Raw genomic sequence first — 59,441 nt, forward strand, 5'->3', positions numbered from 1 at the left:
TTTGAGAATTACTGATCATTGTGACAATAAATATACAAAAAAAATCAGCCTCTTGTCCATTTAAACTCTGATTCCTGTATCCTTTCTCCTCCTAAATATATATATGTACTGTATATAAATGTGTCTTCTTAACTCATCCTACGTTTTACTTTAGTAATAAACTGAACTGCTCCATAAATAATTTAACATGAATTGCAGTAGTTTCACCATCTGTTTGGGAATCACTGCCTTAAGTGTACAGAATACATAAAGCTGCATTCCCACCCCAAAAAAAGACACAAAATGATATTCAGTTCAAGACGAGTAAAAGATTTATTTCACATTTTTTTTCCTTTTAAATATCACCAGCTTTGTTTGAGGAATCAAAGACATCAAAGAAGGGGTCACAGGAAGAGTCTCATATGCACGGAGGGACAAAGAGGGACGGAGGAGGAAACAGTCTCGGGTCTCCGGAGCAGAACTGAAGACGGATCAGATACATCGTGACTGCTGATGGTGCAGGTAGTGTTCTGTAGTTTGGGAAGGACGGACTGGGGTAGTGTGCTGGCTGTGTTTGATCACTGAAGTCAGAAACATTTTTAGAAGAAAATGCTTCAAATGTGAGAGCATTGCATGTGCATGTGCTGGGGGAAAAAGGGAGGGGGGGGGGAAGAGACACACACATAGTGAAGCACTGCAATCACAATACAAAACACACAAACAGACTTGGCTTCACTGGAGATGAGCAGTTTGATCAACCCAACAGTCTGAGCTCCATTATTCAGGTCTGACGCTGCGTTTCCCCTCCTGAGTCAGGTTTATACTGAGGACGTAACTCAGGTAAACACAGGGGATGCTACGACATGAAAGGTTTTTTGGACATGAGGACAAACGGGGACATTGGGGGTGGTTTTTGCTCGTCCCTGTGTATCCATGGTTACTGATGATAAACCTACGACCATTGGTCAATCTGAACTCTAATCTCCAGCACAGAGAGTCACACAGGCACTTGAGAGAAATGACAAAAAACACTATGACTTCCATTAAGGCACGACAGATAACTAGACTCACACACACACACACACACACACACACACACACACACACACACACACACACGCACACACATACCGGTCTTTGGGACGAGAACAGTCTCTCAGTCAATCATGTGGTTTTTCTTCACATCTACCTCCAAAATCTTAATTTCCGAAGAAGAAAAAACAAACAAAAACACGTCTCCCACTCTGACAAATGATAATCAAAAAGCCCCCCCCCCCAAAAAAAGCGCAACTCATCTTGGATTGCTGTTGAAGTGCTTGCAATGTGGCCAACAATTACTTTTCACTGCAAATAGTCTGTTGTGTGTAAATTGTGATGCAAGAATTCAGTGTCTACAAATGTCTGCATGATCATGTTTTCTTAAATTTATTTCACCAAGAATTTTCTGTGCTCTTTAACAATTCAAAAATGCACTTGCAACACATACGATACATCTTTCATGATTCAAACTAATCATGTGATTAGTGAAATAATGTAAGTCACACTCTGTTGTTGTTGGAGGCCTTCACAGAGGAACTGCAGGTCTCTAAAAACAGCTTCCAATAATTTCATTTCAAACACTTGGATGTGCTGTTAAGTTAGTTACAACACCTCCCATTGTGTTACTGCAAGTATGAATGAGAAAAAGTAAAAAATATTTAATAGCTTGTGTTATGTAATTTGAAGAAAATACATTCGAAAGCCTCCATTACATTTACCAAAATATATCAGAGCAGCTTGGTAGAACTACATTACCCCTAAATAAAAGTTGAAATGAAAGGACAAGGCTTTTAGTGCGTTTATCTTCCTCTTTTTCTCGCTGTCAACAAATCCCATGGAAACTAACAATTTATTATTCTGTTTCTCAATACTTTCTAACTTCTCTATCCTGTTAGCCCCTAGTTGGTTCCTACTGAAGATTAGCAAATGTGGAAACACAATCAAACAGGAGTGAAAAGTGCATTGGGACTATTTTCAGTCGTGCATTTGGTGGGTTAGAGAGTAAAATGAGGGATTCATTTAAAATGAACTAGTGAAGGTTCTCATATGCCGTACAAATTGTAATGCCTTAAGGGCAAATTTATGATTCTTGGATATAGAAATAAAATGGACTTGGCTTTATGCGTTCAGAGGAGTTGAAAATGTTTCAATTTGAGCAAAAGACTTGAATTCATCCCGGGGCGGTACGACTCCACTTCATAACTGCACAGGGGAAAAGAGATTTAAAGGAGATAAACTGCAGGAAACATTACAGAGAGAAAACTCTCTGTTATTTTTTCTGCGGTTTCTCTCCTCTCCTGGTGAGTTTTCTGAGAGCGGCCAGAATGTGAGCTTTTTTAAATAAACGCATAAAAACACAGCCTGAAAAGCTTAAACCAACTATGCAGTGTAGATGGGGAGTACATAACACTAGTACAGGTTTAGGTTATTATGGAGTATTTGTGGGTGGTCATTTATGTGTGTTTTTAAAAGTAGTTTTTGGACAACAACTCAGCTCCGAGGCACAGATGAAGAAGATTTATCAGGCTTGGGATACACAGACACACTTAATAAAAATAAACAATAAAAGTATTGATAGGATTGGTTGACAAAAAGAAAAATACAGAATATCACCATCTTTATCCTTAAACCTTCTATGTGATTTTATAACGGGCAAACACTCGATTCTATTCTGATGTTACTGGAAATTAACAAACAGCTACAGCTGCTTGGCCAGAATAAATTAGCACCTATAACCAGCAGAGGTAATTAGACACAGCGGACACACACACACACACACACATCCACACACAGTTTGTACACAACTGACAAACTCACACTTGCAAATGCATGCTCACCAAAGCATGTGTGCATGCATACAAACACAGCTCATACACACACAGAAAGCATGAAGAGTTAGTGAACTCACATGTAATCAAGGACGTGAATGTCATTGGCAATGTATGGAATATTCATCGTGATATATTTATATATATATATATATATATATAGTCATATATATTTCCTTTTTAAAATTGATTCTGCTCTTTTTCCTTCATTGGTTTCACAAAATCTGAATCTCAGATTAACAGTAGATTTAAACTGAAGTGATTTCTTCTTCTCTCCTCTCACACTTGCATTTCTTAACTTCTAATCAGCACATTACTTTGTCTCACTCTCTCTTTCTTTTGTGAACAGACAGTGCACAGAGCGTCGGTGCATTAGTGTTTTTGTGTGACCAGTGTTTCTTAAAACATCCTATACTCGATGCAGTTAACTACTTTTAAAGTTTGAGCTGTAAAGTAGTGCACTAGAAGTACAGGAGTGTCTATGGGAGAGATGCAGAGGAGTGGGATGAGGTTTAACTCCGGGGCAGGAGGCCCTTCTTGTAGGCCACCACGCCGGCTGCAGCGCCAACGGACAGGAAGGCGGAGATACCAACGAGCTTGATGAGACCGCTGACTGAAGGCATGTTTCTCTCCCAGAAGTTGGTGACAAAGGGGAGCGCTGGGACTTCCTGTTGGAGGGACGGAAGGAGGAGAGGAGTTTAAGTTTAACCTTTGAGTTTAATTTGGTCCCCCCAAAAATATATATTTAGAAAGATTTCCCTCACCACAGACTCAGGCTCCGCCTTCCAGATCTGACTCTGGGGGATTAAATTCATTGCACACATGACCTGCAACAGAAGACGTTGGTTGTTAAGTCAGACCGCTCAAGATTTATTATAACATGACATGCATTTGAGTCCGGTAGCTTGACCCTGCTAATGTTTTTCCCTGGAACAAATCTCTTAAACTCTTAAACTAAGCAGATGCACTATGACGCATTTAGGTCACTAGTCGGTAACACAGACTCCTAATTGTCGTCTTTCCTCCTGCAACAGATCCCAGAATGTTTCCTCACAAATAACTATTTTTGATGATATTCAAAGTAAAACAGAAAGCTCGAAAGAGCAAATATACTTTGTCAACTCCACTGTCTGACCTCTCTGGCTGCTCTCTCTCCGGCCTGCACCGCCCCCTCCATGTAGCCGCTCCATTCTGTGGCCGTCTCTGTGCCTGCAAAGTACAACTTGCCGATTGGCTCCCTCAGCACCCTGCAGACCGGAAAAGACAAGAGAACATTAAAAGGTTATTGAGTTTATAAAGTGGAACTTAATTAAATTAGTCTCCACAGAGCACGACTACTGCATAAAACCAGCTGCAAGTACATTTTATTACTGCATAGCACTGTTTTGTGTAAATAAATCTTTCATGCAAAGCTGCAGTTTCTTCTTCCAGATGAATCAGCTGATTTAAAAAAAGCTTCAAAAACTGACTGAATTTCATTGCTATGTTTTTTTTTTTTTTTTTAATGGTCTTAATAACTTCACAACAGTCGGCTTTAAAGAACAAAAAATACTTTTTAAGATGAATGAAACTAGAATTGTTGACACACTAATTCAATGGAATAACAATTTATCTAAAAACATGAAAATGAGCAAATGTGAGGACAAAAGTTTCTGTTGGACAGCGAATAAATTGAGCATTTTGACACAATAATACTGTGAGCAACTTCATCTGTGTGTGTTTAACTTACTTGCCGTACTGGGTGAGGATTCCTGGGGGGTAGTAGGCCGTGTAGCAGCCCCCAGAGTACTCCTCTTCACACCAGTTCTTCTCCTCGTAGTGCACCGGCTGACAGACACAGGGAGACACATGAACTAGTGATGCATTTCCACTGTAGCAGAGCAATGTTTCATTAGTCTGTTTCTAATAAAAACTCACATGCAGAGCCTTGTCTGAGCCCAGCACTCTGGAGTAGATCTCGCAGATCTTCTTCAACCTGAACACAACAAGACAACGTGTTTGGATTAAACCGCTGTAGCAGTTTGTATAAATGTATTAACCCGCTGTGTCGTCTCCACTGTGCACCTACCTCTCCTCTTTGGTCAGCCCCGATAGCTTTCTGCACTTGCGGGCAAGGATGAATCTGGAGGAGAGGAAGAGGAGAAATGTTATCCACTAGAAAACATTCCACTGCAGGGAAGAAGAAATTCCAGTTACATACTGTCCACACACTTTTGGTCTTTATGTCTTTTTTTTTTCCACTGAAGGGAAATCTTAATTCTACACCATACAATGATATATTAGACATTAATACCTTCTTATATGTATAAAGGAAGAACACTATATTATGTATATTTGATATTATCATTAGTTTTTTATATTATTACCCCATAATGGCGGGTATGTCCCCATCAGGCTTTGTGTCATCCAGTGTCAGGCTGATGGGAGCGCCTTCCTCTTCGATCACCATAGTGCCACAGTAACCTGGTGACACACAGGTGTGAAACAAAGAGTGTAAAACATAACAATACAACGTGTACTTCAGGGTTCCCCGATTCTTTTTCCTGCGTACCCTTTTTCCTCCAGAAGTTCTCCTTGTAGTAGACCATGCACTTGATGACGGAGCCCATGGGGACGCGGCTGATCAGCTGGTTCCTCAGCGGAGGCAGCTCGGGGTTAAAGTGCATCTTCAGGTTCAGACTGGGAGGCGTGGCCACGATCACGTACTTGGCCTGAAACAAAGACACACTTTATAACTTAAAAAAAAAGGGAGGTGATGAAAACACAAGCAGGACAGGGAAGTGTGGGCTTAATCACATGGCTGCAGGTTGCCAAGCAACCAGTAGATGGCAGCACAGAATAATATTACCAGCTGCACGTTGTGATTCAGACTGTTGGTGGAAGAGTTATGATGGTACATTTATGATTATTGTCTCAAAGGACTAAATTATGTCACATTATGTAGTGTGCAAGAACTGCATGTGCTATATCATCAATACGTTTACAATCATAGCAAATATGGCTGCAGTGCTGGAAGAACAACTCGGATTGTTTGCTTCGGTAAAAAGTACCAATGCATAAAGTAAAAATAATGTACAACTTGTACTCAAAGTACTCGTTCTGCAGAAAAATGACCCCTGAAACTGATAAATAATGACGTCATGGATAGTTCATACTGATGCATCCATGCATAAGAAAGGTTTTAGTTTAAACTACAATATAAACTGTTGAGAAGTTTTGTCAAGTGGTTCCCAACCTAAAGGTCAGGCCCCTCCAAAGAGGTCATACGATGATTAAAAGAGGAAGAAAGAAAAATAGAAAACATAGTTTTACTTAACAAATCTTGGGATTTTCCTTTAATTCTTGTTTTGGATAATTTGACCTCAGTTATTAAAATGAAACTATGTGAGACCTTTAAGGGAAAAATGTATTTTTTGTGGACGTGGCCATGGGCAAAAACTAGACAAAGATTTGTATTTGTAAGTAGTCACAAGGCAAACAAGTTGGGTCAAGAGGCGAGTGACGTAACCCTCTTCGACTCAAAGAGGGTTACGTCACTCGCCTCCGACCCAATATTCACTGTCGTTTTTTTTCACCATTTTAATAACTCCCTCTTGGATGAGTGTTCACCCTCTAGCACCTGGTTTTTAGACGCGCCACAAACCAAGGAAAATGAGAAATATAGAGTCACACATGTGTCATAAGTCAGGACTGAATGATTCTATACTCTGTTTTTCCAGGAAAATTCTCCTCATTGTGACTTTAACAAGTATTTCATAAGTGTATCACGTGTTTTCTTAAATGTAAAATCTTTAAAAAAAGTGCTTCAGGAATGTAGTTGAGTAGCACAAAATGGAAATACTCCATCTCTTTCCACCCCCGTATGGCTGTGACATGCTTACTGTGTAGGTCTGCTTGTCCAGCGTCTCCACCACCACCATGTCTCTGCTCTGGTCGATCCTGTAGACCGGAGACTCCAGCTTCACTCGGTCTCCCAGCTCTCTGGCCATGCACTCGCTGATCTGACTGGAGCCGCCTGCAAACTTCCTCTCCTGCAGAGGTGGACGGAGAGAGAGAGCAGGGGTCAGTCACCGGCGCCATCACTACAACCACAGAGTGCAGATGCAGCTCTGGTTCAGCTTGTTTCATGCTCTACTTGAAAGTTTCACATTTCTTCTATCTGGTCTGATCTTTCTCAAAGTACGACTCATACAAACATTTATGAGTCAAGCTGATAAGATCTGTTGATTTATCCTTCTGTTTCAATCCAGTTATCCTCAATCCACCCTCTCTCCTTCACTGCATATTTCAACATCTTAAACCAAACAAGAAAATGCGTTTTCAAAGCTCAGGCCAGCAACTGTTGAAAGATGGAGAGGACTGAGGGGGTGGAGGAGATTATGGGCTGCCAAAGCTCTGATAAACAACATTAAATAGACATTGACCTTTACCATATGGTTCGTGTCAACATCTCTCTGCTTTCCCTGATTAGAAACACATTGTGTGCACGCCACCGTGTGATTTGGATGAAATGTTTTACTGCCAGTCGCCGTGAAAATTCTGAGCTAAACCCAAATGGATCCTGGCAGTGAAACAAGGTGAGTCTGTGTTTGTCTCGTTTGATTAAAGGAGAGTTTGAGTTTTTTTCAGCTTCAGAGGAAAATTGCTTTGAGAGTGAAGATCTCCAACGTGCCTCCATGTGCAACACTTTACGCCTTACATGTATCTGGGCAATTTTGTAATCTCACTCTGACGACGAGGGACAAGACAAAAAAAAATCTAGAGCATCATTGTCGCTTTTTTGAAGATGATGGTACACAGAACAAGGGTTAGTTTGATATGTGCACCACAAAGGGAATCTGCTCTCTCTCTCGTTATGCTTTTACTTGGTACTCCCCCCTCTGGGTGCTTCTTTCTGCTCATATCTTGCATGTTTTTGTTCAACTGACAAACGGGTTCATTAGCCCGTTCATCATCCTCAGCTAACAAAACCTTAGTTTAGACAGTCACGCTGAAGATTCATTCAGTCAAAGGTTACATTGGTTTGATTGGAACAAACATAAGGCACGTTAAACATGATTACACTGTGCATTAGCAGAGGAATTCCCCTTACACATGTAATAATAATAATAATAATAATCAATCCTTTATTAGTCCCAATGGACTCTCTGCTCTGAACAGAATATCAGATCAAATTTCTGCTTGTGTGTAAGTACTGTGCGCACACACACACACACACACACACACACACACACACACACACACACACACACACACACGTATGAGCCTATAAACAACTGTGCAAGCAAATGGGAAATGACAACAGGACTGTCCCTGTTTACCTAAACACAATCCCCTTCCTCCGTAGCTATGGCAACAGGGACACTCAGCCTGAGAAAGTACGACGGCAGAATGGACTCCCCCAGCACGCCAAGAAAACAGCTTTTGTTTGGCTCATAATTATGCGAGGTGGATCAGCAGCAGACTAAGGTTAAACTAAGCTAATGTTTTAGGGAGGATTTAAGGGACTGTGGGATCTTTCACTGATGCTCAACTTCCTGGTTTGCATGAGTGAATGTATTTCTGTGGGCTACAAGGAGCTTAAGTCCTGCACCACATCTTGGCAAGTCTGCACTGGTCTCTGTCATCCAGGCTGTGGTTTTTTTTTTTTGCAGAAAGATTTTCTGGAAAGGTGAAAGTTTAGTGGGTAATAAATTAAGAACGATTGTTTTGCAATTTCTTTTTCCTCAAAAGCTGCATCTCACATAAATCTCCAAAATAGACGCACGGGCAGACACAGTGGATTGCGCGTACACACAAAGACCTACCTGTCCTCCGTTGGTGGTGGAGAAGATCCTCATGGTTCCTCCGCACTGCTTCACGTACCAGAGGAACCACAGGGCCGACACCTCGTGGGGTTCAGAGGTCACGTTCACGTTGACAAACAGCGTGGCGAAGTGGCAAGCGGTTCTTGGAATAAGAGAAAGAGATTAAACCAACAATCCTAGACTCAGTTTTTGATTTATAAACCTTTAAATCTTTTAACTAGTTTGGATCAATTCTATATTTACAATGTTGCACTATGGGAAATGTATTTTTAAGAGACAGACTGGCTCATGAATGCATTTTTTATGTCTCTGTGTGTAGTTTGAATGTTAAACATAAGCGTTACTACACATATGATAATATTGCGGCAATAATCCAGCACCTCTTAAATCATATCATATAGAAAGTTTGTAATTAAATAATCTCTTTCCACCTCCCCACACTCTTATTTTGAGACAAACACACAATAAACAAACTGAAAGATAAAATTTACTTTCTATAGATATCGCTATAATATTGTTATCTTGATTTTTTTGGCCACAATGATCGTCATGCATGAACTATTGGTCTCACTCTTGTTAGGTAGAAAAACTCAATATCATCCTGTCTTTTCCCCTTACTTGGTCCAGCAGATTTTCTTAAACAGCTCCTGCATGGTCATCTTGTCCCACTCCTCAGCATGGGGAGCTTTCCAGGGAGCCTCTCTGGGAATCTGAAACACAAGAGGAGAAGGAGGACATTAAGATAAAAAGACAAGACTCAACGAGTGGAGAGTTAAAGCAAAACAACAAAGGCGATTCCTGCTTTACCTCCTTGCCCATCTCGTCCATTGTCCTCCACAGGTTGTTGAAGTCCAACAACACGATGGGGTTCCACATGGGAGGGAAGGAGCCTTTGAACGGGTAAGACTTTCCCTGTTGGACACAAATCATTATAAATATAATTAACACAATCTTCTTCTAATAATTCGTTGTTTACATATGGAATCACTGCTTTTTACTAGCAACTAAAAATGAGCAGTTGCAGATTTGTTACATTTATGTGGTCTAAAGGTAAATTCTGAGGACACATTTTGAGGAAAACAAACTTTTTAGATAGTAAATAAGTTAAAAGTGAAAACATTGCTATTTGCCTTTGGAAACATGCTTATTTGACTTTAGCTGACCTCCAATCTGCTAAATCAGAGTGACTGGACAGATTTCAAAGAACTGCATAGAGAGTAATGGAACAGCTTGGTTTATTGCCAGTTGTGCAACATTTTAGAACTGATTAAAATATTCAGAGTCATCAAGTCTGATAAGAGTGTCCTTCATCCATTTGATGTTTGTCTGTCAGGACTGTTGCTTTATGTTATTGATTTACAATGGCAGCAAAAATCGGGAGGTTACGATCAAGGTTAGTTCCGCCAACTCTCATATATGGACATGCAGAACTAACTCTAGTTAAAGGTTGTTTTTTGTTGCTTTCTAGCAATTGTCTTTTTTCGTGTGTGTTGAGGTAACCATGCATATTCTCTCTTGCCTAACATCACTGACATTTAGATGGACAAGTGCATTAGTTTCAAAGCCCATTAAACACCAGCTTCTGGTGAAATAAACAGAGATTTTGGCTCCACACGGTGATGACTGTGTGACTGCTCTCAGCCTCACAGAGGATCACTATTCTGCTGGAGCTGGCACAGGCCTTCTGGTCTCACTCTCATGCAGTTTTAATGGACCGGGCTGCACCAGTATTGACCCAGAAATGGCCCCTTATTGATTACATTATCACATTTTGGCTTGTCATGTGAATTGCTGCCATTTTGTTGGAGATTCTATCGGGACCACACCCACATAAAACCACCAAATATACCTTTTTATTTTCTCTGTGAATGTTATTTGTTCATTTAATTGTTTAATGATGTGACTGCAACATTTAAGAAAGTTTCTCTAACTGTTATCTGACCTCCCAAACACATTAACTTTGACATAAAAACATGGAAAAATAGGGTCCACGTAGAAGAATTAGCCTTCAAATCAAAAAAGCCACGCATGTTGATTACAAATATATATAATATGTTGCTTTTGCTGAAATCACATATCAAACAAATGCACAAAATAAAAAATATACGCAAGAAAACCATGAAAGGACGTTACTTTTGTTGTATAAAAAAACCCGGTGCAGAGATGTACTGTCAATGCTCTGCCACTTTACTACTACTACTTGTTTGAAAAGAGTTTAAGTAGCTCAGCAATCAAGTGTGATGTTAATCAGAGTAGTGTTTATAGTCATCAAATAATCCACATGTATATTGACCATATATTATAAGGTATACTTTCATTAGCTTTCTGTTTCTTCTTTTTAACTGGAAAAGCCACATTTGTTGAGATTAGGCTGCTACTAACACTGTTTTCAGAAGAGCTTTTAATTTGGTGCGTTCATAAGAATAAAATGATATCTGATTAACCAAGACTGCTAATACCCTTTATATAAAGTTATAATACATAAGCATAAAGATCTCTACGTTTTCTAAGACGCTCTCTCCTAAAGTGAACTGTGTTTTATAAGATTGAGGAGTTTCACTAACTGCAATGTATAATCTTTTTGTAGGTAAGTGAAAAAACCCCAGAAAACTTCAATTTAATCAGATAATTAATAATATAACAGCCAATCCACCAACGACAAGGGCAAAACCAATTTTAAATCAATGACTATCATAAAGTTTCTTCTCACAACGACACCGTCAGGCCTGCTGCTCTTCACAAATACTCTAGTTGTAATCTGAAATAAATATTTTACACATTTTTTCCCAACAACAGCTGAGCCTTTGGGCAACGCAAGGTCAAGTCTGCCCTTTTTTAATAAGCATAATCAACACTAAACTCAGTTCAGAGACAGAAACAGTCTCACAACGCTTAGTATCGTTGCCATGCTCAGAACTGTCCGTTGCCGTGCAGCAACAGGTTTGTCACCATGGTGATGCCGGCCAAGAGGATACAGAAGGAGGAGGAGGAGCAGCATCTGTTTCCACATCAGTGAGCAGTGAGTCAGCCTCACTCAGAGGAGAAAGTATACACCAGACGCTGCATGGAGACACAAGTGAACTGAAAAACACTCCTTCCTTTGGATTTCCATTCAAACCATACGTTCTTTTTTTTTTTGAGCTATAAACAAACATCTGTATTGACGTGAAACGCATTATTTCGCATCATCCTGCAGACTTTTTTCCAGCGGGAACATTGTGTATTTGCACAAACCAACCACTAAATTACCAACTATCTGGTAAACATAGTGGAGGGATCAGTTGCTATAAGAGCCATACGTTTTCTTTAGTTGGTGGAGACCAAATCAGAGCTAAAAGGAGAGTGAATTTTGGACTTGCATTCATAATAAACCCAGAAACACTGCTTTTATTGAACGCTTCTGTTGCCACAACATCTTTATAAGATGATTTCAGTAAATTAATGCAGCTATTGGCTGCTGATGTGAGTTCAAAGTTGATATTTAATATGTTTTATATTCTGATATATGAGCCCTTTAGTTTCTCCGCCAGAAAATGTTGTTTCAAAAGTTCATCTGCTTCAGATGTCTCTAATGTAACCGATGAATGTTATCTTTTGTATTTAGATGGGAGGTCACATGGAAACAGATAAGCAACCTACGTTTATGCAACTACCCCTCTCTCTATCAGGGAGTATCATAAACTGCACAATCATCTGCCATTTCTCTCCGTTGCCCTGTGACTGTGCAAACATGCACGACGTCCACGCCGCTGCAGGATCGATGGGACAATCCCAAGCTCTTTCTCAATCTCTGATAACCAGGGACAGTATTTAATCAAAGTCTGTTTCCCCGTCTCTGATAGCGGTAGCTCATTAATAAATCCAGTGCTGAGAGCTGCAGTGGCCTGTAAGGCAGTAGTTTGCTGATAAGGGAAACCAGCACTGGCCTTTTGGATTACAATCTGCCTCAGAAAAGCTGATTAGCTACGCAGCTTGCTTGAAAGCTAGCCCTAATTACACAAAGGCTTTTGCACGCATGCTGGTTTTACGACTCCTCCATAGCTGCTGTCCTGTGAAGTGATGCAGACCCTTTCATACAAGCAAATTTAATCCAGCGTGTTTTCCTCTGTTATTAAATTCAGAGTTGAAACCTTTACATGCTGCGTCTGTTTAGAGTTTATCCATCTGAGTAGTTTCTTGGCTAATCCAAAGCTACTTACAATCAAAAGACAGTGCGGTGACACTCCCAACAGCAACACACATTTAAAATCCCATGTTGAATGAAGTACAGGTAACGGTTGGATTTATTCTGTTAGTTTGATGAGGACAAAGATGCACAAATCAAAGGTTGTATCTAGATGTGATTCTGAAGAAAAGTCAGTTGCAGGATAACAGAATCAATAAGAGAGTTGTTGCAGTTCCGTCTTTTTAAAATGTAAAATTTAGCAGTAAATCTTTTTGCAACCCTTGGACTATGAGTGCAAATAAAAATCTATTGTTTGATCAGGATGTAATCAATTTGTTGCCTGCTTTGTCATATTGATCCTTTGCCTGATGAAGACCCAGTAGAGTCAGTCCATTAAAGCTTTGGAGCTTTAAGGGTTTGCATACACCGCAATACATTACTGATCCCCGTGGCACACTTCTCTTTTCCCTCAGGAGGCCAGAGAGCATTCAGTGACATGCTGAATAAAGACCTGCATACCCAGGCTTGAATGCATGGTGAAAATATAAGGCTCTGCATTGTCATGGTCCCATTATCAGTCTTGCACCAATGTTCATTTAGTCTGTAATGTTACCGCAGTTTTTTGGCATCCCTCTATCCCTGACTGTTCCACTGTCGGACGCAGAGGTGGTTAAATATAAATAACTTTAACCTCTTGTCCTAGAATGCGCCAAAGGGCATGTGAGTGTAGCTTTAGCCACACAGACAAATTGCAGCCTCATTCTTTATGTATTGCAGTGCAGATTCGAACATTTTGCAACATTTATGCAGACTCAGTGGCTCCAGAAATAGAGCTCAGCTCACGCCTCCAAACACATCCATGCACAAAATGCATGAACGCACAAAACACACACACAGACAGACAAATACACCATCTGACACAGGTAGAGGTGAGCAGCTTTTGATGAAGCATGCTGCCATGGAAACCAGCCAGAAAGCTACGAGTGGCGAGTGTGTGTGAGTGAGTGTGTGTGTGTGTGAGTGTCTGGGGCCTTTTGAGTGGATCTTACAGAGATAGTAGCTAAGGAGACACATTCACATAGGAGCTACCGTATGTTAGTATGGACGGATTCAGAGCTCACATAAACACTTCACATCACCAGGGCTGTCCAGTCAAGTCCTTTACTAAAACCTCAGATTTATTCTCTTACTGCTGTCGGAGCCACATGTCATGCTGGTGACATTTCACAGCACTGCTGAAGTAGGTCAAGTCAATAATACATCAGTGCTGAGGACACAGTGGTGACATAACCTGAAGACTATGAAACACAGCTTCAACTGGATTAGTCCGTATAGCAATACAATATAGCTGAATGCTGTAGACAAATTCATTAAACAATAATAGAGAGGTTTCTTTGTTATTTAGAAATATGTCTCTTAACGTGATCAGAGCACAGAGGTCTGTTTGTGCGGAGGACAAAAAGTGTCACCTGTGTGATGTTGATGAGGTTGAAGATCATTCATTTTATAGTCTACATTCTGTTGTATCAGCACCTTCAAGTTAAGATCTTACTTATATTTGTCTGTTTGACTGGACAGATGAATTGTAGATCACGGTAAATATTCACAAACAAACAAGACACTTGACTTTTTGCAAGTTGCAATCCTTAAAATAGTAGTTTATGTGCCTGCACACATGCATGAGATTCACATGCACCGATGTTTACATGCACTCCAGTGTTACTGTTCATTTTACCTCATTCTGAGAAGCATCCTAGTTCACATAAGATCTGTATTAAGATAAACGTACAGCATTTCCTACTATTGCTACTCATTAATACTTTTATTGTGAAAAAGCCACAGGTATTGGTCACTTAAACGTGTCTCTACCAATCATTTTTGATATTTTTTACTTTTGTGAAAGGTAAATTGGACAAGTAGACAGGTAAGTTGTTAGCTGAGGAGCCGCAGCCGACGGGCGTTTTCCCAGTTGGCAAGTTTAACCACTTTCAGCATGTAACTGCTGTTACATTCAAAGGCAGCCGCCCGGATTATTATTAACCAGTAATTACAAATTGGGCGTAGGTTCATTTCAGAGCAGTTCCGGACACACAGTACGTGCACAATCAATAACTACTACAGTGGGCATGGGGAAGCAGTTGGTAATAGTATGATAAAACAATAAGTTTTAATTTAAAGTATACATTCTGCAGATGGACCTTACACAATAACCCTGCAATAAATACATTTATGATGTCTTTAATACTTTATTGTTGATTCAGTATTTTGTGTTTGTAGTTCTGCTGGGTTTAATTACATTGAGAGGTGTTTAATATAATCTGGCCCCCTCGTGCGTGAGGATGAAATCAGATGGTGGACATTAGCAACAGGTTTCTTTATAACGGAGTGAAAAGTGTGCTTGTGTTTGTAAATTTGTACCCTACACCCATAGGCCAGAATTACTGGAACACAGTCCATCATGAGATAAGCTCTCGCTATCACACACACACGTATACATACAGAAAGCTGCCAGCCACCTCAGGCAGTCCAGTGATTTACAGTAAGTTTGACCAGGGTACAAGGCTGCAGCGGCAAATCAAATCAGGTGGAGGAACACAACTGTGTTAAGGACGTCGGTGCGCCCACAGTAATGAGATATGGAGCAAAGAATACCAAGAAACAAAGATGGCCTCAGCGTCTCTTTCTTTCTTCCTTCCTTCTGTTTGCTTGGCTGTTCATTCAACCACTCAGAGAAAAGAGAAACTGCATTACGGAAATCCCTCCGGCAAAGATAAACATCTCCAGTCACTAATGCTGGAGAGGAGAAGGGGTGGCCTGCTGCTTTTCAGACATATAGGAAGTCACAGGAAGGACACAACGTTTGGTTTTCTTCTGCACAATACCTTTGTATTCTCTAAGCACCACAGGAGATGGTTTGAGCATTTGAGATTTGATTGACACATTTCTAGTTTAGGTAGAGTCTAAGATTATTGTAGTGAATATTCACACCTGTTAATTAGGTACACCTATCTAAAACCAACGCAGTCTAATACTGCAGAATGAACATGGCTTCATAGGTATTAGTTTGACATTTTGGGAAAAACACTTTCTTTTTGCTTTCTTGCAGAAAGTTAGAGGAGAAGATCAACACTCTTCTTTGTCCGTACGATAAATATGAAACCACATCCAGCAGCCCGTTAGCTTAGCATAAAGACTGGAAACAGCGAGCTTGGTTCTGTCCAGCAGTAACAAAATCCAAACAACAAAATTGTACAAAACAACAAAATTGTACAAAACTGTACAAAACAACAAAATGTAACAAAAGTCACAAATTGTGGTGTTACGGAAAGTTTTGTGCCGGACTATATTTTGTACTTCCTGGGGTCTTTTTGTCTCTGTGAGGTTTCCAAGAAAATGTAAAAGTCATTAAGTTATATAAGCCCCTATTTATTATTTCAGATACTCTAATGTTAGTTTCTGACATACAACATGCACTTCATAGTTTAAAACTGCTGTGGTGCATTTATTTGAGCCCGGTGAATATCTAATTAACTAATTTATTTCTAGTTGCTATTATGTAGCCTGGGTTATATGAGTTCAGAATGAAGAGTCATGTTGGCTTATCTTTTGATGCAGGGAATTTTGATTTAACAACAAATAGTATACAGCGCATGAGTCAACTGAATGTTCTATTGAAAAACATCCTGTTGAATGATGCCAGAAGATTTACGCAGAGATGAATGTCTTTTGGATACTGATACATATACAGGATGTTTGCGTTATCTTTTGGAAACGGTCAACACTTAAGCATAAATCAAACTGAAGGACACAGTTAGCGTGAACAGAAATGGCATCAGCCAAAGCTCAGAGTAGAATATTACCTGCCATCCTAAAAACCCACAAACGAATGCTGCACTCACATTGACATAATGCACCAGACTCTCCTGCTCGTTGACTTTGTAGGTCTGAATGCCGTACTCTTTGGCCAATCGGAGGATGCGGTTCTGAGTTGGTCCGATGTAAGCTCCGCCCAGGTCAACCCACTTGGTCTCCTTATTCTGAAGAACAAAAGAAAAACACATCAGAGCATAAACAGACAAATAAGAAAAGCATTCTATTCTATTTACTGATAATGCTGAAAAGTATGTTGTCGATGACAAATGTTTTACTGATAGTAATGTATTTCAAGAAGCCTTTTGTAACACCTTGGACATTGACTACATGTTTTATTTATTAATGCAGTGTTCCTTCTCAAATATACTGAACTAAGCTAGGAATTAGTTTAGTCCTTCCAATAAGACCACAACTTATTTTTGTCACAGACACAGATGTTCATCACAAAGAACAGAGGAGTACCACAAGGCTCCGTCCTGGGTCCACTACTTTTCAGTCTTTATATGTTGAAACAATACTATAATCATCCACTATCCCATTATCGATTACGCTGCTATGCAGATGACACCCAACTCTACATAGCTGTTGATCCTGATAACTTGCCTCCCTCTTGCCTCATCCTTTCCTTTATCATAAATTTACTCATGACCCAAATATTTATCAAGCTGAACAAGAACAGTGGTCCTTGTTGTCGCTCCAAAAGGACAAAGTCAAGACATGTACCTAAAGTTCATTACACTATCCGAGTACCTTACACTGCAGGCAGTAAATCTGCCGGTTATCATCAACTAGAAAATCTTGGTATCACTTTCATAAAATTGTCAATGTCAGACCTTTTCCTGATGCAGAGCAGTTTGTGGAAGGTTTATTATAAGTAGGCTCAACTTATGCAATGCACTGAATGAATCAATTACAGCTCATTCATTATTTTACTTCTCTCCACTTTTTAAATGAATATTTACATTTGAATCATTATTGTCAACAGTTTAGCTGCATTTTATGTATGAATGGTGCAATAGAAATAAAATGTATTATCATAATGGTTATTTATATTACTAATAATTACAGCACAACAGAATTCAACTGCCCAAAAATTGTTTTTAAAGCAGCATCTGGAGTAGTGTTAGCTCTCCTGGTCTCACCCGCACAGTGAAGGTCCGACCACCGACCCGATCCCTGGCCTCCAGGACCACAGGGCTCAATCCATTGGCTTTCAACAGCTTCGCTGCACTCAAACCTGCAGGCAGACAGAGAAACAGGGACGTGAGTAAAGGCCCATACAATACACTTCCTTCCCCACACATACCAAGATTACTCCCGTTTACTGATTGTGCGTGATTGTCATGCGCTGGTGTCTGTTTGGAATGTGAAAAATGTGGGACTTTGTTGAGGTGCTACTCTTTTCTTTAGTCTTAATTCCCTCTGTAGTGTTTTCGCAGTAGAGCCACACAAGGGCTGGATAAGGTCTGTAAAAACTTTATGATAGTTTGGCTAGGTGCCACACCTTTCCTTAAAAATAAATATTTCTTCATGTTTTTGGGAGGCTGTGCTGGTTAACTAAGGATCTTTTGAAATCTGACTAGAAAAATGAAGATCTGTTTGATTTGTGTTTCTTTTTGATTTCATAGCGTGTGTTTTTTCTTATTTTTACACGTCTCTTGTGAAAAAACATTATGTAAAGGATTAAATACCTAACGTTTGCCTTTGGAATGACTTGATATTGAGAGAGTTGTGGTAAAGATGGGAGATCGGGGGGAAATCCTTACAGAGAGAAAGAGGGGGAGAAACTCTTCCACAACAAATTACAAACCAGCTGACCTGCTGATCATGTGAACAAAACGAAAGGGCAGCACAATGAGCAGAACATGACTTTCACATAAACTGATTGACTGATTGACCCACAACAGAGTCTATGACAGAACAACAGCTTTTCACACACTGACCTCACTATCCCTGCCATACCTTTAATTCAATAAGACATAACGTAAAGAAACTTAGGCATGGACAAACACATGGAGAGGATTATTGTGCAGCACATGGCTCCGTAGCTCTGGACTAGGTCAGTGCAGCAGACATTTGAAAGCATAGAAACAGCATAGATACAGAGATTTATATAAGATGAAGATGAGTGGTTACTTGCAGGATGCCACTCACTGTTAATCTGCAAAATATTTGATTTCCTCTGATTTGAGTCTTCCCAAAGATGCAAAAGAGACTCTCTATGAAGTTTCTTCACTCACAGGCTTGCTTTCAAAATTCAAATTTTTTACCTTGTCCTTGGTTTCCACACAACCAATAAGAAACAGCTGCAACTGTTGCTGTTGCTGCTTAGAAACCTTCAACAGTTGTTAATATTGATGGTTCAACTAGGTGTTCACAAGCCATAAAAGTCCTTCAACTGTTAGACACCTTTTGTCTGTAGGAAAAATCTTTGGGACGCTTACTTCTTGGACCAGGGGGACGTGAAATAGCACCTTATTTCATCCTAAAGGTGTTGGATGAGTTTAGGCCAGAGATCTGTATAGGCTAGTCAACTTCTATTAAAACCATTTCATTATTTCCTCTCAAAATGTTACAACAAAGTCGGAAGCACTGTAAAATACCATTCTATGATAGTAGCATTAATATTTCCCTTCAATGAAACTTAGGGTCCTTGCCCAAACCATGAAAAACAGCCCATTAATGAACTTTTGGTTGGTGCCTGAACACCTCAGAGCTCCACTCTCAGCAGGCACACACATCTGTGCAAATGTTTTCCTGAATTCCTTTCTCACCGTCCCATCTTAGCCCCCTAACTCTCTCCTTCCAAATCCCGCAAAGCTCCGTTGAACCTAGCAAAGTTTGTTTAAGTTTAAACACAGTTTGTCCCGTGTTACCCAACGTCTGCCTGCTCTCCTTGTACAAACACACCAAACCCTGACAGGCTTTGGACACAGCATTAGCCCTGACAAGAGGAGGCTCACAAATCTTTCACCGGTTAAATTGATGCTATTACCTGCACTCAGCTCCAAAGGTCAGTCTCTTGTCTTTGGAAAACAAAGAGTGACTGTCTGATTCTCTTGTTTATGCCTACAGCAATCACGGCAAAAAGTAGCATCCTGTTGGGATATCGCTTTGATCAGGAAGCTTGTTTTTTTTCTTAATGGAGACATCATTATTTTAATAAAAATGACAAATAGATCAGTCAAAAGCTTTCATCACTTCAAAGACTCCAGACAAAGCCCCCTGTTGTCTATCTTCATTGCCCCCACCATTAAATGAAGAGGAGGAATGACCTGCACTACTGGAAAAATCAGCATGCTATCCCGAAGTGAACTTCAGCAGAGAGACAGGGGGGCAGATTTAAATTCAACTCATGCAGCAGGGAGGCAGAAAAACATAAACACAGATAGAAGAATATGACATTATATGCATCAATTCAAGGACTTTTCTTGCAGAAATATGAAAATGTGTCCCAGTAAGAATCCAAACAAAAGAAACAACTGTTTAATGTGCTGCTGCTACACAGTGACTCCAGAAAACATGCATACCACACACTCCAAACCTCTCACACTGACATTTACCAGGTTGAGTTTGTGTGTCTGCAGTGTTTAAAACCTCAAAAGGGGGTTACAATAAAAGATGGGTTTAAATAACCTTAATTGTTTTCCAATTTTTCCCCCGAGCCATAGAAATAAATATGCCTGAGGGGATTACAAATGGATTCAAAAAAAAAGGTTGACCAGTCTTTGTTGGAAAGCACTGAGAATCAAAAGAGAGAGAGAACACAGATTTCTCCTCTTCCTCTTCCTCTTCTCCTCGCTATACGAGCCACATTTCCTTTTGCTGTCAGAGGCTTTTCTGCACCTAAAGACATGGCTTGATATTTATCAAACAGATATGACCGCCTTGAAGCGCAGTCTTCCTGTCATCTGAGGAGCAGCTGGTGTGCATTCAGCAGTGCATCTCTTGCCTTTTGTGCGTATGCATTTAAGGAGGGATCAGACAAGAGAGAGGAGGAGGAGATATGATAAGTGAGGTTGATTGTACTGTACGTCTACGGGACACAATTCTCATTTGTGCAGGTGTATTGGATATTAAGTTGTCGCCTGAAAGTCTCCGGCAAAAAGTATGTGCACAAAGAAAGAAATGCCAAATTCAAATGGGACAATCTCACAGAACCAAGCAGGAGGCAGAGAGAGAGTTGAGGCTTTGAGCTCATTAAACATGAAGTTCACTGAGCTGCTAATAATTCATCTTTTGTGAGTCCGTTTATATCTTCTCATCTCTTTTTCATTTCCGTAAAAAAGTGTGTTTAATTATTCTTTTTCCTACGGCATTCATTTTACAAACCTTTTCTGCAAGTAAAGATTATATTTCTTTATAAAAAACTGAATTAAAGTAAGTTGTGGCCTTTGTAAATGTCGCTTCATTAATGGGTAATTCTATTTCAGCATTACTACTTTTTGAGTCAGTCCCTGTAGCTCATTGTGCAATATATGGCTGCTGCATTATGTGCACTATCTAAAGCAAACAAGACAGAAAGAATGAGCACAAATTGAATTTATGGAAACCATGGTGCTATCATGTACTGTAGGTGGATTTGTTCCTCTGATTCTCCCTTTACTGCAGTTGGGTTTATCCTCCCATCTCTCTGCTACTATTTTGCCTCTCTTCTTCTCAGCTATCTTTTTCTTTATCTCTCCCTCTCCCCTGATTCCCCCCCACTGCTCCTCTCCTCTCCACCACAGAACCTTGGGGCTCTGGTTGACCTAATTGTCAAGGAAAAAAAATAAAACCAAACGGTATTTTTCACTGGCTCACAACATGTGATACAGTCAGGAGTGAGTTTAGGATCAACAATGTAAACATTGTAAACACACACACACACACACACACACACACACACACACACACACACACACACACACACACACACACACACACACACACACACACACACCTTTTCATCTTCTGCCCTATGTGCTGGAAAAAAGAAATAGGGGCAGACACTGTTTCCTTGACAACAGTAATTGTTAAGATGGAGCCACTTGGCAGGAACAAACTCCATTTTTTTACTGAGTGTGTGCATGTGTGTGTGTGTGTGTGTGTGTGTGTGTGTGTGTGTGTGTGTGTGTGTGTGTGTGTGTGTGTGTGTGTGTGTGTGTGTGTGTGTGTGTGCGTGCCTGCACTGAATCTCTTCCAATCTTTGACAATAACTCAATATGAACACTCAAATGTTTAAATAAATGATTTAGTTTTTTGAGGAGGTCCATCTGAGGTAACATTGGAGCAGATCTCCTTGAGAGCATTTTGAAAATGTTCAGTGTCAGGAGGTGGGAACTGTTTTCACATTTATCCTCAACAGTGTGGATGTGGCCAAGTTAATTGTTTGTTCATGAAAATCCAGGTAATAAAGTGGATGTTAAGCATGTTAGTATGGTGACAGACTGATAACCTGTCCTGGTTTTACCCCAACTCTCACCCAGTGCATTCTGGGATACTGGATGGCCTCCAGCCCCCTGCAACCCTGAACAGGATTCAGTGTCTACAGCTGCAGGAGTCTGGTTCCCAATTTCTTGTTTTCTGATTGTCAGCCTGATTATGTCATAACTTAAATGTGTCTAAGCCTTTTTCTCTCTTCACTGCCGCTCGGTTCCCTCTGTTTTCCCCTCGTTCCACGTCTTGCTCACCTGTCATTCGTCTTTTCACTTCCAATTGCTCTTGCCATGTTTTGTCCCCCAGTGTTTCCCATTCGTGATAGTGTAAATCACATTAGCAGGCTTCACTGACAGCATATGAGAGTTGACGTGCACCTTCAGCTCAGAATCCAACAGCAAATCCACATGTGAAATGGCACTTATTCTTCTTGACTGTCCTTATATTAGGGATACAAATTTAGATTTTTTTCTGACCAATAGGCAACCTTCGATAACCAATCATAACAGAATAGATTAGTTCCTTGCATGAAGGGTCCTGTGGTTAAAGCGACTAAGAAGCTGCACCGCTGCAACGATAACGGATGCACAAACAGGTTAAATCAATTATTTACCTTCAGCTGCAGTGTATGCATTCAAAGTGAGCTGAGTCAATACTTGAAGGTTAAAACACTGGAGACCACTGATTGGTCGGAGAGAATCGTTGCTATCAGGACAGGGGACATTCTGCACCAACCCATCATTTTTAAATAGCCAAGCTACAATCAAAAGCCACAGCAATTTCTGCATTCACTCGACACATAAGGGAGTGGTGCTTTTTCCCATGGTGGATGTGTCATCAGGTAAAGACCCAAATATGTGGAGATATCTACTGTCTGCTATTTCACATATTCTTTCTACCGAAATTCAATACACTCCCTGCTTCCCGAGAGCTGAATGTGTAAATAAAACACTATTTCCACGAACACGTTCTTCTTGGAGGAGTCACATTACGCTCCCCCTGACAGGAAATTGTTGAATAAAACACATAAATCTCTCAACAAACCATTTGACAACTGCTGTTCTGCCTTCTGAAAGTATGCTTGCCAAGCTGCTAAATACAGTCAGTATATGACATTTTTTTTGTCTGCACCTCAGCAAAGTGTTATTTTCACTGGAATCCAAACAAAAAAATCCATTACTGAGTGACAAGTGAGTCACTTGAATTGGGAACCCTATAAGGCTCCATATTGATCCAGAGGGGAAGACATTTACGAGGCACGCAGCAATCAAATTTTCCCTGTCTCATGTTCTCAGAGCGGAAACACTGATTGGCTGTTTACTGGCAACAAGCTGAGGAGCAATATTGACAAGGGATTGAAATTCAGACAGACAGATGTGAGAAAGAGCGGACAGGAGAGTAACTATTGTTCTCTGTGTGTTGGCCTGAAAGCAGAATGATGTGTAATTATATACATTTGAGTTTTTCAGTGAACATTTAATACATGAAAACTCATCTAATCACCAGATAGAATATTACAAATCTAAAAAAGCAGTTGATTCTTGTTAGATGAATATGTTTGGCTGACAGGTCGCCATATTATAGAGGGGTTGTGTGCCGGACCAGAGCCGGATCACGGTCCTGTGAGGCTCCTGGTCACATGGTCTTTTGGAGGCCTCCCCTCCTCCTCTGCTTGATTATGACAAAAATCAGAATAATCATAATCGCGATCATTTTTGTCAATATGTCAATATTAACATTATGATTATTTATCACAACTACTCATTGACCTTAGGAACATCATGAGTTTATTCGTTTTAAAACATTTTAAAAAGAGTTTAAACTTTTAATTAAGTTTTATTTAAGTTGCCCTCGTCTTTCGTTTTAAACTTTTATTTAAGAAAAAATATTTTCCACTGTGGATTTTTCAAACTTAAATAGAACTCTTACTTTAAATAAAGGCTCTCTATCCCTCACCTTGGCTCCAGCTGAACTCAACATGCCACGGCCTGGCTGAGAGTGAGTTTGGGCGGATTTTGGGGTTAAATGCATCAATCTTGAGCAATATGAAATCAAAATAAAAATGCTAGATCTATTAGGAACTTTGTGCATGTAATCACGATCACAATGGTTGTATAAATTGGAACGGTTATGACACTGCAAAAAAATGGCACGCAAAAAGTAACAAGACAAGGTCTGTGTTACATGACATGTCATGTCATGTTCCTCACTGAGGAGACGGCGCAGGTGCTCATCCAGGCTCTGGTCATCTCCCGCCTGGACTACTGCAACTCACTACTTGCCGGAGCCCCGGCGTCGGCCATCAGACCTCTGGAGCTTGTCCAGAAAGCTGCAGCACGTCTGGTGTTCAATCGCCCCAAGTTCTCCCACACAACTTCCCTTCTCCGTTCTCTACACTGGCTCCCTGTAAGAGCTCGCATCCAGTTTAAGCCTCTGGTGCAGTGAAAGGAACAGCTCCTTCCTATCTCCAGGCCTTGGTCAAGCCCTACACCCCCGCCCGACCACTTCGCTCTGCTGCCTCGGGGCGACTGGTTGCCCCGTCGCTCAGAGGTTTTTTCTGTCCTGGCCCCTCAGTGGTGGAATGAACTCCCCACTGACGCGCAGGCTGAAAACTCACCTCTTCATGAAGTACTACCCTGAGCCTTCCTCGTAGCACTTATTGCATTCGTATTAGTTTGTTGCACTTATTGTATTCGTATCAGTTCGTTGCACTTATTGTATTCGTTTATTGCACTTATCCTATTCGTATTAGTTTGTAGCACTTATTGTATTCGTATTAGTCTGTTGCAATTATTGTTTTCGTAGTAATTTGCCTCTGCACTATACTTTTGCTCTGGTTTATGCTCTTAGATGCTTGTTTAAGAAAGGAGATGCACTTATGACTTCTGGTGACTAGTAGTTCTCTTGAATACCTATGTTGAATACACTTCCTGTAAGTCGCTTTGGATAAAAGCGTCTGCTAAATGACTGTAATGTAATGTAATGTAATGTCTGTTGGGTTGCCGACATCTCAACAGGCCTCTCTATATTTCTTTGAGGATTACCAACCACAGTGTACTTTAACATGTGTTAAACAGAGATAAGAGTGGTATTTATCTGCACATTAAAGTCTCTGCAAGAAATCACACAAGCACATTTCCAAAATGTCCAATTATTCCGTTAAACTGACAAATCAAAAAAGTGTATCGCCATCATCAGCTGCAATGTGACTGAGGGGAAATAATAAAATGTTACAGTTTACCTTCATACAAACATTCAGTGCAGCTCACAGAAATTAAATCTGATAACAGCTGAACAGTAATTTGGTCCAACAAACACTGAACAGAAAGAGAAAATAGGAACATTTCCCACAGAGAGATGAGGACTTGTGGTGTTGCGCAAACATCCATCAGCTTCGTGTGTTTTTTTCACCACAATCAGTGTCATCATTAATAATTTTAACACAGCTGAGATTACAGCTGCACAGTTCTCATGGCTTTACCTGCTCCACACAAGACAAACACAGAGGCGCAGGCACGCAGAAAATTACAAATGGAAACAAACATGAGCAGTCCATCTGATGATTATATGTGGCAGCTCAGCCAACAGGTCCCCATGTTTGCACAGCTGGACGGAGAAAGTGGTGTTCTGGGATTGCAGACATGTTGATGTTACTAAGACAAGCTGTCAGAGAAGGTTCATACAACCCCAATAAAATGTATTTTGTTTGACAAACACCCATGTTTGATTTCCATACTTCTTAACTCAGTTGCTTCCAGTCTCAAACCCATTTTACCAAATCAGAATATCAGTACGTATTTGAGAATACCTTAATCTTTATATCTTTTTCCTTTATCTCCCCCGCTGCTACAAGCTGTCAGAGCTACGTCACCATAGAGTCCACACTGTCACTAACTGCACTCCCTAAATTAAAACTATCTATATTATGGAAAAACAAAAAAACAAAAATTTCACAAAGAAGCAGACAGAAGGATCTACAATATGTGTTTGAAGGATATATGCAGGTTGTCAAACTAATTCATCATTGAAAACAGGTTACAAAGATAAAGAAATAAGCTAAAGCTACACATCACGGTGTGAAATTGAACCACCTCATCAGCTGGGGATTCCAGACAGAAGACAATGAAATTATTGAACAACGCTGTTCCTGCAAAGCCTTTATTTACTGTTACTATCGTTAAAAAGCAAAGGACAGCATGTGTATACTTCAGTATACCGTCAGAAGATAGCCTAGCTTAGAAGTGCTTACGCTAGTTAACGATGTGCTAACAGTCTCTGCTAATGTTAGGTTCACAGGATTTTACGAATAAATGTCTCCCCGTCAACCTCTCAGGGTAACCAGTATCAATAATACACAAGGTTTAACCATGACTAGCTCTAAAGCCATAAAACCACCTTGGAAATGAAGAAAATCTACAACGCTATGATTGGCCATTCTGCATTCGATGGGCGGGACTTAGCTAATTGTCAATTCTGTCTCTATGTCCTGTGTGTGAAGCCCTGTTACTTTACTGTACAAACAACTCTGAGCCGTGTAGAACAGTGGACATGCTTTCTGTTTACTATGCAAGTCTTGACAAGCCCCATCATGGGCTGAAGCTTCAGGATATACAACTGACCTGTTTTACAACCCGGATGAGCGTGAACTCAGAGCAGCAACAGTTTTATCACATTCACTCCAATACACACCACTGCACCTCCACTACTCTTTGTGCTTGTATAGATTAATACTTTGTCTGTGCAATTAATGCATTTATTAGCAACATTATTGATGCACTCCGTTTTGGTTTTACTCCCAAAAAAACATGATCGCTTATCTGTCAAAACGGTCATATTATTTACAATCTGTCTGATCATGTGACTGCTCAGGTTAGTAACTCGTTTAGACCTGTATCTGATGTCGCCATGTTTGGTGTTCTTTAATGAGTACCAACAAAAGGTGATAGAGCACAGATCCACTGAGTTTGGCAGATCAGACTTCTTTATTAAAGAAGCAAACTCTTGGAGCTCATCAGTATTTACTTATCTAAAAATCAAGATGAAATCATGGCTAAAGTCAGCCCAATTATGTCATCATCACGAATGAACGCAAACACTTGACGTGTCTTAATATTGTGAAATCGTGTGGTTCTTGTTGTGAGGCCTTAATGTTGTTCAGGGTTCATTTTCTTGATGTTATTCTCTGACTGCAGATGTAATTTAGCTCATAGCTAACTGGTGCAGTTATGTAGCTGTGAATTGTCCCTTTCAAATAAATAAAATAAAAATAAATAGGATTTGGACGTGTCCCTTACGCCAAGGCAGTGCTACATTTTTCGGTCAAACGGTGTCACTTTAACCCCCATAGTGCTGCTGATAGGAGCTGTGCAGAGGAGCCAACTTTGTGTGTTTTCTGCAGGAAAAAAGGTTATTTTTATACCTGGCCTGCAATCTGGCAACCCAGTGCCCTTCACTGTCAGCTAGCTGCATTAAAGAGGGTTATAGAGCTGCAAACCAACACAACTGTGCATATAAGCCATTCGACAAATAATAAAAGTCCTTCCTAAAGTTAAGACTGTACACAGATGTAATTTGTCACTGCACGCATGGAAGACGTCCTCAAGGGTACAGGTCCTTTATTTCTATAAAGCATGTTCTAATTTAACAGACAATTAACTTTACGGCCCGACTTCTCAGGGTGATGGTCTGTGTAGAGGAGGAATCCAGCAGACTGTTTATAAGGCCACAGCCCAGCAAGTGCAGCCATGTTCTGTAAATCATCTACTGCACAGTTCATTGGGGATACCTGCATGATGGGCTGGGTCAAGTAAAGGAGCAAAAAGTCCTGACAACCAGTCACTTTTTTGCACAGTGTTTCAACACTTCCACCCTCTTTCCAGTTCCCTAACTACTCTCCTCACAAACAACTCGTTTCTCTTTCTCTCTTCCCCAATTCTCAGAGACTCTGCCTCCTTTGTCCTCTCTTTGTTTCCCCAGTTCGCCTCACTCCATTTTCTCACATCCACAGCTGCTGAGACGTAACAGGAATAAGTGGTTCCCTCCTTTTCGTCGCCATTATTTCTGTTTTTCTGCACTCTCGTCCCTCCTCCCCCCCCTCGGCATCCTCTCTGCTGCTGGTTTGATAACAGGCTGTCACAAGTGTTTAATGTTTTTTCTCAGAAAGTGCTCGCTGCCCCTCCAGGCCCGCGGTTCTTTAGCCGGTGGGCGGCTGGCAGGCAGGAAAATGACAATTGCATTTGCAGGCCGACGGAGAAACAAACCTCTCAGGAGAGAGGGTGATGCAGAGAGAGAGAGAAGCACAGGGGAGGACAGAGCTCTCCTTCTACCTCCATGTTTCATCTGTCCTCTGATTAGACATTGATTGTTATATGTGGACCTCATTGCAGGCCAGTAAAGGGCAGCAGTATAAACAAATGGTGTAATTACGAGACCCTAATGTGACACGAGGTGGGGAGAGGCAGGGCCAGAGGGGGGCTGTCTGCCAGTTTTATTCAATTAACTTTTAGTTTTTTTCTGTGGCATTTGTTTTGCCTGTTTGACTGGTATTTGAACTGACACTGACCTACATTCTTCACTGGTTGACACACAGACTGATGTGCAGGCAAAGCCAGCAGTCAATTGACCCGTCAGTCTAATAGGAAGAGGTCAGCGGCCCGGCGGAGGGGGGGGTAACAGAAAAGGACGGGTACAATTCAGGAGAGTGAAGCCAAAAAGAAAGTGCCTTTAAGTTGCATTAAAGGCACTATCCTTCTTTCTAATGGCCAGCAGGGGGCGACTCCTCTGGTTGCAAAAACAAGTCTGGTTGTATAGAAGTCTATGAGAAAATGACTCTACTTCTCTCTTGATTTATTCCCTCAGTAAACATTGTTAACATGAGTTTATGGTCTCAATCTCTCTCGTCTTCAATACAGCATGATGTTCATTTAGTAAATTATTATCCCATTTAGAGTCAAATAGACCATAAATCCCGATATGCTTTAGGGCAGGGCTACCTTGTGATTGACACGTTGCTACCACTACAACTTTCACAGTGTGTTTTCAGTTCATACAACTTAGATGTCCTGTTTTGGAAGCCTAACAAAGTCTTATTCAGTGTTCTGTTGTATTTAGCGTCACCTTCTCGTGTCATTTCTTGATGCAAAAAAAACAACAACAAGATGTTGAAAGCCAAAACCAAGAACTCCAGGGTTCAAAAGGTCAATTCACAAACCAATGGGTGAGTCAACGGGGACTACGTCACTCTATCTATGTTTTTATTCCACACATTCTTCTTGGTTCAATCTCTCTCAGGCAAAACAATATCCTCAACACAACAAGTTGACGGTCTTTAAATCCTCCAGCTGCACTTTGACCCTAAAAGACTGGCTGCTCATCTGCACAAGGGTTGTAACTTGAGTTGTAGAGCTATAAGTGTAGCTGTAGGGAGTGTAGCTGCCTTTATAGCTCAAGTTGTGTGATACCACATTGCAACTCTGTGATCCAACACACACATGTACACACACACACACACACACACACACACACACACACACACACACACACACACACACACACACACACACACACACACACACTTAAATCAACATCTCCAACACTTTAACCTAATTATTCTGTTGCAACTACAGAATAATAGATCTGCTCAGATTTAGTTATTTTTCTAAGTCTCATGAGATAGAAGAAAAAAAAATCACACCCCACTAAAAACAAAGACATAATGTTGCACAGGGTAAAAAAAAAACATGAAACTGAAGGATTGCACACTAAAGAAGGAAATGCATTTAGCCTGTGCTACATTTTGACGGGAACAATCACATTAACGTGGGCGTGGGAACCCTCTTGTACTCATGAGGTGACAGCGATCTGTGATGTTGTGAATTATTGGCAAAACACAGAGACAGTCTGTAATTAAGACAAAAGGGACATTCATCCCCCCATTCCTCAAATTAAATGAAGTGCTACTTAACAAGACGGTGTGCTTTCAAATAGGGCTGGGCAACATATTGATATTATATTGATATTGTGAGATGAGATTAGATGTTGTCTTAGATTTTGTGTATCGTAATATCCTCATGTAGCACATATAATGTCTGTAACGGTTTTAAAGGTTGCATTACAGTAAAATAATGTAGTTTTCTGGTAGATCCTCTATGATTTGCCTTCACCCACTTAGCCATTATATCCTCGTTACTGACATAAAAAAATGCATTGCGTCAATATTGTGTGAAAGCACAAATGCTCAACCCTTTAAACCTCATTGCATTATCAATAATCATAGTATTAGGCTGTTAATATTATGATATTTGATTTTTCTCCACATTGTACAACCCTGCCTGCAGAGGAAGCTGCAGAATCTTTGGTATTCACACCAGAAACCAGAAGACACAATAGTACTAATGCTGTTATTGTTGGGAGATACTGCAGCCATCCAATTATTAACATCCAAATGCAATGGCCCATTATACATATGACATGTTTTTAAGAAGAAACAGTATCATCAGCAATGTTTGCATCCCTTGTACTGCACATATCAGCTGCTGGAAGTAGAACAAATGATGCTGAGGCAGACACATCTCTAATTGGCTGAGAGACCAAACCAAAACAAGTATGGAGCATTAAGAGAAGCATGCATGCACATGAAGTCATATCAGGCTCACAGATCCCCCCTACACCACCACCACCACCACCACCACCACCCACTCCTCCTCTTATGTAATACAAAGTATGCTCTGGCTGATTATCTGTTACTTAACGCGGTGATATGCAGCGGTGCGGTGGAGACGCGTAATGGATGTTACACCATTTTCGACAAGATAAACAATCCCTTTAACCCTCTGCAATTATCACATATATTGCAATCCTTCTTTGGTTTTCTTCCCCTCTTCTTGTCAACAACACCCGAGCAGCCCTTGTGCAACAGTTGTGTGGACAAAAGCGCAGCTCCAAAGGAGGAGGTTTTCTTTTGGATGAAGGGGTTTGGAGGGGATTCGACCATTCTGGTTCTGCTCCATAGTAAAGAGAACCTGTGATACACCTACCAGATATTCCTCCTCCGACCACTATCACATCGTAGGTGTTGCTGGGTGCAGTCATGGTGCAGTCTGGTCCGTCTCTCTCCTCTGGTGGCTGAAGGCAGAGCGCATCTGTATTAAAAGCGCAGGGCAGGCCCACTCCCTCAGACTCCTCCCACTGCTGTGAGCAGCACAGGAGCTTTAGTGGTGAGTGTGAGGAGACCTGGGACCTGCAGAGACTCCACTTCTTACACTGCAACAATGTGTGAGACGGGAATGTGTGAGATGGGAGGGTTAGGATGCAATTTGGGGTAATATAACTGCTTTCTAATAAAATTTCTAATAAAATCTACTAATAAATGAAACATTTGCAATATGTAATCACTCAAAGTTTTGTAATATAGTCAGTTGCAATCTTAATCCTTGCATGGTAGCCTGTCATCAGTGTGTGAATGGGTGAATGATATGTAATATACTACTGATTGTAAGTCTGCTAAATGACTGTAATGTAATGTAGTTTATGTAGAATAAGCATTATTTTGTTATAGATTGCAACTGACTATATTACAACAATTTGAGGGATTACATATTGCAAATATTTCATTTATTAGTAGATTTTATTAGAAAGCAGTTATATACCCAAAATTGCATTCTAACCCTCCAACAAATGCCAATTCCCATCTCACACATTGTTGTAGTGTCTCCTCTCAAATGTTGTTTCCTTGTATATGCATGGGTTTTAATGGCATAGTTGTAATCTATAACAAAATAATGCTTATTCTACATAAGCTACAACTAAACTATAAAGAATATCCAATAAATGAACAGTTTCTTATTTTCTTTGGTATATTCTTAAAATACAAATATGCAATGATGACTATAGGGCCGTGTGGTCACACTGTGGGGAGGATGAGAGAGGAGACACTACAACAATGTGTGAGACGGGAATTGGCATTTGTTGGAGGGTTAGAATGCAATTTTGGGTATATAACTGCTTTCTATTAAAATCTACTAATAAATGAAACATTTGCAATATGTAATCACTCAAATTTTTGTAATATAGTCAGTTGCAATCTTAATCCTTTCATGCATAGAGGTCACTATAGTGGACAGCTATTCAAATGTTGTTTCCTTGTATATGCATGGGTTTTGATGGCATAGTTGTAATCTATAACAAAATAATGCTTATTCTACATAAACTACAACAATGTGTGAGACGGGAATTGGCATTTGTTGGAGGGTTAGAATGCAATTTTGGGTATATAACTGCTTTCTAATAACATCTACTAATAAATGAAACATTTGCAATATGTAATCACTCAATTTTTTGTAATATAGTCAGTTGCAATCTATAACAAAATAATGCTTATTCTACATAAGCTACAACTAAACTATAAATAATATCCAATAAATGAACAGTTTCTTATTTTCTTTGGTATATTCTTAAAATACAAATATGCAATGATGAATATAGGGCCGTGTGGTCACACTGTGGGGAGGATGAGAGAGGAGACACTACAACAATGTGTGAGACGCGAATTGGCATTTGTTGGAGGGTTAGAATGCAATTTTGGGTATACAATGCTTTCTATTAAAATCTACTAATAAATGAAACATTTGCAATATGTAATCCCTCAAATTTTTGTAATATAGTCAGTTGCAATCTTAATCCTTGCATGGTAGCCTGTCATCAGTGTGTGAATGGGTGAATGATATGCAATATACTACTTCCTGTAAGTCGCTTTGGATAAAAGCGTCTGCTAAATGACTGTAATGTAATGTAATGTAATGTAGAATAAGCATTATTTTGTTATAGATTGCAACTGACTATATTACAAAAATTTGAGGGATTATATATTGCAAATGTTTCATTTATTAGTAGATTTTATTAGAAAGCAGTTATATACCCAAAATTGCATTCTAACCCTCCCAACAAATGCCAATTCGCGTCTCACACATTGTTGTAGTGTCTCCTCTCAAATGTTGTTTCCTTGTATATGCATGGGTTTTGATGGCATAGTTGTAATCTATAACAAAATAATGCTTATTCTACATAAGCTACAACTAAACTATAAAGAATATCCAATAAATGAACAATTTCTTATTTTCTTTGGTATATTCTTAAAATACAAATATGCAATGATGAATATAGGGGCTACAACAATGTGTGAGACGCGAATTGGCATTTGTTGGAGGGTTAGGATGCAATTTTGGGTATACAATGCTTTCTATTAAAATCTACTAATAAATGAAACATTTGCAATATGTAATCACTCAATTTTTTGTAATATAGTCAGTTGCAATCTTAATCCTTGCATGGTAGCCTGTCATCAGTGTGTGAATGGGTGAATGATATGTAATATACTACTGATTGTAAGTCGCTTTGGATAAAAGCGTCTGCTAAATGACTGTAATGTAATGTAATGTAATGTAGAATAAGCATTATTTTGTTATAGATTGCAACTGACTATATTACAAAAATTTGGGGGATTATATATTGCAAATGTTTCATTTATTAGTAGATGTTATTAGAAAGCAGTTATATACCCAAAATTGCATTCTAACCCTCCAACAAATGCCAATTCCCATCTCACACATTGTTGTAGTGTCTCCTCTCAAATGTTGTTTCCTTGTATATGCATGGGTTTTGATGGCATAGTTGTAATCTATAACAAACTAATGCTTATTCTACATAAACTACAACTAAACTATAAAGAATATCCAATAAATTAACAATTTCTTATTTTCTTTGGTATATTCTTAAAATACAAATATGCAATGATGAATATAGGGGCTACAACAATGTGTGAGACGCGAATTGGCATTTGTTGGAGGGTTAGAATGCAATTTTGGGTATATAACTGCTTTTTAATAACATCTACTAATAAATGAAACATTTGCAATATGTAATCCCTCAAATTGTTGTAATATAGTCAGTTGCAATCTTAATCCTTTCATGCATAGAGGTCACTATAGTGGACAGCTATTCAAATGTTGTTTCCTTGTATATGCATGGGTTTTGATGGCATAGTTGCACATCAGCCACTACAGTGAACGCTATTGCATCATCCCATACTGAAGCAAATGCAAACAGATGCCGTGATGCTGCATGCACACGAAGAACCAAGCACATCTGTATGCAGTGTCTTGTGGCTTTGTGCCCTGGGTGCTTTGCCAATTATTATAAAAGATAGTCTGCACATTTTCTTTGTATATACATATATTATTTTATAGTTTTCACATCTTTATATATCATTCTATTCATTTGTTTGTTAAATACATATTTCTTCAGTTGAAAACAAAAACGCATGCTGTCCACCTGAGTGGACATGTAAAAATCTCTTTGAAAAAGCTGGATTAAAAAAACAATAAAGTTCAAATCTTGTTTTTCATGCCTAAAAAGCAATAAAAACACTTGGTAAAAAAAAGTCCTGACTGAGGTTGTCATAATTCATGCATGAAAGGGTTAAACAAAATTACATTTATTCTACATAAACTATAAAAAACTATAACTTAACTATAAAGAATATCCAATAAATTAACAATTTCTTATTTTCTTTGGTATATTCTTAAAATACAAATATGCAATAATGAATCTGGGTAATATGTATGTCGACATCCAATGTCATGTTCCTATTTAATCATGTGACAATATGATAAATGGTAGCTAGCTCAGAGAGTTTTAAATCTGTCAAGACCGACAAACTGAGCACATCTGCAACCCGAGCTAGCAGGATGAGTCCTACAACCCGGAAAACAGCTCATGTTTTGCAGCTCATGTATCCTTGTCATGAAATGTAATGTGTTCTTTTATGTGCTTTTGATAAGATGAGTGAAATAACATCTGTGGTTAACACGAGTTTACGAGATTTTAACATTTTGGACTACGGTATAAAATATGTCAGTGTATGTCAAAACCCTTCTTGTGAACTTTGAACCCTTTAAGTGTCTTCAAAAGGCCGGTGCTAACAAGTCGCTAAATGAGAATACAAAATGTCTTTACAAACTGCGCTCAAGCAACCGTGGCGTTTGTTTTATTTCTCCCAATTGCATTCACGCCCCAAAAATCATAAAAGTGTTGTTCATTTGTGAACAAAAACATGTAAGTATCATAAACTTATCATAGTTTGGAAACTATCCAATGGAAACATTCTCATTTGCTTTTTGTCGTGTGAACTAATGCAAAGCTAACTTTCGGGTTGGCCTTAAAAAACATGTCATCCCTGCAGCACACTATTACTTTCAAACATAAAAGCAACAGTAAGTTATTTAGGGTCAATAATGATAGAGTGCACTAGGGCCCTTAAAAACTTTCTCCTCAGCTATTTAGCATTTACCAGATTAGAACACAGACTTTGTTCGATTGTTGTTGATACGATTGTCTGGCTCCAGGTCTTATCAGTTGGATAGTATTCACTAGAAAATCTTTTATTTGTGATACTTTCATTATCGAAGTACATTGTAAATAAGTGCAGCGCCTATCTTGCAGATGAGTCTGTTCTAAAACATAATAAAAAAAGTAAATCTGAGTTGTTAAATGCCAAGAAAAGCCCGTCAGCCTCCGGGCTCTGGCTCTCAATAACCAGGCCTGTATGGAGTTTATACAGTAGCCTGTTATAATAAAAAAAACATCTGATGCCGAAACAATAAGAATGAAAGATTTGTCCCTCCTTAGAGGGTCACAATATCAGTTTTGTAGTTTAGGAAACAGAAGCACTGGCTGTACGTTTGTATTCTGCAGGTTCTGTTGCCCTCTTGTGGTTGTTCAGTTACAACCAGTTAAGAGCTGATCTTTGCACATGCTGAATGGTGTGCACATATCTATCTATCTATCTATCTATCTATCTATCTATCTATCTATCTATCTATCTATCTATCTATCTATCTATCTATCTATCTATCTATCTATCTATCTATCTATCTATCTATAGAGAGAGAGAGAGAGAGAGAGAGAGAGAGAGAGATGCTGGTAATGTGTTGTCATCGGGCTGGTGGGATCAAAGTATTGATACACTGAAGCATCTAATGTTATAGCTCAGTTTGGAAACATATTTTAGTTCAGTGCTTTTACACAGATGGTGGCTCCAAAGCCAAAGTAGACGCATTTAATACATTTTCTTACCTGTACAGTCAGAACAAGTTATTGACTTGGATTTTCTTTAAATGTGGTTCTTTGTTAAATTAGCTATAAAATGTGATTTACAAACATCTTTCCAATGCAAATTTGCAGGTGGGTTGACAATAAATTGAGACCCTTCTAGTGGGTTAATCTTACCTGCATCTTTTTTAATCCTAATCCTCATTTGATCCAATTAATGGAATAAGTGAACTAAAGACCCACACTAGCACATCCCAGTCCCTACAGGCATGGAAGAGACTTGGTGGAGAAGAAGGGAGGGAAGGATGCAAATGAGGTTACTAGCTTGACTCCAAATTCCAAGTAATTTTTTATACAATACCTAAACAAGTCTTGGTCTGGAATCAGTTTTCAGAGCTCAAACAAGACCTTTAAGTATGCATTTATGTAATAATACTTAGTTAACCAAGTCTTCTCCATCCTTCCATTAGTTTTCTCAATGAGACACTCATTGGAGGTTTTTGTTCTTGTTCTTTTATTGACGATCCGAAAAAAGAAAAAATAATCTAATGTGTGTCATTATTTATAGTATATATATATATGGAAAACAACCCTTTTTCTTTAACCAATTGTAACATGGCAAAAAAAATCTCGTTATTATTGTCCAATGCTACACCAATTTCGTGTTTTGTAATTTTGCTTGTCGTGCTTCTTCTCATATTATTGTCTTCAACATACTATCATAATAGGATTTGTAGAACACTATACAAACATGCTTATTTGACTACCAATATCACAAGAATGTATCTTAGCATTAAATTACATACAAATATATGTCCACCAGTCTTTGTGTCTTGTGCTGTTTCAACTCTTAAATCGGCCTCTTGTGGCTCAATAAAGTTTTATATCAATCAGGTGATGAGGTGCAGCTGTGGAGGCTGACAGCTGATTATGGTGCAAAGGTCTGAAGGTGGACAGGTGGACATGTGAGGCAGCACAACACACATGCACAAAGACTGGAGACGGAGGGGAGGGTGTATATGATGCCATGACAGCGTGTGTGTTTGTGTGGGAGGTGAAGTTTAGAAATAGAGCACATTGTTGTGTTTGGTGCTGTGTGTTTTTTTCTTGTGCGAGGTTTTATCCAAGACTCAGCAGGAGACAAACAAACAGTGTTACAGAATATATGAGTGTAGAGGAAGTTACACTGTTCCTGCACTGCTTGATCAGCAGAGATTCCTCTATGTGAATCCTCACTGTGAGATACAGAGACGACTGTGGTTTGTCAGCAGAGGGCAGCAAAAGACTGGACTTCACAAAGAGCTTCTGTCTTAACAGACAAATGTTTTTTTCTGGTAGTATTGATATATAATCTGGATAAATTAAAACTGAAAGTGGGGGAAAAAAAGGCTTTTCAGGGCAAAATGTGAATGTTTAAAAGAGTAAATAAGTGGAAGATAATTCCAAGTGGTCACTGATTGTTTAGCTCTTTGACAATGTTTGTAAAACACATTGTTTTTCCAGTTGCAACGGGTTACAAACACCGATACATAGACTCAGATTATTAGGCCTGATGTTTAATTTTAAATGAGAGAGAAAGAGAGAGGGAGAAAGAGAGAGAAAATGTTTAGATAGAGACAAACAATAAAGAATTGTATCAGGTCTATCATATCCATTTTATACTAGAAAAATGCATTCAACAGAGTTTAGATCCCCACCTGGTGTGTCTCCCTACTCCCTAAATTAAATCTCGCTCATTTGTCCTTCCCAGCTTCCTTACAAGATTCAAGAATCAAGATGGGGGCTTAGACAACAAAAACTAGGATTTATTCATCTTATATATCGTGGCTAACTGTATTTAAGCATAACAAATCTGACATGCAGATGCTCCAGTTATAAATAAGACCAAACTTTTACATGGATGTCAGTTTTTGAGCAGCAACAAAGAGCCAAAATGTGGCCTGAAAAAGTCGAGATATAAGGCCAGCTTTAATTGAATTAAATTGTGAATCACCACAACCATGTGAGGCCCTTGAGCAAAGAGTTATAAATGAGCATTGTGAATATCAGGTGGATGGGTCCAGTAGTTTGCGAGATTAGCCGTGGACAGACGGATACAAACCCACGCACATACAACTGAACGCATGATCTCCCCGCAGGCTGATGCCTAGCGAACATAACAACTCAATTTCGGCTTTTCACAAGTAGACTTCATGTCGGTTGGATGGAGGACATCAGTTGCACAAAGCGGTTTAATTCATAATAAAATGAGTGGGACTATTCAGACTAATTAGGACTATTTTTAAATAAACAAATTGTTTTTGGATGATTCAAAGAGATTTTTCCAGACATATTTGAATTTTCAAGCATTCTTAGTGCACCACAAATTGAGACAATGTTGTCCTCTTTGTCATTGTCACCATACGTCTGTTGATTGTTACCTCAGAAATACAGATTTTATATTTTATACGATGGACATTTAAGTCTTAAACGTGGTCCAAAAACAATGTTCAGCTATAACATAAGGCCCCATTACAGACACTTGAATAAAATTAAACTGTATTGAATAAAACACTCACTGAAATGTTATAGAAATATAAAACCAGTTCCTTCCTGTTTAACCCTCATGTTGAGGAGTATCATTGTGTCAGTGACTGTGTTCCGACTGTTAAACTGTTTAAGCGCTCCGGCCCAATTGACATTATTGTTCTCATATTTTCTCAGTAAACTATGTGCCGACAGCTCGATCTCAAACCTCAGCACCACACGGTGGAGGAGCCAGTGAGAAGTGGTATTGTCAACCCTCCAGCACATCCCTGTTGTCCACGTTTCACGTCTGGCTCTTTAATGGAAATGCTGAACACACAGATGTGACTCCTTAACAAAGAGGCACCTATAGAGCGGCCCAATAAAATAAAAGAAAACGTCTCTTTTCTATTTTCTACGATTTTTCTTTATTTTTTATGAAACGCTTGGATGTTTCTGATTAGGATCCCGGAGGAATAAAACATGTGTGTGAAGTCTGCTGATGTGAAGGGGTATAAAAGGACCACATGTGCCTGCTTTGCACCTGGAAATAGAGACGACTAAAGATGAAAAAGTGTATTTGATGAATGATATTTTCTTGCTTCTTTAATCGGAAAGTCTGGAACGTGCCAGCCACGGCCTTCGTGTCTCTCTGCCGGGACACGGTGAGAATACGAATGACGGCCATTATCCTTTCCCCTCCAAATAATTACACCTCCTCCTGCTTCATGTCACAAAATGCTTCCTCTCCACTAATGTGTGTGTGTGTGTTGATGAAGTAGAGTCACAGTGAGAGGAGACGGCAGAGAAAAGTCAGATTAATCTCCAGAGTGGAAGGGAAAGTGTTTTTTATTAGGTTCACGTGTGAAGCAGCCGGTCGTGCTGTCAGTTGTAGTCCGGATTGAAACGTCCACGGTGGAGCATATTGTGGGGAGGGTAACGTTTCAGCTCCGAACACGACAACAAAGACATCTGTGCGGGGTGTATGTGAAACCCATAAAGAGCTGTCTGTACTCCTGGATGTGTCAGACTCTCACATGCATCGTGAGGAGGACTGTTTTAATGGTTTACTAAATGAATCCACACAGGGAGATCCAGCATTTTAATCCCCCCTTTAGGGTCGACAGCATCTGATTCAGTGTCTTGCTCACCTTGGATTCTGGATTCATCTTTGTTATGAGGTCTAGCTCCAATTTTCTTTTGTTCCACAGGCTGCAAAAGTGACAGACTGGTTTTAAATTAGTCGGCCATGATTTCAGAACTGCCACGTTCGTTAGTCTGCAAACATAAGAATGGCCTCCTGCTGATCCACTTTATTTTTATAGCTTTATTTTCACACTCTAAAAAAACCTATGGAAACCAACCCACAGCTGTATTTACTGAGTTTTAACCACTACTTATAATCCTAACGGTTTTCATGAAAACAAACCCAATTTTTTAAGCTTTTCACACTAGCCCATTCAATGTATTTTCATTATCTGTATAGTAGTTTTGTGCAGCCCATTCTTCTGTGCTGGATAGAAATTGCCTTCACATGCACAAAGTGTTCACAGAAAATGATGCATGTTGTAATGTTACAGTTTTGGACCCAGATGCATGACTGAAAGATTCAGGACAGACGTTTGATCCATTCTCTCAGGCTCAATTTATTATCCTAGTTTTGAGTTTTTTATCTCAAATTTAGAATTCGATATGTAACCAGTCAACCAGATTTTTTAAACCTTTCAGTTGAATTCTTAGATCAAAATTGAACAGAATTTGAGCAATTAGAAAATTATATATTTGAAATATTGGAACCATGAATAATGTCAACTTTGTATGACCTTCTGGAAATTTCAAATTGGCGATCAAACCCCTTCAAATCATACAAATGGATTTTAAAGTAAGATATTTCCGTGCTCAATGGTATTTAAATTTCAACATTGAATATTCAGTAGTGGTTAAACTGAAATAAAATGTATTCAGTTTCTGATAAAGTAAAAATAATTATTGGCATTACTGCTTCCATAAAACCTCCCATTATTTTGTTCAAACTCAAAATAGATGCACATTTTTGTGGTGTAAGAAAAATTTAGTTTTTTATGATAGAAGAAACCACAATTGGTACAACGTGACTGAGTTGTTTACTTTTTAATTCAGATAAACTGACCACAAGCACTGATGACATTTTAGACGCACAAACACACACACAAACACACCGAAATGAATCACTTGTGAGTTTTGTAGTTCTGTATTCATCATGGTGGGCTATGAGGGAAACGTACACAGAGCAACCAGAGCGCTGTTTTGACAGGAGCCTTTTCCTCCGAGTCAAAACACGAGTAACAATACACGACAGGCAAAAAAAAAAAAAAAAAAAAAAGCATCACTTTTCATAAATCCGACAGCTACAGTTTCAATAATGTTGACAGGAGCGTCACAAAGATTCAAATAGAATAGATTACATTTTTTTTTTTAAATGAAACACCGAGAGCCTTGATGGTCCATTGAGAGTCCACACGACCACCCAGGAGCCGGCTCAACCTTCATCCTCCGAGCTCCTCTTACGCTGCCTCCCCTCTTTTTATTGTTCACCTGATGAGCTCTCCTGTCAGCATCGCTCATGTTTAACACAGCTAGATGAAAGTCCTCGGGGAGTGAGTAAAAAATGTTATTGCGTGGATAAGCACGGACGCAGGTGCCCCCCCCCTCTAAAGGTCCACCACATGGTCCCGCTTCTTCTCATCGGGCCCCGTCCTTTTCCCCGTGCTGCTTTTTAACGAGGCGTGTTGTTTTGTTGTCAAATGCATGGTGGAGTTTTTAGTTTTGTTGATGGAGCTGGCAGAAAGCTGTTTTTTTTGTAATGAGCTCTCATACTGTGGTCCGGGAGCATGTGTGTTATGAATTACGGAGGCCTTTAATGAGCGCAGTGCGTCTCTCTTGCAGCGAGGAGGGTCTCTCCAAGTGACCCATGGGAGCGGCATTTTTGTGGTGTCTGGCCTTGCGTGCTGGAGAAATATGCTTTCGCGTGGTTTGCACTGATTGAATGCACGTAATGGAGCGGGGTATATTGAGTCCCAAAAGGCTGAAGGTCAATGTCAATGTGTGAGGGTGGTACGATCGCTCCCAAACTATCACTCCCAAGATGACAACGAGCATCTCGAAGCCGTCGTCCTCTGGGGGGCAATTTTCTTTTTTCCCGATCCAATAATCAACCTAAATGCTCTGGATAGCCTTACGGTCAGGGCCCAGGGCCAAGAGGATCCCGGGGTCCCTGAGAGAGTCCTGAGAGGGTGTGGGTGGACGCTGCTCCCCCCACCCCCCCCGCTCAGCTGCACTCCTCGCAGTTGCAGGCCAGGATGTATCTGTACGTGGCCGTGATGCGGGTCCCGCCGGCGCAGCGCAGCCTCACCGCCTTCAGCTTGGAGGTGTGCGGCCGGCAGCAGGAGCAGGTGCTCTTGAAGGGCTGCTTGAGCACCGAGCTGAAGGAGATGAGGGGGTCGGAGCGGGTGGTGTGGCTGCAGTGGCCCTCGCATCGGGCTAGCAACACCATCTGGAACACAGCGTGCAGAAAAAGTTAAGAAAGCACAGCCTGAGACATGCTTCATGATGAACAGCACCCGGTAGGGGGTTGAGTCTAGTCTAAAGAGTGAGCTGTCTGTTTGTCTCCGACCAGCCCTCGGCCTTGCACCTGCAAACTGACAGATAGCAAAGAGAGACCAGTCGTTCACTCCTCCACCTGCTGCAGCTCAGAGCTCAGGGTCACACGCAGACATTTGCACGAGAAAAACTCTTTTCATCCAGATTAATGTATGTGTGCTGAGGGGACGAAACCACTGTATCAAGCTCTCCCCAAGTCCAGTCAGATCACACACACACACACACACACACACACACACACACACACACACACACACACACACACACACACACACACACACACACACACACACACACACACACACACACACACACACACACATGCATGCACACACATGCACACTGGCCTGATTAGTGTTGTGACCGTCCGGCTGGCATTCCTCTGTGGGTCACCACATTCCTGTCGCCTCCCTAAACAGACTCCTGTGTCACGTCCTTCTGTCAGCTGCTGTGTGTCGCCACCCATGTACCCACTTTGACAAAAGCCTGTCTGGGGCCATGGCAGGGTGACACACACACACACACACACACACACACACACACACACACACACACACACACACACACACACACACACACACACACACACACACACACACACACACACACACATCAGGAGCGTTGTCGCCACTTTAAGACCGTTTGTCTTTGTTCTAGCTGAGGACCAGTCTGTCACACAGAGACAGTTCCTCTCTGCTCCTCTACACACCTCCTCTCTGTCAGCACTTTTCCTGCTCCTGCTATCATTCATGACCAGCTGGATGAAAAGCAAATTCAAAGCCGATACAGCGGTTATCCAATCACTGAACATAAAAGTGTTTCTCCTAAAACTAGTGTCAGGTTGAGGAGAAAGAATTTGATTTGTAGAAACCTGTTAATATGCACAGCGAGTTCAATCAGTTTCCTTTCAGATTGTGGGTCAAAATTGAAATGCACTTTGTTATTTTGAAGAAAGAGTTGTGTTTTATTGTTACCAATTTATTTAGCTTAAACGACTGGTCGAATAACTGATTGACGACCTTCTATTTATTTTTTAAATGCTTGATCGTTGATAGAGGATGCTGTTTTTTCGACCTCTCAGTTGTGGAGATCTCCTGCTTTTCTCTGTTTCCTGTCACGTTGAGCTGAGCATCTTTGAGTCTTGGACTGACAAAGAAGACTTTCAGAGGAATGGGAACGACAGTTTTCAAAGTCCTCTGACAATTTGTGGACCAAAAGATTTGTCGATTGATCGAGAGAACAATCGTCAGATTAATGAATAAAGAACACAATCGTTAGTTTCAATCCTACCTTTTATTCATTATTATTATTATTATTATTATTATTATTATTATTATTATTATTATTATTATTATTATTATTATTATCATTTATTTACATTTTTAGTTTATTATTATTATTGTTATAATTTTCCTAATTATACTATTAATACTTACTATTACTATTGTTATCCCTTTTATTATTTGTCTAATCACTCATCATTTTTCTGTATGTGTACTATTGATTACCCTGAACAAGAGGATCCAGGATCAGGAGGGTGATTGATTCTTCTGGCTACTGACTTTGCCGCTGAGGTTCATGGCTATTTAAGAGACATTCATCATAAGACTCTAACAGACAGTCATTTCTTGAACATCAATTTACAATAAAAGCTCCACGCAGTCAGTTTATTAAACAGCAATGTTTTGGAGAATCAAAAATGTTTGTTTTTTAATTCCTTCATATAAGATTGATAGTTATCCTTTTGAAGTTTTTACAATATATATATGAGCTTATTTAGTGGTGGAATGTAACAAAGTTATTTTACTTAAGTACTGTACTTATGTACAGTTTTGAGATACTTATAATTAGCTTGAGCATTTATGCTACTTTCTACTCCACTATAATTAAGAAGCAAATATTGTTATTTTTACTCCACTACATTTATTTGATAGATTGAGCTACAAGTTACTTTCTGATTTATATTATCAATACAAAATATGAATCATCTCACTATAATTATTATACTATTATTGGTTAAACTACCATGCAGTATATACATTTGTTAAAATCAGCCTGACCTTTACAAGCTGCAACATTATTATGTGACAACACATTAATACATCAATAAAAATAATCCAATAGTAATATATAATATACATTAATTTAAAATTCTGCATAATTAGTACTTTTACTTTTGGTACTTAAAGTGTAAATGTTCTTTTACCTAATTAGGATATTGAATTAAGCACTTTAACTAGTAATAGAGAATTTGTATACAGTTTACAGTATACTAGTTTTTTCTACTTTTAATCAAGTAAAAGATGTGAATACTTCTTCTGATCTCATTGTCCCTTCGACGTTGGTCGCTGTTCTGAAACACATCTAGTCAATACCAATATTGTCCGTGTTGAGAGGATGTATGCTGCTTTGACTCATCACTTATTTTCTGCACACCTACAGGTATGAAGAGATCACTTCTCTCATAAACAAGTGACAAATATTCACAACTGTTGGCTATTTAAACCTATAAGACCTACTTTATGTCTGGGCAGCAGATGAAAGCACACAGAGAGAAATGTCTATCCCACCTCTCTTACCACACAAGAGCTTTACAAACATCCCCTTTACACACACACACACACACACACACACACACACACACACACACACACTGAGCAGGTCCCGGTGCAGGTGTAAAACGAGTGCTCAGCCAGCCGTCCCGTCAGTTCTTTGTGTTCTGTAACAGAAAGCCTCTCTCATGCTGTGAGTGAGTTCAGCCCTGACTTCCATGAGTGGAGCTGTGGTTTGGCCACCTGCTCGATGCACTCAGAGTCAGAAAATTAAAAAAAGACCAAAGAACTGACCACTCACGCTCGCAGAACAACTGCACCATCAAAAGGACGATAGACATCGACGGCCACATGATTCTATGACTCATCAGTCTCTTTACATAAAGTGGATGAGTCTAGGTTGTCGGACATTTAAGAGAAAGAAAAAAGGGAATGAGGCACCACGCCTTCATATCATTAGGTAGATGTCCAATTTTCTTTTTCTACAGCCCATCACTCTCTCTTTAGCCCGCTGGCAGAGGCAGGAGAGAGCAGGATGACAGGGAGACGTCCACTTCAGCCAAATCTGCGTCCCAGCTGCAGAATATGTCTGCAGCGTGGCCCATGTCCACACACACACACACACACACACACACACACACACACACACACACACACACACACACACACACACACACACACACACACACACACACACACACACACACACACACACACACACACACTGAGAAACCAGGCAAGACTTGTCTGAATGAAGGTGAAATGGAGATAAAGTGAGACACTGCCAAATGGAGGCAACAGGAGTAATGCTAGTATAAAGAGAAAAGTGTGTCTGAGACAAATTAAGTTAGCTTTGGGGGGATTTTTTTGGGCCGATGCATTGGGGATTTTTTTATTCGTGTCTCCGAGTCTTGCTTTGGTTTTTTGTAACAAATGAGTTCATTTGTCAGGTGACGACTGGCCCTGTTACCTTAAACAGGCCCTATTATGCTATTTTCCGGGGGTATATTTTTATCTCCAGTTACAGTTACTACATGTTTACATGCGTTAATGCCCATAATCCTCCTTGTTTTTCTCATCCTGGCTGTCCTGCAGCACCTCTTCTCACCCTCTCTCTGAAATGCTCCGTTGTAGCGCTTGCTCCTCCCTCCAGAAAGCAAAGTCTGCTCTGATTGGTCAGCTAGCCCGCTCTGTTGTGATTGGTCAACGTCTCACATTTAAAAAAAACTCTTCCTCCAGAGCTTCAGCCTCGTCTCTCTCTTTTGTTGTTTGAGGGCCAAACTAGCCGGAAGGAGTTTTACGTCACTTCCGTAACATTGTGACCTCATAAAGTTACAGAAGTGAAGGAGAGGATTCAATGGAGCCGTTTCAGGAGCTCAGGAGCTTCTGAGGGGGAGGGTAACTCCTTTTAGGCGTGGACTTCAGGTTTTACACTCTACGGACCTTTTACATGTACAAAAAAATATATATAACACTAAAGGAGAGGGAAAAAGTGGGAAAGCATAATAGGGCCACTTTAAACAACTTGTTACTAAAGGAAAGAGAGCGGGTGGCAACACCATGAGATTCTTGTGTAGCTCTGTGTTTTTTCTGCCTCACCTTGGAGTTGCACTTGTAAATCGGGTGTGTGATGGTCTCCACAAAGTGGTGCCTCATGCAGCGCTCCGGGTCGCTGTCTCCCAGGTGTGGGTGTCCGTTATCGCTGGCCTTGTTGCCGCTGGCTGACTGGACCAAGCCCAGCAGGGGGCAGCACATCAGGACCAGCAGCAGGCCAGAGGGGGGGCCCGCAGAGACGAAGGGCTTCATGATGGGACCACCCCGAGGCTCTCGATCCTCTTAAGGATGTCCGTCTCCGTCTCCTTTTATTTATCTCTCTCAATGTCTTTTCTCACAGTTATTGCCGCCTCTCATCCACGTTTTATTGGGATCTCTCTCGTGGTTCCTGCTAGTACAGCGGAGGTTCAAGGTCAGCGAGTTGCAGGGAGAAAGGTGGTAGGAGGGTCGCTCCGTCGGGCCGCTCCATCCCCCACTGTCTGAATCCACCACAGTCTGTAAGAAAGGAGACAAACAGGAAGTTATGGACTGATAAAGAAACAATACTGTGTGTGTGTGTGTGTGGGCAGTATGTTTTGTCTATTTGTACAACCAAGGGAATTACTCTGTAGTGCTGCAGAAAAGATCACATGCTCCCTGTAGTGCATGGAGCTGCCTCCAGACTGATTCTCATAGATATTTTTGCCAGTTTTTTGGGTGATTGACCGTTTGATGAGTGTTTCTGTGTGTGTGTGTGTGTGTGTGTGTGTGTGTGTGTGTGTGTGTGTGTGTGTGTGTGTGTGTGTGTGTGTGTGTGTGTGTGTGTGTGTGTGGGTCTCCGAACCTCCGAACCTCCCAACCTGGCTGCCTACTTTGTCTCCTTTTATTCCACGGTCTCCCCCCTGCACACCCACACACTGCACACACATGTAGACACATAAGTCCTGGTGCTTTTATTACAGAGCAGAAACTTAAGCCATGCACAAACAGCCTGCAGCCGGGCCCTCTCCCTCTCCCCAGGAATTACTTTTTCATTAAAACAAATCTCTCTCCCAAACAAGCCCTCTCATGACTGCAAACCCTCTGCCAGTCCCGCAGCATATTTTCACATGTATTTATGTCGTTTTCTTTTCTTTTCCTTGTTTTCTTTTTTTTCTTCCTATTCCCAACTTCATAGTTTTTATTGTGCTCTTGACAATAGTGTTCGTGTTAAGAGCGGAGCTTGGTTTGCCGGCTGAGGCAGGTTTGCTAACAGGCAATGTGTTGTGAATTAAGCAGAGGTGTGTGTGTACAAGTGGGGTCAAGGAACGAGAAGGGAGCGTAATGATGGAGGTTTAAAGTTCAAGATTTATTTTATACTGTTAACCTGGTATTCATATAAACATGTGTTCAAGGGTTTTTATATGTGGAGTGGTCTGTAAATGCACATTCATGAGTTTATCTTTGGTAAGTTGACTGTTCGTACTAGTTATTTGTAGATTCATTAATTAGTCTGTGCACACAGTTTTTTCTAGGTTCTTTAACTTGATTGCTACTCGTGAAACTACAGAGTTTACAAACTGACTTTGTCGCACCATTAAAACTTAAGAATTAGAGTTCAGTAATGTAAAAAAATCTGCAGTGATGTCCAATAAAAAGAAATGTACATTTAAACAGAATTTCACTTCAGCATAACTTCCAAATATTAACATTTTAAGGTAGAAAACTACTATAATTTATCTGCCAACCCTTCGTCAATGTAAGTTTTATTTTGTATCCAAGGAGAAATGTGTTCATGCAGTTTAGAAAGAGAAGGAAATATCACATTCAGTCTGATGTTATTGACATTCAGTTTTTGTAATTTGAGATCTTTGTGTTTTTTCTCTTGCCTGGGTCCAGACTTTTGAATCCGCCCCCTCTGCAGTCTGCAGTCAGTTTCAGCTGACTGAAAATGGAAACGTAGCGTCTAAAGTTGACATTTGTGTCATAAATCATGCCGGCAATTATTTCTCCGAAATGCATTTTCAAATCTTTCAAGATTATTTTTTTCTAATTTTACCTTTTTTACACAGGTAATGACATCTTCTCAAGAGAGACAATCACATTATTGTTAAACAGCATTAAATAAAGTTTGGGGTTTAGATGTTTGGACCATATTCCACATTACATCTGACTCTAAATCGATCGTATATTAGCATGCTGACGTTAGCTGAAACAAACAGATAAGTCTTGTGCGTACCTGTGCGTGGACATAAGACTGGTTGCATGTGAACGTGGCGGTAACTACTTTTTTTTTTATAGCAGGACTGTTTGGCTCAGTACGAACACAGGAAATGAACCACATACTGCATTCTATCAAAGCTCCCTCTTTAACATCCATCTTCATAGCTGCACGACTTCACTGATTTCCTAACTTAAACTGAAATCACAGAATGCATAAAGTTCACCCCCCCCATTCCAAACCCATTGTTTTTCTTTCTAAGGGGAATCATTTAACCTTAACATTCCTCTTGAGAGAAATAGAAGTATCATTTGGCCTGTTAAAGTAAATGCTCCCCGAGATGTTTTGTTGGCCCGTAGAACGTGTGCTTCGGGGTTTACATAGCAGACGGCCCGGTCTTCTCGGAGCAGCAGGTTTCATTATACAGCCAGGCAGCAACCATCAGCCCTGCCAGCCGTACCTGGCCAAGCGTTACAGCGGCGGTGACTGTTATCCACATCTCTGCTGCTGGTGTAATCAGTATCCGCATCATTAGTGTGCTTGTCTTGGGCAGTACACACTCAAAGCATTTAGGATGGCGCCTTAGTGTAGGCTACAGGATCATTTATCGGAGTCATGAGGACAATTGTATAAAGTTCTTTTGGATAACATATCCACATGTTCACCTCCACCTCTTTGAAGCTGAGGACATGAAGGAATGGCGGGAGTAGCTCATTTCAAGCTATCAATAAGGCATGTCAAGCTTTGTTAAATTAAACTCTAGAACCAAAATAATGACTTTTATGCTTAATTGTACAGTCTTAACACTTGATAGAACTCATCTAGAGAGGGTTACCTCTTGTACAAACCTACGCATCTGGCTTGATGACCAGTTGACATTTGATTTCTGTATTGATAGCCTCCTAAATAAACTAGACAACAACAAAGTTGGTTTTTTTTTTTTGTTTATACAATTTTTTTTCCTTTTACTTCTAGAAAATATTATTCCAAATTATCTTTTTTGTCAGTATTAGACCATGGTGGTGTGATTTATATATCATGCTGCCTTGTGGTTTGTAACTTCTGTACCCATCTGTGTGACTAATATGAAACGATTCAAGTGTTCAAGGATAAAAAAGCTAATGTAATGTTTTATTAGAAAAGCTTCACTGGTTAAATAACTGCAGAACATGTTCCAGTTATGATCCGTTTGTACCTGTATTTTTTTCTTTGTGATGTTATCTTTCTCCGTTTATAACTGCACACAAAACTTTTTACTTTGGTCACCTTTCTGCTTAAATAAATAACAAATAAAATCTATAATTTTTCATACCAGCTAAGGAAGCAGTGAGGAGAAAGATCTGCTGTTTGGACCCTATTGACCCCCTGGAGCCCTAACCTACCACCCTCTGTGCATTGTGTACGTTCCCTGTGGTTTAAAGTTCCCATTAAGTGCTGATCGTACAGCAAACTACACATGGCAGCTTCATTATATGACAAGAGACCCAGTGCTCCTATTTCTGATGGAATTATCCTAACTTGCCCCACGGTCAGTTTAGTCTGGTTCATTACGTGAGCACATGGCAAAACATGGCCACCAGATAAGCTATTACTGCAAGATGTAAGTCGAACAAAGTTTTTATAATACAATTAAATGACTGAAACAGGCGGCTTCAATTAGAAAAAAGCTCTAAAAACACCACCTGCTCAGCACCAAACGGAGACAGACAGTTAGATTCTTGCGAGTGAACAAAATGGAGCATTTAGCAGCTAAAAAACTGTTCTTTTTCCTTAACGAGTTGGTGAAGGCCAAAACAGAGCTAAAAGGAGAGTGAATATCGGAATATTGGATGTTGCTGCTTGTCAATTGGATACATAAACACCCAAATATTTGCTTACTAGTTTGTCATTTTAACAAAAAAAAGGTGATAATGGTTAGTGGTTAGTTAGTGGTGGTTTCTGCTGCCCACTAAGATGACAAAAATAAGAAAAACAATAATGGTAGGTTGGACTGATATTGTAAATTGTCTCTCAACTCTTCACATGCCGTGAATTTAGGAATTCTGGGCCGTTGTCCAGATGGTAATCCAGCTTTGCAGGGAGGTTCAGACAAAATATGTGAGATTGTAGCATCTTCTAAACTCTAAAACTCTAAAAGGGTTTTACAAATTGAAACCATGTTAAATCATTTCAGATAAAACATGAGAGTCTAATGGTATTTATGGTCACACAAGAAAAGCATCCTCAGCATTTCCTCGTAAATCATCGATCCCCCACTAGAACATGTGTTCTTGTTAAACAGACAACAGGTCCTGGCCCTTCAGTGAGGTAAAGCAAACAAAGATAATGACAGGAGTGATCCACCTAGTAAATACCAGGACAAGTCAAATAAACTTTATTTTACCGTAAATGTTGTAATGTTGGTCGACAGCCAGCCTCATCCTCTCTGATTAGCAACTAAAAGAGCGAGCCAAACATTCCCACTATATTATCATTTATGATTTTCTTTTGATTGTCATCTGTCTGTTATGCAGCCAGCTGAAGCAGCCCTGCTCTAACTGCATTGCAATGCAAACTGGGACATCGCTCACTACAAGGTGACTACACATCGTAATTACCGACTCTTTTGGAGACTCATTCTTGAGCTTTTGAAAGCTGGTGATATCAATAGAAAGCTATGAATGGCAGCTGGCTTAGATAATGGGGGCTTTCGGGGATAATATATGGAGATACAATCTGTGTGAGTCAGTTCATTACTGCTTATCCGTGTGTGTGTGTGTGTGTGTGTGTGTGTGTGTGTGTGTGTGTGTGTGTGTGTGTGTGTGTGTGTGTGTGTGTGTGTGTGAGAGGCCTGGCTGAAGCAGAAGTTAACAAGGTTAGGAGGTTTGATGCAGAGTAAGGGCCGGTGTTGCCTCCTCTCCCCCAGCTCACCCACACCTGCCCTGGACTCAGATTTATAGAGCCCTGGGTGTTCACAAACAGCAGCTGGATCCACCCATCAACTCCCTCCCCCCACTTCATCCAAATATAATGACCAGCAAACCCGGAATCGTTTCATCCGTGTTTTTCCTGGATCTATCGTTTAGAATCGACCACATCGTCGACTCAAATCGAGCTTGTCTTTCTGATATAATTACAAAAACAAATCCATTGAGTTCCACTTAGAAGTGCAGCCTCCTTCCTCTACTGGTATTCCATATTTCTGCTTCCATAATTTCTCCTTATATCCCCAACACCCCTCTGCTGCAACCCTGAGATCTGATCTATGTTTGGGAGTGTTGGATTAAAACGCACAACGTCACCGCGGGGCTTTACTGTTTTCATAACAAATAGCAGCTCCGTTGGCAGCCGAGCTCCATAAAACACAACGAGTTAATCCATTCTGAATTACCCATGAAATTTCAGCTCGATCTGTGTAAATAACTTCACTTGATGACTGTTGTAGAGAATCTGGTGCGAGGCCAGGCTCAAATCGAGGAGAACTCCAATAGAGAAAGTCAAATTTTCCGTTTGACAAAGTGAGGAATTTTTGGTAAAGGAAAGCAAAGCTACCTTATCTCTGTTAAAACAGATTCAGGGATCGTAGGCGGTCTGGGACAAGAAACTGAATGAGGTCATGGTTATAACTTTAGATACAAAAAGTCTAAGCGGTCCAGGTTCTGTCATCCAAAAGCCGCTACCATGACATCAGTGACACGCGTCCATGTTCAGAGCTCAGCGCTGTGGAAACAGTGGCTGCACTGTTGCTGCTTTAAGTGGGGAAAGAGATATTCTGGTCCACTGAGACAGGAAGAGAGAGTGGGCTCTGCTGTGAAGAGAGGCCTGAAGAGTGGCGAGGCATCCAGAAATTAGCCATCACAACCTTCCCGTGATTGTAGTGCATCCAGCCGAAGTGGTGCCTTTATTATCAGAGGTGAGGGGATGGGACTGGATGCTGTGGTTTTATTGCAGACCTTGGACCAACAGCAGTAAGTTTCAACGAGGGCTGCAACTGAATAAAACTTTATTATTGGTAATTTATTATTATCCACTCTTGCACGGCCCATGAGTTCCAACCAGGTTTAGGCAAAAGCAGGCTTCTCAATTGTAGCAGACAACCCGCAAATTTTCCGCCTGAAATGACAACTGTCTCGCAGATTTGTAAGCTATAGCCTGCTAGCTGATTAAGCTAAGCAAAGCAACTGAGTTGGTTGAAAAAACTGTCTCAAGTCCAGCTGCCTTAAATATGAACTTAATGGATCCATACTGTACGCGATCACATGCTTAAAGACTGAAGCAAAAGCATGCAATAAGACATAATTCTCACCAGCTGAGGACCATGTGGAAGAGAAAATGCCAAATAAAGAAACAGCATTGTTCTTGTGCTTCAGCACAGAGCTAGTTATTCCTAGTATTAAAAGTATCAGTTAATACTGAAGACAGTAAGCTAGATATGCGAACAAATGCATCTGATGATAATTACTGTTTTACATTTTTGCTCTAAAACCCAGCAAACCTTTTCACAGAGTGTCGCTTTATTCCGCAAACATGCTCGCTGCTCTGCATGTAGAGAAACCCAGAGAGAAACCCAGAGCTTGACAGCACATAACTTACATTATTTGGCACAACAACCCAAAAAAAACAGAGTTCCTGGTACTCAAAAACTAATTAGAAAGTGTAGCCAAAGCTGGAGGCCCACGGGCAGATGACATGATTAAACAGCATGCATTATATGTAACTACACACATGTTGAGTGTGGAGACCTATCTCTTCGTCTGCAGTTACTGCTAATTAGAAGACATATCATATGTCATGGGGCAAATCAAATGTAGCGAATTCCACTTTTTTGCAGATACAGCTTTAGCAGCATCGCCAAGGGGCAGACCGTTTAAGAAGGGCCCGGTATCTGCAGAAAGATCCCGTCTGGGTAAAGAATATGTGGGGAGCCAAACCGCACAACCACAAAACAATCCCTCTTTACATACCACGCTCCCTCTGGTTCGGAGCTTTAGGACTTTGGGAGTTATGAGACGGTGATTCCAAGCTTAAGGGGTGAAGATATTGTGATGTCTCTCTTGGAGGCTACGGTGGGAAAGATGCCTCCCGCACACACACACACACACACACACACACACACACACACACACACACACACACACACACACACACACACACACACACACACACACACACACACACACACACACACACACACACACACACAAGGAGACCCAACACTATATTTTACTTGATAACTCTTTCTAACAACAGCTCAGAGGGAAATATTGTGTTTTTATTCCACTACAATTATTGGAAAGCTAGAAATATAATTTACTTGGCAAATTAATATTTGACGCAAAATCCTTTGATATTAATATAATATGATATATAATCAAACAACACTGTAAGGGGCCATTCTAGTGCATAATATACTTTTACTTTTGATGCTTTAGGTATATTCTGCTCATAGTACTTCTGTACTTTCATTCAAATAAAACATTTGAAATGCTTGAATATTTTTTTTGAATTGCTGTATTGTTACATTTACTTAAGAAAATATTCTGAATATATCTTCCAGCCATGGGAAAGTGGAATCTCAGAAAGACATTTACAAAACAGTGAAAGTAAAATAAATAATTGTTGCCTTGATCGCTGAAATAAAAGGTTGATTCATCAATAAGTATTTCCATCAAATATTGTGATAACAAATTAAATATAAGTTATTTAATTCAAACATTAATTTGTTTAAGCTTTTAAAATGTGAATGTGAATTGAATATCTTTGTATTTTTGTAATGTTGATCAGACTTAACAAGTATTGTAAAACTTCCCCTTAGACTGTACAGTTTGGATTTTTAACAATTTAATAATGGAAATATCACACTGAAGCAATTCACAAAAGACATGAGGTGCAAAAATAAGTCTTTGTGAGGACTTTTGTTCAGGAGGTAAAAGTGAAACAATGACATCATCTCCAAATCTGTTATGAGCAGTGACACCATGAAGCCTCCCAACTGTTCCAGCCATATGTTGTGCCGAACAAAATTTCTCAGTCCGCGTCACCACGTTTTGTTCTTAGCAGTGGGGCGCATGTATAAATATCCCCTGCCTCCACCTCACTTGTGGGTTTCTGTTCGCAGACATGAACACGTATGTAGCTACACGGTGTGTGTGTGTGTGGGGGGGGCTGTGTGTGTGATTGCACATGGGCCGTGGCAGAGGGGCCCAGATCTTCAGAGGGATCCTCCGCTTTATCACCCCGAACCAGCCGGCAGCTGAGTACACAGTTGTTGTCCAGAGACGGGTCTGTCTGCAGTGGCGGTGGGCTGGTGTAGAGCCCCCCACCAGAAAACAGGTGCATCAAAAGGACACCAGAGGAGAGGGGGTAGGGGGGAGGGAATTAGGGGAGAAATGACAGGTACGGAAGAGGGGGGGGGGTATAATGTTTTGAGCCATCATGAATACCTTTCTCTATCCCCCCCCCTCCCTCTCTTCTTCTTTTCTGACTACATCATCACACTCCTTTCTGATTTGCTCCAGTGCTTCACCGCCGCTCCCCTCCTCCTCAACCTCACCACCCTCCATTGTTTCACCAGCTTTTAATAAACTAAAGGGCAGATTCCTGACTGGAGTGAGGAGGAGGAGGGGGGGGGGGGACAGACCCACAGACCTGTCCTCCAGCCACACATATACAGTCACACACACACACACACACACACACACACAGTTTGGCATGCAGAGTGCCAAGCTCTTCCACTGTCTACTGACGCCAGCTCCTGAAACACACACACAAACTTACTCTCTCTCACTCACACACACACACACACACACACACACACACACACACACACACACACACACACTCACACTTTCTCGCTTACCCTCCCCACGCGCCATCCTCCTAAAAGCTAAGCTCCCCACTAAATATATCCCCCCCAGTAAAGATAAGACAAACAGTGTGGATTTGAGAGCGGTGCACAGCCAATGACGTGCCGCCGTGTAAGCCTCGGCTAAGCTTGTGTTAGCTTTACAATTTGGGCTTCTCGGAAACCCGTGGAGCGCGGGAAGAAACAGAGGACATATATGTATGAATATTCTCGGATTTCAATTTCTTTCTGACTAATGATGAGTGTGTGTTACATGTGTGCTTTCTTAGTAACAGAACCCCTAACCTCTCTGGGTCACACATGCACTTCAAATCCTAAATCTGCCTCTTCTGTTTTCTCCATCCTCCCCACAAAGGTGGGAACCGGCGAGCTGCGGGCTAATACTACTGCATGAAACTGGATCAATCCCCCCGTTGAACCGCAAGCCTAAGGCGCTCACGAACCAAGGAGTCGTGGGCGTGTTTGTTTTATCCCGTTGGACCAGGTTTTCTGCGGGCAGCACAGATCCGTCACGTGCTCGTCTGGCAGGGCGGGGCGTTCAGGATCTTCTCGATGGCCCGGCGGTTTCGTGCAGAGCGTCCGTTTGTCAGAAGCACATTCCTGCGGCGGTGAGACATTGTGAACTGCCTATCGAAGCTTCAACACTGCCCAAATAAATACACTCACAATGGGCCCCTGTGTGTGTGTGTGTGTGTGTGTGTGTGTGTGTGTGTGTGTGTGTGTGTGTGTGTGTGTGTGTGTGTGTGTGTGTGTGTGTGTGTGTTTGCATGTGTGAGAATATGAAACATGAGAGCAGAGATATAAAACCAACCACGCACTGCTCTGCCAGAGCATCGCTGTCTATCTGCACCTGACTGAATGTGCGACGTTTCAAACACACCTCCTCCTCCTCCTCCTCCTCCTCCTCCTCCTCCTCCTCTTCCTCACCTCAGAGGTGACTTTAGGTTTGAGCGGAGGATGCAGATTCAGTCGGCGCACGTGAAAAAACATTTTCACCTTACAAACTGTTTCTCATATGGTGTCACTGGAAGTGGAGAAGGATTGTCTGGAGGTGATGTTCGCATCACAGATGATCTCTTTCTCTCTTTTTTATTTTCCTCTCGTGTCGGACTCTGTCACTCTCACCTCTCTCGCCTCTTTCCTCCCCCTCTCACACTTCTCAGTTTCATTCTGCTTCTCCTATTTATTGTGTCCTTCCTCTGGCACTGCCTGTCCTCCGAAGGGTTCGCTGTTCCTGTCTCTTTCTCAGATGTTTTTTAAATCCCACTTGGACATCCTTTTTCTCTTCCCCCCTCTCATTACCCCCCCCCTCCCACTCTTTCGTAGTCACTTCATTTTTCATTTAAACACCTTCTCTCCCTTTCTCGGTGAGATGGAAGTGGTAGCTCGTCTCCTCCTCCTCCTACCTACCACAGAGCCTATTATATCTGTCATCATCTCCTTCTAGCATAAGCCAGCAGCCTCGGGGTCCGGCAGAAACAGGCCAAGTCAATCATACACTCACGGCACATAAACGCACCCACCTGTAAAACACATATCCATACATATCCAAAGTTATTCACACCGCTATTAACCTCGTGCTCCGGCACACACACACACACACACACACACACACACACACACACACACACACACACACACACACACACACACACACACACACACACACACACACACACTCCCTACAAGCTCGGCGAGCTCCGCTGTTTCCTTCCAGCATCGCTGTCACTGCCTGATTAGCGAATCCGCCCGTGCCAACACAAACATGTTTCCTCCTATTACACATCATGTCACACTGTTTCCTAATCACAACCACTTGCCTGTTTCTGGACACACGCGGAGCAGAAACCTGCAATAAAAGAGGAATGTGCACCTGAGCTCAGGGATGTGTGCAGCAGAGGAAAAGAGAGCAGAAGTTAAGCTCAAACTCTGTGTGAGCTTGGCCGCGTATCAAACACGCACTGCTGTGTTATAGGGCATGCATGTAAAACGAACATGCAACACATTATGTCCCACCCAGCCTGAAGTAGTTTACAATGAATTCTTCTACGGCCTGTCAAAAAGTAGCTAGAATATAGAATATATCTTCAGCAAACTGGGCATTTAAAACAGTAAGACAGGATCATCCTTTAAATGTGCTGATCCTGATTTGTGGTACCGAGGCCGGTGGTCTTACCTTCAGCGCCCGGCAGCAGTAAAGACAGCAGATGTATCCAGAGAGAGGCTGAGATCCTGCACGCAACACTGGATTTGTTGTTCAACTATTGTTTCCGAGCCAGCTCCTCTCTCCTCCTGTTTCTACCTCTCTCTCACACACAGATTGTCTGAGCGCTATTCTCTCCTCCCTCTGTCTCTCTCACTCTCCTCTCTCTCTCTCTCTCTCTCTTTTCTGTCCCACAGTCTCTCTCTCTCTCTCTCTCACTTTCTCTTCAACAGGGAAATCACCAGAAAGAGGGGAGCAGCCTGGATGCTCTGCCTGTGAGGACGGTCGTCACATGTGGATCGTGACACAGCAATCGTATATCATACGCCCTTTCTCTCTCTCTCTCTCTCTCTCTCTCTCTTTCTCTCGCGCACACACACACACACACACATACACACACCAGCTGACGTACCGACACGCTCCACAGCGGCAAATGGGAATTCCAGCCCTGGACGGCTCTGCTGGTCCCATCAGGAGAGAGCTGACCAAAAGCTGCAGCCAGTTTTACGAGGTCAGGGTTATAAAACTGTTAGCAGATTTGGTTTATTTAAAAACAACTGGCCCCCGTGGCCTTCCTCTTCACGCGCTTTCTCCAACCATGACATGATGGGTGGGGGTGTGTTCCAGGTGGGGGTGGTTGAGGGGGAGGAGGTGAAAAAAAAAAAAAGGAGAGGAGTTAAATAACTCACCTCAGCAATCTTGTCCTGATGGGAGCATCTGTGCCTTAAGTAGTTAATGCAGTAGAGATCGTGACGCTGGGATATCCTCCACCTGCGAGTTACAGTGCATGTTAAATATATCATCATAAGGAAACAGCAGGCAGCATGTTCAGCTTCACTCATCGTGAAAGTTTTACAAATGGTCTAAATTACACCCAAATGAACAGGGGTCATTCCTCCAACACGATAAATGAATCTGAGAGAGAGAAAACCAACGCATTCATCACTCACTTTTTAAAAACCATACAAATCCCATTGGGTCAACTATTAGTGCTCTACTCACTCGGTGGATATTTCATGTTGGATTATTTGTTCATCTGTAAACAATTATATGTCGGTGCTGTGCCTGTATGATTGGAAACGATGAAAACAACAGCGATGGAGCCCAGCAGCACGGAGCGGATCCAAAACTGCAACGGCCTCATCCATCTTTCTCACGTGGCTCCACAATGAAGACGGACACCCTGAAGACAGAGAGGGGACCGAGCATGATGAATGGAAGGTTGTTAATAACGAAGGACGCATCGCCGTTACCCAGAAGACAACGAGCCATACGTTTCTCCGAGGCCTCGCACGCGTTCTGCTGCCAAATTATTGCAATGTATTACGTCAGCCGCTTTACTTCCCTTCACTCTTAGCATTTCTGGAATGTTAGCGGGTTTGGTGGGTTTAAGACAGTTTGAGACACTGATGACAAAGGTGTGACCCTTAAAATTGAGTTGTGGAAAGAATCCAGAAACACACAGCCAGACAAATAAGTCAAACCATCTAGTGCCTAAGCATTCTTTCAACATGCCTCACGCAGACGAGAAGGGGGGGAGCTGGTGGGGGAGGGCACAATATGACAAACTAATGTATTTTTTATTTATTAATGACAAACTAATATATCTTTTATAGCCTGGTTAAATAAGAAAAGGGAGGTCAAACTGTGTGTGGGTATAACAATGAGCGGGATGCCAAAATGAGGTGAAAAAGGAATAACATGAGCTGTGTGAGTCTGACCGCATATGTTCAGACACTCATTGTATCAA

At 40.8% G+C, this 59,441-nt stretch overlaps 2 protein-coding genes across 2 annotated transcripts; both read right to left on the minus strand.

Annotated features, from left to right (window-relative positions):
* Positions 1-293: 293 nt before the first annotated feature.
* Positions 294-31,216, minus strand: mao (monoamine oxidase). The gene is made up of 15 exons (XM_054615671.1): positions 31,145-31,216; positions 17,834-17,928; positions 16,718-16,855; positions 9,461-9,565; positions 9,272-9,363; positions 8,654-8,795; positions 6,728-6,877; positions 5,398-5,557; positions 5,213-5,309; positions 4,915-4,968; positions 4,764-4,821; positions 4,576-4,673; positions 3,982-4,093; positions 3,611-3,673; positions 294-3,514 (listed from the first exon to the last, which is right to left on the minus strand). Exons 1-15 carry the CDS (start codon positions 31,197-31,199, stop codon positions 3,359-3,361), a joined length of 1,575 nt encoding a protein of 524 aa, XP_054471646.1. The 5' UTR covers positions 31,200-31,216; the 3' UTR covers positions 294-3,358.
* Positions 31,217-42,027: 10,811 nt separating this feature from the next.
* On the minus strand, positions 42,028-46,717 carry ndp (norrin cystine knot growth factor NDP). The gene is made up of 2 exons (XM_054615969.1): positions 46,511-46,717; positions 42,028-42,252 (listed from the first exon to the last, which is right to left on the minus strand). The coding sequence occupies exons 1-2, from the start codon at positions 46,715-46,717 to the stop codon at positions 42,028-42,030; spliced, it is 432 nt and encodes a 143-aa protein (XP_054471944.1).
* Between the last annotated feature and the right edge of the window lie 12,724 nt (positions 46,718-59,441).

Source organism: Anoplopoma fimbria, chromosome 16 (genome assembly GCF_027596085.1).
Source record: "Anoplopoma fimbria isolate UVic2021 breed Golden Eagle Sablefish chromosome 16, Afim_UVic_2022, whole genome shotgun sequence".
NCBI lineage: Eukaryota > Metazoa > Chordata > Actinopteri > Perciformes > Anoplopomatidae > Anoplopoma > Anoplopoma fimbria.

What these genes read in the sequence shown, in the direction of transcription:
- mao (XM_054615671.1), bottom strand. Translation starts at nt 31,199, where the DNA reads ATGACTGCACCCAGCAACACCTACGATGTGATAGTGGTCGGAGGAGGA. An exon ending in GACATACCCGCCATTATGGG is followed by an intron (nt 4,969 to 5,212) that starts GTAATAATATAA and finishes CCTCTCCTCCAG; the next exon opens with ATTCATCCTTGCCCGCAAGT. An exon ending in GGGCTGACCAAAGAGGAGAG is followed by an intron (nt 4,822 to 4,914) that starts GTAGGTGCACAG and finishes TGTTGTGTTCAG; the next exon opens with GTTGAAGAAGATCTGCGAGA.
- ndp (XM_054615969.1), bottom strand. Translation starts at nt 46,717, where the DNA reads ATGAAGCCCTTCGTCTCTGCGGGCCCCCCCTCTGGCCTGCTGCTGGTC. An exon ending in TTTACAAGTGCAACTCCAAG is followed by an intron (nt 42,253 to 46,510) that starts GTGAGGCAGAAA and finishes GCTGTGTTCCAG; the next exon opens with ATGGTGTTGCTAGCCCGATG.